This window comes from Oncorhynchus mykiss, chromosome 10 (assembly GCF_057628025.1).
Source record: "Oncorhynchus mykiss isolate SJ-2025 chromosome 10, ASM5762802v1, whole genome shotgun sequence".
Lineage (NCBI taxonomy): Eukaryota > Metazoa > Chordata > Actinopteri > Salmoniformes > Salmonidae > Oncorhynchus > Oncorhynchus mykiss.
The window spans coordinates 60,134,905-60,206,993 of NC_143031.1; the positions used below are offsets into that span (position 1 = coordinate 60,134,905).

The 72,089-nt window shown below is 44.5% G+C and overlaps 1 protein-coding gene across 1 annotated transcript; it reads left to right on the forward strand.

The window, feature by feature from the left end:
- Positions 1-2,125: 2,125 nt before the first annotated feature.
- LOC149980107 (uncharacterized) lies at positions 2,126-37,534 on the forward strand. Its single transcript, XM_090187242.1, has 6 exons — positions 2,126-2,376; positions 4,980-5,039; positions 6,815-35,541; positions 35,686-35,750; positions 35,911-36,056; positions 36,614-37,534. Exons 2-6 carry the CDS (start codon positions 4,991-4,993, stop codon positions 36,982-36,984), a joined length of 29,358 nt encoding a protein of 9,785 aa, XP_090043368.1. The 5' UTR covers positions 2,126-2,376; positions 4,980-4,990; the 3' UTR covers positions 36,985-37,534.
- Positions 37,535-72,089: the final 34,555 nt, after the last annotated feature.

Here is a 72,089-nt window from a genome sequence, read left to right on the forward strand (position 1 = left end):
CAAATTCTTTGTAAAACATGTTTTACTTTGTCACTGTTAATAATTCATTTGTTATAATTTGTGCAAATAAAACTACATAGAATCTTTAGAGCAGTGTGAAGTGATACAGTCCACTCTGTGCTCAACCTACCTCTGTTTTCTCTCCATCTGCCTTCTTCTGTGACTTTCTCTGTGTCTTGTCTGTTGCTGTCCGAGGTACGTCTTTGTTGCTGTCTCCTTCGTCTATTCTTGTGGCCTGTTCTTCTGGAATCCTGGTCTTCTATTGCTGTGTTTTTATTTAGTATTTATTATTTAACCTTCATTTAACTTGATAAGTCAGTTAACCTGTCTGGGAACGGGGTTCCGCTAACATAGTCTTATTTAGAATGTCGGCCTACCCCGGCCAAACGCAGACGACACCGGGCCAATTGTGCACCACCCTATGGGACTCCTAATCACGGCTGGATGTGATTCAGCCTGGAATCGAACCAGGTACTGTAGTGACGCCTCTTGAACTATAGTGACCCCTCTTGCACTCGGGAGCCTCGATGTGGTGTGTCTCTCTCCATCATATCCTACTTTTCAGTTGCTGAATCTGTGTTATGTCTGGTGTCTATCTCAATCATCTACTCTTCAGTTGCTGTTTCTGAGTATTTTCTAGTGTGTCTCTTTTGTTTAGCAATCCAAAACGGTCAAGGGGATACTTGGGTAGCTTAACTTGTTTTGAGCCTGTGTCGGGGTCACCTAAATCATCCACTTCCCTACCAGTTCCTCCTGGCTGCTGCTGTTCTAAGGGATCTACTGGCCTGCTGTTCTCTTTGTTCTCCTCTTTGGAGATGTAGCGAGGTAAAGTTGCATGATGTTATTAATAAAAAAATGACTGTGTACTGACACGACCAGGGTAACTCAGCTGTAAAGAAATGCAAGTGTCAGCACAACATGACAGATAATAATCTATATAGCCCCTAGTCTACATGAATATTAAAATACATGAGCCCCCAAAATACCTGTGAAATGGAATAAGTTATAAGATGCATTTAATTTAGCCAGTTCTACCAGCTGATGTGATATTCTTATACTAAATAACATTTAAGGACACATACCTTGAGGACACATAACTTAATATTAAGGGCCATTGTATTTTCAATATTTTGTTCACCCAAGTTCAGAGTGATTCATCGAAATGTTGGTTATTCATCAGGTTTTTTAACAATTGAATTGTCTGATGTCGGTTGAATTATTTCAATTCCACTTAGTAGACGTTTTTTCTTCAATGAGCTCAATGTGCAGTTTCTCTAGAGCGAAATCAGATCAAGCCCAAACTGTGCGATGCAGTAGGGAGTTGTAGCTTCCAACAGGCCAATATTCTAAATCGTTTAGCACAGAAAACGTGGTAAATAACTACAATGACCATAATCCATTAAGTGCCTACTTGTACAGTTGATGGGTATAATGAAGAGATGCTCAAGAATCTTGCTTCGCCTCTTTCTCTCTGGTGTGGGGCAGACATGGAGAGGGTGAGAGATGAGAGACAGAAGAAAGCACATCGAAAGGGAAGGGCAGCAGTTGCCTCGTGAGGTATCTCCACCTGAAAATACACGATCTAACTTAAGTGATTGCTAGTTGGTATTCAGCAGTTATAAAAGCATGCCTTATTTACTTTGAAGAACTAGTAAAAGAGTGATTTTGTCAGACAGCATACGCAGCAGATCTATAGAGATGAGATGATGACTTGGAATGAAATAATAAAGTCATCAAATAAAACACATGTAATATGGAGTGGGAACAAAATTCAACCTGCCACAGTCAACAGCCTGATCAACTCTATGCGAATGAGATGTGTCGCGCTGCCTGAGGCAAATTGTGGTCAAACCAGACACTGGTTTTCTGATCCACGCCCTTAACCTTTTTTTCAAAGGTATCTGTGACCAACAGATGCATATCTGTATTTCAAGTCATGTGCAATTATCAGTGACTCGAGGTAAAACCGGTAGGGCAAATAATTTCAATACCTCTTATGTAATTGGACAATTTAACAAAAACAAAAGATAGGAGGATGGCACTGATGATGTCTTTAGACAGTGGGTTAGGGTAGATGGATTTTACGGGGTGGAGGAATGTTTAGGAATGTTCTCATCTATAAAAAGGGCCTAACAACACACATTGAAGCCACCCAACCAGTTGAAAAGCAATTGCAATATTAAGGCTGCTAATACAGTCTGAGATTTATATTGAGCATACCTGCCTTCTCCTGTCATACGGGCATTATCAATCGTGAGGTGATAGATAGAGAAGAAGCTGTACTTTCGGACCTATATACCTGGTTGACGATCACCTTGTGAATCTTTGGAAGTACAATTTCAAGTGGACTTCATTTATTTATTTCAAGAAGTTCAGGTGAGTGGAAATGGGCATGCAAGATACTGAATTTAGTAAAAGAATGCTAGGATTTTTTTTATGATTTAGATTTTATAGCATTACTTTATAAAGTTATTTATCATTATCCCCCAAAAAATGTATCTGCAAACTTTATACACACATGTATCGAAACAAAAATAATAGTTGAGTGACAAAATAACAAACATTCTTAAATATCAAGACGGTTCATGATGTTGTCATCAAAATAGGTATTTGACAGAATACCAGAAGGTTAGAAGGTTACCAAGTCAGTTCAATAATGTACATCAGACGGTAATAGGATTTTATTATACAGTGCCTTCAGAAAGTAGTCATACCCCTTGACTTATTCCACATGTTGTTGTGTTACACCCATCTACACACAATACTCCATAATTACAAAATGAAAACTCTGTTTTTAAGAAATGTTTGCTAATTTACTGAAAAGGAAAAACAAAAACTCATTGACATAAGTATTGGCAACCCTGAGTCAATACGTCTTAGAATCAGTATTTCTGGGTAAGTCTGTACACCTGGAATGTACAATATTGGAAATGTACAATATTTATGTAAGTCTTGCCGTAGATTTTCAAGAACATTTAAGTCAAAACTGTAACTAGGCTGCACAGGAACATTACATTTCGTCTTAGTAAGAAACACCAGTGTATATTTTGCCTTGTGTTTTAGGTAATTGTCCTGCTGAAAGGTGAATTTTCCTCCCTGTGTCTGTTGGAAAGCTGACTGAACAAGGTTTTCCTCTAGGATTTTGCCTGTGCTTAGCTGTATTCCATTTATTTTTATCCTACAAACTCTCTAGTCCTAGCCAATGACAAGCATACCCATACCATGAAGTCGCCACTGTTCTTGCAGCATCCTATTAAACGTGTCTAAAAGGTTATTATCTTCTGTGAGTATGGCAACCATGTTCTGTGTATGTTTGATGTGGCGTTCATGGAATATTCTCCTAACCCTCAGACAACTGAACACAGGAATGTTCTTGCAACGTTCTCATGAAATGTGTCTAGAACATAGGGCCTCCCAGGTGGAGCCGTGGTCTAGGGCACTGCATCACAGCGCTAGCTGTGCCACCAGCGACTCTGGGTTCGCGCCGGCTGCAACTGGAAGGTCCGTGAGGCGATGCACAATTGGCCTAGCGTCGTCCGGGTTTGGGAGGGTTTGGCCGCTAGGGATATCCTTGTCTCATCGCGCACCATCGACTCCTGTGGTGGGCTGGGTGCAGTGCATGCTAACCAAGGTCGCCAGGTGCACGGTGTTTCCTCCGACACATTGGTGCGGCTGGCTTCCGGGTTGGATGCGCGCTGTGTTAAGAAGCAGTGCGGCTTGGTTGGGTTGTGTTTCGGAGGACGCATGACTTTCGACCTTCATCTCTCCCGAGCCCGTACGGGAGTTGTAGCGATGAGACAAGATAGTAACTACTAATAATTGGATACTATGAAATTGGGGAGAAAAAGGGGGTAAAATAAAAAAATTAAAAACGTGTCTAGAACGTTAATATCGTATAGTCTGAGAACATGGCAACGCTGTTCTGTGTGTGTTTGGTGGGACGTTGGTGGAATATTCTCCGAACCCTCAGAAAACTGGACATGAATGTTCTTGCAATGTCCCATGAAACGTGTCTAAAACTTGAATATATTATATTCAGAGAACATTTGAACCACATTCTAGTTCTGCTAGACATTTTAAGGGAACGTTCTCCTAACTTTAACACCAAGACATGCTAAAAAGGCTCTCAGAGGGTTTTTGCTAACATAGATGGAATATTCCCTAGAATATCCCCTAACTAACTGAGATTTGGAAACTCAAATATGTGACTATAAAATCGTGCTGTACTTGCATGAGAGGCAAAATAACAGTTGTTATTTGTGGTTAAAACACAGGTTGTTTTTTCCCCAATGAAATGTGGCACAAGCGGCAGTTGGCTCCTTTATTAGGGTGGATGGGCTCATAGTAATGGCTGGAACGGAATCAATGGAATGGTATCGAACACATCAAACACATCGCCCCAGGGTTTATATCGGAAATAATTTGATTGTGTAAAGTAACACAGTCACAGAAGGTGATTCACTGCTCTAAGGAATAGCATTCCAGGGGGAGGGACAAGGTGTTTACCTTCGGTCTCTTAGCCTTTTCAAAATTGATTCCTCCCAATGTGTTCTCCAATCCCATAAATAATTTTAGAAAAAGGCTCAGTGCAGTTATTCACGCAAGGGGAGGGTGCTAGTGTATTGAAACGTTTTGAGAAAAAAGGATTACTTCTTAAACAAAATATTTTTCTCTGAGCAATTGTATTAGTAGTATTATTATTATATAATCTTCAAAAAATACTATGCATTAGTATTTGTGTTATTTATTTATACAGTCTTTTTCGGGCTCATCTTTATCAATGGTGCAAATCATTTCCGTTATGACAGTATGTGAATTATGGAATGAAAGATTAGATATCTCAGGGTATCGACAACCATTGGGGTGAGTGTGTAAACATATCCACTTGCCAATATGTACATATATTGTACGAGGCAGAATATCAAATTACAGTTCCAACATTTATGTGTAGAAAATTTGATATCATCTTTCTCTCTTAGGTGGTGGAGATATGGCTACAATCAAGATGAGATGCAGAGCTACACTGCTCTGCCTAACAGGTGAGAAATGAAAGCAGAACATGTTCAACTTCTGTGATATTAAATAGTTCCTGATGTTCATATGAGAATATGTCTTACAAAAATCATAGTGTAAAAAAATTAAAATTATCAAATCGTTAAAATTCCAGCACAATCAAAAACGTGATTTTCCTGTGTTTTATATATATTTCCACAATATGAGGTTGGAACAATACTGTGAAACTGTGAATGACTTTTTTGTAATTATTGCAGTACCAAAGACTCAAACAGCAGAAGGTGCGCATGAACTAGGATGAATAGCAATTAGCATGGTTAATGATAAATGGCTATGGCTCCTGTCTCAAGACCCATTAACTCTTGAAGCTAGGGGGCACTATTTTTATGTTTGGAAAAATAACGTTCCCAAAGTAAACGGCCTATTTCTCAGGACCAGATGCTAGAATATGCAAATAATTGACAGATTAGGATAGAAAACACTAAAGTTTCCAAAACTGTCAAAATATTGTCTGTGAGTATAACAGAACTGATATTGCAGGCAAACCCCTGATAAAAATCAAACCAGGAAGTGGCTTCTATTTTGAAAACTCCATGTTCCATAGCCTTCCATTGGACCATTTAAAGGGATATCAACCAGATTCCCTTTCCTATTGCTTCCTCGAGGTGTCAACAGTCTTCAGACATAGTTTCAGGCTTTTATTTTGAAAAATGAGCCAGAACGATAACATCGCGTCAAGTGGTCACATGAGTTTTGCTCGCGCAACAGAGTTTGGAGGTATTGCTTTTCCCTCTCCTACTGTGAAAGAGATTTGCAGTTGATATATTACCGATTATATATTTTAAAAACAACCTGAGGATTGATTATAAAAAATCCTGTGGATTTCTGAACATAATACTCCAAACAAACAGAGGTATTTTGGATATAAAAATTATTTTTATGGAACAAAAGGAACATTTGTTGTGTAACTGGGAGTCTCGTGAGTGAAAACATCCGAAGATCATCAAAGGTAAACGATTAATTTGATTGCTTTTCTGATTTTCGTGATCAAGCTACCTGATGCTAAGTGTATTTAATGTTTTGTCATGCGATCGATAAACTTACACAAACACTTGGATTGCTTTCGCTGTAAAGCATAATTTCAAAATCTGAGATGACAGGTGGATTAACAAAAGGCTAAACTGTGTTTTGCAATATTGCACTTGTGATTTCATGAATATGAATATTTTTAGTAATATTATTTGACTGAGGCGCTATGCTATTCAGCGGTTGCTGATGACAATTATCCCGCTTAAGGGATGGGTAGCGTCAATAAGTTTTAAGCTAGAGAAGTATTTTTGGATGGGCTGCGTCTCAATCGACCGCGTCCGCTGATATCGGCCTTTCACATCTGCGGTGAAAGGTGGCAGAGCTACAGAGCATAAAACATTCCAAAAATATTCTAAAAAATAAACTCTGTAGCGTCCGAATGGTTTACAAACTATTGAACCCTCTATGAAAAGGTGAGTCTCTCATAAACACATACATGTCGACTGTTTTGCTCTAGGACACCACCAATCCTCACAAGACCCAACTGAAGGCAAGCCCGGTAGCAGTTAAAACAAGTTATGGGATGTTTGTATGGAAGTAGTTCAGTGTCAAAAGAAGGGGTTAAATACGTTGTTTTTTTTAAATAATTTTTTTCCTGATCTTTCGTATTTCTCTCAGATATAGGACAGACACTTCAAATGCCCCCTTAAATGTGCTGGGGATGATAAAACAACTATGAAAATAACAATGATAATGTCGATTCCATCAACAGTACTTACGGCAACAACAATCTTGACAACTGTGTCAGCACAATCAACCACAGCTGAGCCCACAACAACAACAGCTGCTCCCACAACAACCACAGCCGCAGCAATGACGACTACAGCTGCTCCCACAACAACCACGCTGTGGGTACGAAAAGAAGAGCTGAGGCAAGAAAAAACAAAGTTGCACCCACAACAACCACAGCTGCGGATACGACGAGAAGAGAAGTCGCAAAAAAAAACACAGCTGCGCCCACAACATCACCAGCTGCAAGAACAACAACATCACCGGGAACAACACCCAGAACCCTGCCATCAACAAACAATCACAGCCGTCCCAACAACAACAAAAGCTGTTCCCAAAAAACCCATAGATGCACCCACAACAACCACAGTGTCTCCCACAACAACCACAGTGTCTCCCACAACAACTGCAGCAGCTCCAACAACAGCTTCCCCTACAACAACCACATCTGTTCCCACAACAACCACAGATTCTCCTACAGCAACCACAGCTGTGGCTACAACAACCAAATTCCTCCCTACAACAACCACATCTGCCCCCACAACAACCACAGATACACCCAAAACAACAACTTTTTCTCCCAAGAAGGCTACAGCAGCTCCCACAACCATAGCAGCTTCCCCTACAACAACCAAAGTCATACCCACAACAACCACAACAACACCCACAACAACACCAATGACATCTACACCTACGGCTTCAACAAGCACAGATGTGGCTACAAAAACAACAGCTTCTCCCATAACAACAACAACTATTCCTACAACAACCACAGTTGCTGAAACAACAAAAGATGTGGCAACAACAACCGAAGCCCTGGCCACAACAACCACAACTGCTCCAACAGCAATCACAGATTCACCCACAACAACTACAGCCATCTCAACAACAACAGCTGTTCACCAAACAACCACAGAAACACTGATGACATACACAGCTGCAGCTTTGACAAGTACAGCTGTGGCTACAAAAAGCACAGCCACACACTCAACAACCACAGCTGCACCAACGACAACCACACCTCAACCTACGGAGACCATAGATGTTTCCACAGTGACCTCAGCAATTAATATGGCACTTACATCAAAGGCAGCTCCCACAACAACCACAACTGCACCCACAATAACCAAGAATGTTCCCACAACTACAGCAGCTCCAACAAAAGCTTCCACATCAACAACAGCTTCTCCAACAACAACCACAGCTTCTCCCACAACAATCACAGTTGCAGCAACAACAACCAAAGTGCTGGCCTCAACAACCACAGCTGCTCCAACAACAACCACAGCTGCACAAACTACAACAACAGCTTCTCCCACAATAACCACAGCTTCTCTCACAACAACCACAGCATCTCCCACAACAACCACAGCTTCTCCCACAACAACCACAGTTGCAATTACAACAACAAAAGCTGCAGCAACAACAACCGAAGCTCTGGCCTCAACAACCACAGCTGCTCCAACAGCAATCACAGACTCTCCCACAACAACCACATCTTCTCCCACAACAACCACAGCTTCTCCCACAACAACCTCAGTTGCAGCTACAACAACAAAAGCTGCAGCAACAACAACCGAAGTGCTGGCCTCAACAACCACAGCTTCTCCCACAACAACCACAGCTTCTCCCACAACATTCACAACTTCTCACACAACAACCACAGCTTCTCCCACAACAAACACAGCTTCTCCCACAACACCCACAGCTTCTCCCACAACAACCACAGCTTCTACCACAACAACCACAGCTTCTCCCACTACAACCACAGTTGCAGCTACAACAACAAGAGCTGCAGCAACAACAACTGAAGTGCTGGCCTCAACAACCGCAGATGCTCCAACAACAACCACAGCTGCACAAACTACAACCACAGCTTCTCCCACAACAACCACAGCTTCTCCCACAACATTCACAACTTCTCACACAACAACCACAGCTTCTCCCACAACAAACACAGCTTCTCCCACAACACCCACAGCTTCTCCCACAACAATCACAGCTTCTACCACAACAACCACAGCTTCTCCCACTACAACCACAGTTGCAGCTACAAAAACAAAAGCTGCAGCAACAACAACCGAAGCTCTGGCCTCAACAACCACAGCTTCTCCCACAACAACCACAGATTCTCCCACAACAACCACAGCTTCTACCACAACAACCACAGCTTCTCCCACAACAACCACAGCTTCTCCCACAACAACCACAGTTGCAGCTACAGCAACAAAAGCCGCAGCAACAACAACCAAAGCTCTGGCCTCAACAACCACAGCTGCTGCAACAGCAATCACTGATTCTCCCACAAAAAACACAGCTTCTCCAACAACAACCACAGCTTCTCCCACAACAACCACAGCTTCTCCCACAACAACCACAGCTTCTCCCACAACAACCACAGCTTCTCCCACAACAACCAAAGCTTCTCTCACAACAACCACAGCTTCTCCCACAACAACCACAGCTTCTCCCACAACATTCACAACTTCTCACACAACAACCACAGCTTCTCCCAAAACTACAGCTTCTCCCACAACAACCACAGATTCTCCCACAACAACCACAGCTTCTACCACAACAACCACAGCTTCTCCCACAACAACCACAGCTTCTCCCACAACAACCACAGTTGCAGCTACAACAACAGAAGCTGCAGCAACAACAACCGAAGCTCTGGCCTCAACAACCACAGCTGCTCCAACATCAATCACTGATTCTCCCACAAAAACCACAGCTTCTCCCACAACAACCACAGCTTCTCCCACAACAACCACAGTTTCTCCCAAACAAACCACAGCTTCTCTCATAACAACCAAAGATTCTCCCACAACAACCACAGTTGCAGCTACAACAACAGAAGCTGCAGCAACAACAACCGAAGCACTGGCCTCAACAACCACAGGTGCACCAACGACAACCACAGCTGCAGTAACTACAACAACAGCTTCTCCCACAACAACCACAGCTTCTCTCACAACAACCACAGCTTCTCCCACGACAACCACAGCCTCTCCCACAACAACCACAGCTTCTCCTACAACAACCACAGCTTCTCCCACAACAACCACAGCCTCTCCCACAACAACCACAGCTGCTCCAACAACAACCACAGATGTACAAACGACAACCACAGCTTCTCCCACAACAACCACAGCTTCTCCCACAACAACCACAGCTTCTCACACAACAACCAAAGCTTATCCCACAACAACCACAGAATCTCCCACAACAACCACAGAATCTCCCACAACAACCACAGTTGCAGCTACAACAACAAAAGCTTCAGCAATAACAACCGAAGTGCTGGCCTCAACAACCACAGCTGCTCCAATAACAACCACAGCAGCACAAACGACAACCACAGCTTCTCCCACAACAACCACAGCTTCTCCCACAACAACCACAGCTTCTCCCACAACAACCACAGCTTCTCCCACAACAACCACAGCTTCTCACACAACAACCACAGCTGCTCCAACAACAACCACAGCTGCTCCAACAACAACCACATCTGCACAAACGACAACCACAGCTTCTCCCACAACAACCACAGCTTCTCCCACAACAACCACAGCTTCTCACACAACAACCACAGCTTCTCCCACAACAACCACAGCTTCTCCCACAACAACCACAGCTTCTCCCACAACAACCACAGCTTCTCCCACAACAACCACAGCTTATCACACAACAACCACAGCTGCTCCAACAACAACCACATCTGCACAAACGACAACCACTGCTTCTCCCACAACAACCACAGCTTCTCCCAGAACAACCACAGCTTCTCACACAACAACCACAGCTTCTCCCACAACAACCACAGAATCTCCCACAACAACCACAGTTGCAGCGAAAACAACAAAAGCTTCAGCAATAACACCCGAAGTGCTGGCCTCAACAACCACAGCTGCTCCAACAACAACCACAGCTGCACAAACTTCAACAACAGCTTCTCCCACAACAACCACAGCTTCTCTCATAACAACCACAGCGTCTCCCACAACAACCACAGCTTCTTCCACAACAATCACAGTTGCAGCTATAACAACCACAGTTGCAGCAACAACAACCGAAGTGCTGGCCTCAACAACCACAGCTGCTCCAACAACAACCACAGCTGCACAAACTACAACAACAGCTTCTCCCACAACAACCACAGCTTCTCCCACAACAACCACAGCTCCTACCACAACAACCACAGCTTATGCCACAAAAACCACAGTTGCAGCTACAACAACAAGAGCTGCAGCAACAACAACCGAAGTGCTGGCCTCAACAACCACAGCTGCTCCAACAACAACCACAGATGTACAAACGACAACCACAGCTTCTCCCACAACAACCAAAGCTTCTCCCACAACAACCACAGAATCTCCCACAACAACCACAGTTGCAGCTACAACAACAAAAGCTTCAGCAATAACAACCGAAGTGCTGGCCTCAACAACCACAGCTGCTCCAATAACAACCACAGCAGCACAAACGACAACCACAGCTTCTCCCACAACAACCACAGCTTCTCCCACAACAACCACAGCTTCTCACACAACAACCACAGCTTCTCCCACAACAACCACAGCTTCTCCCACAACAACCACAGCTCCTACCACAACAACCACAGAATCTCCCAAACCAACCACAGTTGCAGCTACAACAACAAAAGCTTCAGCAATAACAACCGAAGTGCTGGCCTCAACAACCAAAGCTGCACAAACGACAACCACAGCTTCTCCCAAAACAACCACAGCTTCTCCAACAACAACCACAGCAGCACAAACGACAATCACAGTTTCTCCCACAACAACCACAGCTGCTCCAACAACAACCACAGCTGCACAAACTGCAACAACAGCTTCTCCCACAACAACCACAGCTTCTCTCATAACAACCACAGCGTCTCCCACAACAACCACAGCTTCTCCCACAACAAACACAGTTGCAGCTACAAAAACCACAGATGCAGCAACAACAACCAAAGTGCTGGCCTCAACAACCACAGCTACTCCAACAACAACCACAGCTGCACAAACTACAACAACAGCTTCTCCCACAACAACCACAGCTTCTCCCACAACAACCACAGCTTCTCCCACAACAACCACAGCTTCTCCCACAACAACCACAACTTCTCCCACAACAACCACAGCTCCTACCACAACATCCACAGCTTATGCCACAACAACCACAGTTGCAGCAACAACAACCGAAGTGCAGGCCTCAACAACCACAGCTGCTCCAACAACAACCACAGCTGCACAAACTACAACCACAGCTTCTCCCACAACAACCACAGCTTCTCCCACAACAACCACAACTTCTCCCACAACAACCACAGCTCCTACCACAACAACCACAGCTTATGCCACAACAACCACAGTTGCAGCTAGAACAACAAGAGCTGCAGCAACAACAACCGAAGTGCTGGCCTCAACAACCACAGCTGCTCCAACAACAACCACAGCTGCACAAACTACAACCACAGCTTCTCCCACAACAACCACAGCTTCTCCCACAACAACCACAACTTCTCCCACAACAACCACAGCTCCTACCACAACAACCACAGCTTATGCCACAACAACCACAGTTGCAGCTAGAACAACAAGAGCTGCAACAACAACAACCAAAGTGCTGGCCTCAACAACCAAAGCTGCACAAACGACAACCACAGCTTCTCCCAAAACAACCACAGCTTCTCCAACAACAACCACAGCAGCACAAACGACAACCACAGTTTCTCCCACAACAACCACAGCTGCTCCAACAACAACCACAGCTGCACAAACTGCAACAACAGCTTCTCCCACAACAACCACAGCTTCTCTCATAACAACCACAGCGTCTCCCACAACAACCACAGCTTCTCCCACAACAAACACAGTTGCAGCTACAAAAACCACAGATGCAGCAACAACAACCAAAGTGCTGGCCTCAACAACCACAGCTACTCCAACAACAACCACAGCTGCACAAACTACAACAACAGCTTCTCCCACAACAACCACAGCTTCTCCCACAACAACCACAGCTTCTCCCACAACAACCACAGCTTCTCCCACAACAACCACAACTTCTCCCACAACAACCACAGCTCCTACCACAACATCCACAGCTTATGCCACAACAACCACAGTTGCAGCAACAACAACCGAAGTGCAGGCCTCAACAACCACAGCTGCTCCAACAACAACCACAGCTGCACAAACTACAACCACAGCTTCTCCCACAACAACCACAGCTTCTCCCACAACAACCACAACTTCTCCCACAACAACCACAGCTCCTACCACAACAACCACAGCTTATGCCACAACAACCACAGTTGCAGCTAGAACAACAAGAGCTGCAGCAACAACAACCGAAGTGCTGGCCTCAACAACCACAGCTGCTCCAACAACAACCACAGATGTACAAACTGCAACAACAGCTTCGCCCACAACAACCACAGCTTCTCCCACAACAACCACAGCTTCTCCCACAACAACCACAGCTTCTCCCACAACAACCACAACTTCTCCCACAACAACCACAGCTCCTACCACAACATCCACAGCTTATGCCACAACAACCACAGTTGCAGCAACAACAACCGAAGTGCAGGCCTCAACAACCACAGCTGCTCCAACAACAACCACAGCTGCACAAACTACAACCACAGCTTCTCCCACAACAACCACAGCTTCTCCCACAACAACCACAACTTCTCCCACAACAACCACAGCTCCTACCACAACAACCACAGCTTATGCCACAACAACCACAGTTGCAGCTAGAACAACAAGAGCTGCAGCAACAACAACCGAAGTGCTGGCCTCAACAACCACAGCTGCTCCAACAACAACCACAGATGTACAAACTGCAACAACAGCTTCGCCCACAACAACCACAGCTTCTCTCATAACAACCACAGCGTCTCCCACAACAACCACAGCTTCTCCCACAACAAACACAGTTGCAGCTACAAAACCCACAGCTGCAGCAACAACAACCAAAGTGCTGGCCTCAACAACCACAGCTACTCCAACAACAACCACAGCTGCACAAACTACAACAACAGCTTCTCCCACAACAACCACAGATTCTCCCACAACAACCACAGATTCTCCCACAACAACCACAGCTTCTCCCACAACAACCACAGCTCCTACCACAAAAACCACAGAATCTCCCACAACAACCACAGTTGCAGCTACAACAACAAAAGCTACAGCAATAACAACCGAAATGCTGGCCTCAACAACCACAGCTGCTCCAATAACAACCACAGCAGCACAAACGACAACCACAGCTTCTCCCACAACAACCACAGCTTCTCCCACAACAACCACAGCTTCTCCCACAACAACCACAGCTTCTCCCACAAGAACCACAGCTTCTCACACAACAACCACAGCTTCTCCCACAACAACCAGAGAATCTCCCACAACAACCACAGTTGCAGCTACAACTACAAAAGCTTCAGCAATAACAACCGAAGTGCTGGTCTCAACAACCACAGCTGCTCCAACAACAACCACAGCTAGACAAACGACATCCACAGCTTCTCCCACAACAACCACAGCTTCTCCCAAAACAACCACAATTTCTCACACAACAACCACAGCTTCTCCCACAACAACCACAGCTCCTACCACAACAACCACAGCTTATGCCACAACAACCACAGTTGCAGCTACAACAACAAGAGCTGCAGCAACAACAACCGAAGTGCTGGCCTCAACAACCACAGCTGCTCCAACAACAACCACAGATGTACAAACGACAACCACAGCTTCTCCCACAACAACCAAAGCTTCTCCCACAACAACCACAGAATCTCCCACAACAACCACAGTTGCAGCTACAACAACAAAAGCTTCAGCAATAACAACCGAAGTGCTGGCCTCAACAACCACAGCTGCTCCAATAACAACCACAGCAGCACAAACGACAACCACAGCTTCTCCCACAACAACCACAGCTTCTCCCACAACAACCACAGCTTCTCACACAACAACCACAGCTTCTCCCACAACAACCACAGCTTCTCCCACAACAACCACAGCTCCTACCACAACAACCACAGAATCTCCCAAACCAACCACAGTTGCAGCTACAACAACAAAAGCTTCAGCAATAACAACCGAAGTGCTGGCCTCAACAACCAAAGCTGCACAAACGACAACCACAGCTTCTCCCAGAACAACCACAGCTTCTCCAACAACAACCACAGCAGCACAAACGACAACCACAGTTTCTCCCACAACAACCACAGCTGCTCCAACAACAACCACAGCTGCACAAACTGCAACAGCAGCTTCTCCCACAACAACCACAGCTTCTCTCATAACAACCACAGCGTCTCCCACAACAACCACAGCTTCTCCCACAACAAACACAGTTGCAGCTACAAAAACCACAGATGCAGCAACAACAACCAAAGTGCTGGCCTCAACAACCACAGCTACTCCAACAACAACCACAGCTGCACAAACTACAACAACAGCTTCTCCCACAACAACCACAGCTTCTCCCACAACAACCACAGCTTCTCCCACAACAACCACAGCTTCTCCCACAACAACCACAACTTCTCCCACAACAACCACAGCTCCTACCACAACAACCACAGCTTATGCCACAACAACCACAGTTGCAGCAACAACAACCGAAGTGCAGGCCTCAACAACCACAGCTGCTCCAACAACAACCACAGCTGCACAAACTACAACAACAGCTTCTCCCACAACAACCACAGCTTCTCCCACAACAACCACAGCTTCTCCCACAACAACCACAACTTCTCCCACAACAACCACAGCTCCTACCACAACAACCACAGCTTATGCCACAACAACCACAGTTGCAGCTACAACAACAAGAGCTGCAGCAACAACAACCGAAGTGCTGGCCTCAACAACCACAGCTGCTCCAACAACAACCACAGATGTACAAACTGCAACAACAGCTTCTCCCACAACAACCACAGCTTCTCTCATAACAACCACAGCGTCTCCCACAACAACCACAGCTTCTCCCACAACAAACACAGTTGCAGCTACAAAAAGCACAGCTGCAGCAACAACAACCAAAGTGCTGGCCTCAACAACCACAGCTGCAGAAACGACAACCACAGCTTCTCCCACAACAACCACAGCTTCTCCCACAACAACCACAGCTTCTCTCATAACAACCACAGCGTCTCCCACAACAACCACAGCTTCTCCGACAACAAACACAGTTGCAGCTACAAAAAGCACAGCTGCAGCAACAACAACCAAAGTGCTGGCCTCAACAACCACAGCTGCAGAAACGACAACCACAGCTTCTCCCACAACAACCACAGCTTCTCCCACAACAACCACAGCTTCTCTCATAACAACCACAGCGTCTCCCACAACAACAACAGCTTCTCCCACAACAACCACAGCTCCTACCACAACATCCACAGAATCTCCCACAACAACCACAGATGCAGCTACAACAACAAAAGCTTCAGCAAAAACAACCGAAGTGCTGGCCTCAACAACCACAGCTGCTCCAACAGCAATCACTGATTCTCCCACAAAAACCACAGCTTCTCCCACAACAACCACAGCTTCTCCCACAACAACCACAGTTTCTCCCACAACAACCACAGTGTCTCCCACAACAACCACAGTTGCAGCTACCACAACAAGAGCTGCAGCAACAACATCCGAAGCGCTGGCATCAACAACCACAGCTGCACCTCCTGCAACAACAGCTTCTCTCACAACAACTACAGATGCAACAACAATTCCTGTAACAACAACAATGGCTTCAAGAACAACAGCAGCTCCAACAACAACAGAAGCCCCAACAACAACACCAGCTGCTACTACAACCACAGCTTCTCCCACAACAACCACAGCTTCTCCCACAACAACCACAGTTGCAGCTACCACAACAACCTCATTTTCACCGTCGACAACCACAGCTGCACCATCGGCAAATACAGCTCTTGTTACAACTACAGTAGCTCCTACAACAACAGCAACTCCAACAACAACCACTGTGGCTCCCAAAACAACCACAGCTGCACCAACGACAACCACAGATTCACCTACAGCAACAACAGCTTCTCCAACAACAAACACAGCTGAACCAACGACAACCACAGATTCACTTACAGCAACAACAGCTTCTCCCACTACAACCACAGCTGCACCAACAGCAACAACAGTTCCTGTTACAACTACAATGGCTCCTTCAACAACAGCAGCTTCAACAACAACCACAGCTTCTCCCACAACAACCACAGCTTCTCCCACAACAACCACAGCTTCTCACACAACAACCACAGCTTCTCCCACAACAACCAAAGCTGCTCCAACAACAACCACAGCTGCACAAACTGCAACAACAGCTTCTCCCACAACAACCACAGCTTCTCTCATAACAACCACAGCGTCTCCCAAAACAACCACAGCTTCTCCAACAACAAACACAGTTGCAGCTACAAAAACCACAGCTGCAGCAACAACAACCGAAGTGCTGGCCTCAACAACCACAGCTACTTCAACAACAACCACAGCTGCACAAACTGCAACAACAGCTTCTCCCACAACAACCACAGCTTCTCTCATAACAACCACAGCGTCTCCCACAACAACAACAGCTTCTCCCACAACAACCACAGCTCCTACCACAACATCCACAGAATCTCCCACAACAACCACAGATGCAGATACAACAACAAAAGCTTCAGCAAAAACAACCGAAGTGCTGGCCTCAACAACCACAGCTGCTCCAACAACAACCACAGCTGCACAAACGACAACCACAGCTTCTCCCACAACAACCACAGCTTCTCCCACAACAACCACAGCTTCTCCCACAACAACCACAGCTTCTCTCATAACAACCACAGCGTCTCCCACAACAACCACAGCTTCTCCGACAACAAACACAGTTGCAGCTACAAAAACCACAGCTGCAGCAACAACAACCGAAGTGCTGGCCTCAACAACCACAGCTACTCCAACAACAACCACAGCTGAACAAACTACAACAACAGCTTCTCCCACAACAACCACAGCTTCTTCCACAACAACCACAGCTTCTCCCACAACAACCACAGCTTCTCCCACAACAACCACAACTTCTCCCACAACAACCACAGCTGCTCCAACAACAATCACAGTTGCAGCTACAACAATAAAAGCTGCAGCAACAACAACTGAAACGCTGTCCTCAACAACCACAGATGCTCCAACAACAACCACAGCTGCACAAACTACAACCACAGCTTCTCCCACAACAACCACAGCTTCTCCCACAACAACCACAGTTGCAGCTACAACAACAAAAGCTTCAGCAATAACAACCGAAGTGCTGGCCTCAACAACCACAGCTGCAGAAACGACAACCACAGCTTCTCCCACAACAACCACAGCTTCTCCCACAACAACCACAGCTTCTCTCATAACAACCACAGCGTCTCCCACAACAACCACAGCTTCTCCGACAACAAACACAGTTGCAGCTACAAAAACCACAGCTGCAGCAACAACAACCGAAGTGCTGGCCTCAACAACCACAGCTACTCCAACAACAACCACAGCTGCACAAACTGCAACAACAGCTTCTCCCACAACAACCACAGCTTCTCTCATAACAACCACAGCGTCTCCCACAACAACAACAGCTTCTCCCACAACAACCACAGCTCCTACCACAACATCCACAGAATCTCCCACAACAACCACAGATGCAGCTACAACAACAAAAGCTTCAGCAAAAACAACCGAAGTGCTGGCCTCAACAACCGCAGCTGCTCCAACAACAACCACAGCTGCACAAACGACAACCACAGCTTCTCCCACAACAACCACAGCTTCTCCCACAACAACCACAGCTTCTCCCACAACAACGACAGCTTCTCCCACAACAACCACAACTTCTCCCACAACAACCACAGCTGCTCCAACAACAATCACAGTTGCAGCTACAACAATAAAAGCTGCAGCAACAACAACTGAATCGCTGTCCTCAACAACCACAGATGCTCCAACAACAACCACAGCTGCACAAACTACAACCACAACTTCTCCCACAACAACCACAGCTTCTCCCACAACAACCACAGTTGCAGCTACAACAACAAAAGCTGCAGCAACAACAACCGAAGCTCTGGCCTCAACAACCACAGCTGCTCCAACAGCAATCACTGATTCTCCCACAAAAACCACAGCTTCTCCCACAAAAACCACAGCTTCTCCCACAACAACCACAGTTTCTCCCTCAACAACCACAGCGTCTCCCACAACAACCACAGTTGCAGCTACCACAACAAGAGCTGCAGCAACAACATCCGAAGCGCTGGCATCAACAACCACAGCTGCACCTACTGCAACAACAGCTTCTCTCACAACAACTACAGATGCAACAACAATTCCTGTAACAACAACAATGGCTTCAACAACAACAGCAGCTCCAACAACAACAGAAGCCCCAACAACAACACCAGCTGCTACTACAACCACAGCTTCTCCCACAACAACCACAGCTTCTCCCACAACAACCACAGCGTCTCCCACAACAACCGCAGTTGCAGCTACCACAACAACCTCATTTTCACCGTCGACAACCACAGCTGCACCAGCGGCAAATACAGCTCTTGTTACAACTACAGTAGCTCCTACAACAACAGCAACTCCAACAACAACCACTGTGGCTCCCAAAACAACCACAGCTGCACCAACGACAACCACAGATTCACCTACAGCAACAACAGCTTCTCCAACAACAAACACAGCTGCACCAACGACAACCACAGATTCACTTACAGCAACAACAGCTTCTCCCACTACAACCACAGCTGCACCAACAGCAACAACAATTCCTGTTACAACTACAATGGCTCCTTCAACAACAGCAGCTTCAACAACAACCACAGCTTCTCCCACAACAACCACAGCTTCTCCCACAACAACCACAGCTTCTCACACAACAACCACAGCTTCTCCCACAACAACCAAAGCTGCTCCAACAACAACCACAGCTGCACAAACTGCAACAACAGCTTCTCCCACAACAACCACAGCTTCTCTCATAACAAACACAGCGTCTCCCACAACAACCACAGCTTCTCCCACAACAAACACAGTTGCAGCTACAAAAACCACAGCTGCAGCAACAACAACCAAAGTGCTGGCCTCAACAACCACAGCTACTCCAACAACAACCACAGCTGAACAAACTACAACAACAGCTTCTCCCACAACAACCACAGCTTATCCCACAACAACCACAGATTCTCCCACAACAACCACAGCTTCTCCCACAACAACCACAGCTCATACCACAACAACCACAGAATCTCCCACACCAACCACAGTTGCAGCTACAACAACAAAAGCTTCAGCAATAACAACCGAAGTGCTGGCCTCAACAACCACAGCTGCACAAACGACAACCACAGCTTCTCCCACAACAACCACAGCTTCTCCCACAACAACCACAGTTTCTCTCATAACAACCACAGCGTCTCCCACAACAACCACAGCTTCTCCCACAACAAACACAGTTGCAGCTACGAAAACCACAGCTGCAGCAACAACAACCGAAGTGCTGGCATCAACAACCACAGCTACTCCAACAACAACCACAGCTGCACAAACTGCAACAACAGCTTCTCCCACAACAACCACAGCTTCTCTCATAACAACCACAGCGTCTCCCACAACAACAACAGCTTCTCCGACAACAAACACAGTTGCATCTACAAAAACCACAGCTGCAGCAACAACAACCGAAGTGCTGGCCGAAACAACCACACCTACTCCAACAACAACCACAGCTGAACAAACTACAACAACAGCTTCTCCCACAACAACCACAGCTTCTCCCACAACAACCACAGCTCCTACCACAACATCCACAGAATCTCCCACAACAACCACAGATGCAGCTACAACAACCAAAGCTTCAGCAAAAACAACCGAAGTGCTGGCCTCAACAACCACAGCTGCTCCAACAACAACCACAGCTGCACAAACGACAACCACAGCTTCTCCCACAACAACCACAGCTTCTCCCACAACAACCACAGCTTCTCCCACAACAACCACAGCTTCTCTCATAACAACCACAGCGTCTCCCACAACAACCACAGCTTCTCCGACAACAAACACAGTTGCAGCTACAAAAACCACAGCTGCAGCAACAACAACCGAAGTGCTGGCCTCAACAACCACAGCTACTCCAACAACAACCACAGCTGAACAAACTACAACAACAGCTTCTCCCACAACAACCACAGCTTCTTCCACAACAACCACAGCTTCTCCCACAACAACCACAGCTTCTCCCACAACAACCACAGCTGCTCCAACAACAACCACAGCTGCACAAACTACAACCACAGCTTCTCCCACAACAACCACAGCTTCTCCCACAACAACCACAGTTGCAGCTACAACAACAAAAGCTGCAGCAACAACAACCGAAGCTCTGGCCTCAACAACCACAGCTGCTCCAACAGCAATCACTGATTCTCCCACAAAAACCACAGCTTCTCCCATAACAACCACATCTTCTCCCACAACAACCACAGTTTCTCCCACAACAACCACAGCGTCTCCCACAACAACCACAGCTTCTCCCACAACAACGACAGCTTCTCCCACAACAACCACAACTTCTCCCACAACAACCACAGCTGCTCCAACAACAATCACAGTTGCAGCTACAACAATAAAAGCTGCAGCAACAACAACTGAATCGCTGTCCTCAACAACCACAGATGCTCCAACAACAACCACAGCTGCACAAACTACAACCACAGCTTCTCCCACAACAACCACAGCTTCTCCCACAACAACCACAGTTGCAGCTACAACAACAAAAGCTGCAGCAACAACAACCGAAGCTCTGGCCTCAACAACCACAGCTGCTCCAACAGCAATCACTGATTCTCCCACAAAAACCACAGCTTCTCCCACAAAAACCACAGCTTCTCCCACAACAACCACAGTTTCTCCCACAACAACCACAGCGTCTCCCACAACAACCACAGTTGCAGCTACCACAACAAGAGCTGCAGCAACAACATCCGAAGCGCTGGCATCAACAACCACAGCTGCACCTACTGCAACAACAGCTTCTCTCACAACAACTACAGATGCAACAACAATTCCTGTAACAACAACAATGGCTTCAACAACAACAGCAGCTCCAACAACAACAGAAGCCCCAACAACAACACCAGCTGCTACTACAACCACAGCTTCTCCCACAACAACCACAGCTTCTCCCACAACAACCACAGCGTCTCCCACAACAACCGCAGTTGCAGCTACCACAACAACCTCATTTTCACCGTCGACAACCACAGCTGCACCAGCGGCAAATACAGCTCTTGTTACAACTACAGTAGCTCCTACAACAACAGCAACTCCAACAACAACCACTGTGGCTCCCAAAACAACCACAGCTGCACCAACGACAACCACAGATTCACCTACAGCAACAACAGCTTCTCCAACAACAAACACAGCTGCACCAACGACAACCACAGATTCACTTACAGCAACAACAGCTTCTCCCACTACAACCACAGCTGCACCAACAGCAACAACAATTCCTGTTACAACTACAATGGCTCCTTCAACAACAGCAGCTTCAACAACAACCACAGCTTCTCCCACAACAACCACAGCTTCTCCCACAACAACCACAGCTTCTCACACAACAACCACAGCTTCTCCCACAACAACCAAAGCTGCTCCAACAACAACCACAGCTGCACAAACTGCAACAACAGCTTCTCCCACAACAACCACAGCTTCTCTCATAACAAACACAGCGTCTCCCACAACAACCACAGCTTCTCCCACAACAAACACAGTTGCAGCTACAAAAACCACAGCTGCAGCAACAACAACCAAAGTGCTGGCCTCAACAACCACAGCTACTCCAACAACAACCACAGCTGAACAAACTACAACAACAGCTTCTCCCACAACAACCACAGCTTATCCCACAACAACCACAGATTCTCCCACAACAACCACAGCTTCTCCCACAACAACCACAGCTCATACCACAACAACCACAGAATCTCCCACACCAACCACAGTTGCAGCTACAACAACAAAAGCTTCAGCAATAACAACCGAAGTGCTGGCCTCAACAACCACAGCTGCACAAACGACAACCACAGCTTCTCCCACAACAACCACAGCTTCTCCCACAACAACCACAGTTTCTCTCATAACAACCACAGCGTCTCCCACAACAACCACAGCTTCTCCCACAACAAACACAGTTGCAGCTACGAAAACCACAGCTGCAGCAACAACAACCGAAGTGCTGGCATCAACAACCACAGCTACTCCAACAACAACCACAGCTGCACAAACTGCAACAACAGCTTCTCCCACAACAACCACAGCTTCTCTCATAACAACCACAGCGTCTCCCACAACAACAACAGCTTCTCCGACAACAAACACAGTTGCATCTACAAAAACCACAGCTGCAGCAACAACAACCGAAGTGCTGGCCGAAACAACCACACCTACTCCAACAACAACCACAGCTGAACAAAATACAACAACAGCTTCTCCCACAACAACCACAGCTTCTCCCACAACAACCACAGCTCCTACCACAACATCCACAGAATCTCCCACAACAACCACAGATGCAGCTACAACAACCAAAGCTTCAGCAAAAACAACCGAAGTGCTGGCCTCAACAACCACAGCTGCTCCAACAACAACCACAGCTGCACAAACGACAACCACAGCTTCTCCCACAACAACCACAGCTTCTCCCACAACAACCACAGCTTCTCCCACAACAACCACAGCTTCTCTCATAACAACCACAGCGTCTCCCACAACAACCACAGCTTCTCCGACAACAAACACAGTTGCAGCTACAAAAACCACAGCTGCAGCAACAACAACCGAAGTGCTGGCCTCAACAACCACAGCTACTCCAACAACAACCACAGCTGAACAAACTACAACAACAGCTTCTCCCACAACAACCACAGCTTCTTCCACAACAACCACAGCTTCTCCCACAACAACCACAGCTTCTCCCACAACAACCACAGCTGCTCCAACAACAACCACAGCTGCACAAACTACAACCACAGCTTCTCCCACAACAACCACAGCTTCTCCCACAACAACCACAGTTGCAGGTACAACAACAAAAGCTGCAGCAACAACAACCGAAGCTCTGGCCTCAACAACCACAGCTGCTCCAACAGCAATCACTGATTCTCCCACAAAAACCACAGCTTCTCCCATAACAACCACATCTTCTCCCACAACAACCACAGTTTCTCCCACAACAACCACAGCGTCTCCCACAACAACCACAGTTGCAGCTACCACAACAAGAGCTGCAGCAACAACATCCGAAGCGCTGGCATCAACAACCACAGTTGCACCTACTGCAACAACAGCTTCTCTCACAACAACTACAGATGCAACAACAATTCCTGTAACAACAGCAATGGCTTCAACAACAACAGCAGCTCCAACAACAACAGAAGCCCCAACAACAACACCAGCTGCTACTACAACCACAGCTTCTCCCACAACAACCACAGCTTCTCCCACAACAACCACAGCGTCTCCCACAACAACCACAGTTGCAGCTACCACAACAAGAGCTGCAGCAACAACATCCGAAGCGCTGGCATCAACAACCACAGCTGCACCTACTGCAACAAGAGCTTCTCTCACAACAACTACAGATGCAACAACAATTCCTGTAACAACAACAATGGCTTCAACAACAACAGCAGCTCCAACAACAACCACAGCTGCACCAACGGCAACAACAGTTCCTGTTACAACTTCAATGGTTTCAACAACAATAGCAGCTCCAACAACAACCACAGCTCTACTTACAGCGACCACAGACGCTTCCACAACAACCTCAGCTTCACCGTCGACAACCACAGCTGCACCAGCGGCAGCCACAGATTCACCTACAGCAACAACAGCTTCTCCAACAACAAACACAGCTGCACCAACGACAACCACAGATTCACTTACAGCAACAACAGCTTCTCCCACAACAACCACAGCTGTAGCAACAATAACGATAGCTCAACCTACAGCAACCACAGATGCTTCCAAATCGACCTCAGCGTCACATTCAACAACCACAGCTGCCCCTACAGCAACAACAGCTTTTCCCACAACAACCATAGCTACACCAACGGCACCAACAGTTCATGTGACAACAACAATGGCTCCAACAACCACAGCAGCTCCAACAAAAACCCCTGCTGCTCCCACAACAACCACAGCTACACCAACGGCAACCACAGATTCCCCTACAGCAACAAAAGATTCTCCAACAACAACCTCAGCTGCTCCCACAACAACCACAGCTTCATCAACTACAACGACAGATTCACCGACAGAAACAACAGCTTCATCAACAACAACCACAGCTGCACCAACGGCAACCATTGCGCTACCTACAGCAACAACAACCACTTCCACATTGACCTCAGCTTCACCTTCAACTTCTACAACAACAGCAGTTCCTACATCAACCCCAGCTTCTCCCAAAACAATCACAGCTGAACCAACAACAACCACAACTCCACCTAAATCGACAACTGCCACTACCACAATGAGCTCAGCTTCACCTTCAACTTCTACAACCACAGCTGCACCTACAGCAACAACAGCTTCTCCCAAAACAATCACAGCTGAACCAACAACAACCACAACTCCACCTAAATCGACAACTACCACTACCACAATGAGCTCAGCTTCACCTTTGACAACCACAGCTGCACCTACAGCAAAAACAGCTTCTACCACAACAACCACAGCTGCACCAACGGCAACAACAGTTCCTGTTACAACATCAATGGTTTCAACAACAACAGCAGCTTCCACAACAACCACAGCTCCATTTACAGCGACCACATACGCTTCCACAACAACCTCAGCTTCACCGTCGACAATCACAGCTGCACCAGCGGCAATTACAGCTTTTGTTACAACTACAGTAGCTCCTACAACAACAGCAACTCCAACAACAACCACTGCGGCTCCCAAAACAACCACAGCTGCACCAACGACAACCACAGATTCACCTACAGCAACAACAGCTTCTCCAACAACAAACACAGCTGCACCAACGACAACCACAGATTCACTTACAGCAACAACAGCTTCTCCCACTACAACCACAGCTGCACCAACAGCAACAACAGTTCCTGTTACAACTACAATGGCTCCTTCAACAACAGCAGCTTCAACAACAACCCCAGCTGCAGCAACAATAACGATAGCTCCACCTACAGCAACCACAGATGCTTCCAAATCGACCTCAGCGTCACATTCAACAACCACAGCTGCCCCTACAGCAACAACAGCTTTTCCCACAACAACCACAGCTACACCAACAGCACCAACAGTTCATGCTACAACAACAATGGCTCCAACAACCACAGCAGCTCCAACAACAACCCCTGCCGCTCCCACAACAACCACAGCTTCATCAACTACAACGACAGATTCACCTACAGAAACAACAGCTTCATCAACAACAGCCACAGCTGCACCAACGGCAACAACAGTTCCTGTCACAACAACAATGGCTCCAACAACCACAGCAGCTCCAACAAAAACCCCTGCTGCTCCCACAACAACCACAGCTACACCAACGGCAACCACAGATTCCCCTACAGCAACAACAGATTCTCCAACAACAACCTCAGCTGCTCCCACAACAACCACAGCTTCATCAACTACAATGACAGATTCACCTACAGAAACAACAGCTTCATCAACAACAGCCACAGCTGCACCAACGGCAACCATTGCTCTACCTACAGCAACAACAACCACTTCCACATTGACCTCAGCTTCACCTTCAACTTCTACAACAACAGCAGCTCCTACATCAACCCCAGCTTCTCCCAAAACAATCACAGCTGAACCAACAACAACCACAACTCCACCTAAATCGACAACTGCCACTACCACAATGAGCTCAGCTTCACCTTCAACTTCTACAACCACAGCTGCACCTACAGCAACAACAGCTTCTCTCACAACAACTACAGATGCACCAACGGCACCAACAATTCCTGTTACAACAACATTGGCTTCAACAACAACAGCAGCTCCAACAACAACAGAAGCCCCAACAACAACACCAGCTGCTACTACAACAACCACAGCTGCACCAACGACAACCACAGCTCCACCTACGGTGACAACTACCACTACCACAATGAGCTCAGCTTCACCTTTGACAACCACAGCTGCACCTATAGCAAAAACAGCTTCTCCCACAACAACCACAGCTGCACCAACAGCGACCACAGTTCCTGTTACAACATCAATGATTTCAACAACAACAGCAGCTTCAACAACAACCACAGCTCCATTTACAGCGAACACATACGCTTCCACAACAACCTCAGCTTCACCGTCGACAATCACAGCTGCACCAGCGGCAAATACAGCTCTTGTTACAACTACAGTTGCTCCTACAACAACAGCAACTCTAACAACAACCACAGCTGCACAAACTACAACGACAGATTCACCTACAGAAACAACAGCTTCATCAACAACAGCCACAGCTGCACCAACGGCAACAACAGTTCCTGTCACAACAACAATTGCTCCAACAACAACAGCAGCTCCAACATCAACTCCAGCTGCTCCCACAACAACCACAGCTGCACCAACGTCAACCATTGCTCTAACTACAGCGACAACAGCCACTTCCACATTGACCTCAGCTTCACCGTCGACAACCACAGCTTCACCTACAGCAGCAACTGCTTCTCCAACAACAACAACAGCTGCACCAACGGAAACAACAGGTCCCGTTACAAAAACAATGGCTCAAACAACAACAGCAGCTCCTACATCAACCCAAGCTGCTCCCAAAACAATCACAGCTTCTCCAACAACAAACACAGCTGCACCAACGACAACCACAGATTCACCTACAGCAACAACAGCTTCTCCCACTACAACCACAGCTGCACCAACAGCAACAACAGTTCCTGTTACAACTACAATGGCTCCTTCAACAACAGCAGCTTCAACAACAACCCCAGCTGCTCCCACAACAACCACAGCTGCAGCAACAATAACGATAGCTCCACCTACAGCAACCACAGATGCTTCCAAATCAACCTCAGCGTCACATTCAACAACCACAGCTGCCCCTACAGCAACAACAGCTTTTCCCACAACAACTACAGCTACACCAACAGCACCAACAGTTCATGTTACAACAACAATGGCTCCAACAACCACAGCAGCTCCAACAACAACCCCTGCCGCTCCCACAACAACCACAGCTTCATCAACTACAACGACAGATTCACCTACAGAAACAACAGCTTCATCAACAACAGCCACAGCTGCACCAACGGCAACAACAGTTCCTGTCACAACAACAATTGCTCCAACACCAACAGCAGCTCCAACATCAACCCCAGCTGCTCCCACAACAATCACAGCTGCACCAACGACAACCATTGCTCTACCTACAGCGACAACAGCCACTTCCACATTGACCTCAGCTTCACCTTCGACAACCACAGTTTCACCTACAGCAACAACAGCTTCTCCAACAACAACAACAGCTGCACCAACAGAAACAACAGGTCCTGTTACAACAACAATGGCTCCAACAACAACAGCAGCTCCTACATCAACACCAGTTGCTCCCAAAACAACCCCAACTGCTCCCACAACAACCACAGCTGCACCAACGTCAACCATTGCTCTACCTACAGCGACAACAGCCACTTCCACATTGACCTCAGCTTCACCGTCGAGAACCACAGCTTCACCTACAGCAGCCACTGCTTCTCCAACAACAACAACAGCTGCACCAACGGAAACAACAGGTCCCGTTACAACAACAATGGCTCAAACAACAACAGCAGCTCGTACATCAACCCCAGCTTCTCCCAAAACAACCACAAATGAACCAACAACAACCACAACTCCACCTAAATCGACAACTGCCACTACCACAATGAGCTCAGCTTCACCTTCAACTTCTACAACCAAAGCTGCACCTACAGCAACAACAGCTTCTCCCACAAAAACCACAGCTGCACCAACGGCAACAACAGTTCCTGTTACAACATCAATGGTTTCAACAACAACAGCAGCTTCAACAACAACCACAGCTCCATTTACAGCGAACACATACGCTTCCACAACAACCTCAGCTTCACCGTCGACAATCACAGCTGCACCAGCGGCAAATACAGCTCTTGTTACAACTACAGTTGCTCCTACAACAACAGCAACTCCAACAACAACCACAGCTGCACCAACGACAACGACAGATTCACCTACAGAAACAACAGCTTCATCAACAACAGCCACAGCTGCACCAACGGCACCAACAATTCCTGTTACAACAACATTGGCTTCAACAACAACAGCAGCTCCAACAACAACAGAAGCCCCAACAACAACACCAGCTGCTACTACAACAACCACAGCTGCACCAACGACAACCACAGCTCCACCTACGGTGACAACTACCACTACCACAATGAGCTCAGCTTCACCTTTGACAACCACAGCTGCACCTACAGCAAAAACAGCTTCTCCCACAACAACCACAGCTGCACCAACGGCAACAACAGTTCCTGTTACAACATCAATGGTTTCAACAACAACAGCAGCTCCAACAACAACCACAGCTCCACTTACAGCGACCACAAACGCTTCCACAACAACCTCAGCTTTACCGTCAACAACCACAGCTGCACCAGTGGCAAATACAGCTCTTGTTACGACTGAAGTAACTCCTACAACAACAGCATCTTCAACAACAACCCCAGCTGCTCCCACAGCAACCACAGCTGCAACAACAATAACCACAGCTCCACCTACAGTAACCACAGATGCTAACACATCGACCTCAGCGTCACCTTCAACAACCACAGCTGCACCTACAGCAACAGCTTCTTTCACAACAGCCACAGCCCCACCTACAGTTACCACAGATGCTTCCACAACAACCTCAGCTTTACCGTCGACAACCACAGCTGCACCAGCGGCAAATACAGCTCTTGTTGCAACTGCAGTAGCTCCTACAACAACAGCAACTCCAACAACAACCACAGCGGCTCCCACAACAACCACAGCTGCACCAATGACAACCACAGATTCACCTACAGCAACAACAGCTTCAACAACAACAAACACAGCTGCACCAATGACAACCACAGATTCACCTACACCAACAACAGCTTCTCCTACTACAACCACAGCTGCACAAACAGCAACAACAGTTCCTGTTACAACTACAATGGCTCCTTCAACAACAGCAGCTTCAACAACCCCAGCTGCTCCCACAACAATCACAGCTGCAGCAACAATAACGATAGCTGCCCCTACAGCAACAACAGCTTTCCCCACAACAACCACAGCTACACCAACAACAACCACATATTCACCTACAGCAACCACAGATTCACCTACAGCAACAACAGCTTCTCCAACAACAACCCCAGCTGCTTCCACAACAACCACAGCTTCATCAACTACAATGACAGATTCACCTACAGAAACAACAGCTTCATCAACAACAGCCACAGCTGCACCAACGGCAACAACAGTTCCTGTCACAACAACAATTGCTCCAACAACAACAGCAGCTCCAACATCAACCCCAGCTGCTCCCACAACAACCACAGCTGCACCAACGTCAACCATTGCTCTAACTACAGCGACAACAGACACTTCCACATTGACCTCAGCTTCAACTTCTACAACCACAGCTTCACCTACAGCAGCAACAGCTTCTCTCACAACAACTACAGATGCACCAACGGCACCAACAATTCCTGTTACAACAACAATGGCTTCAACAACAACAGCAGCTCCAACAACAACAGAAGCCCCAACAACAACACCAGCTGCTACTACAACAACCACAGCTGCACCAACGACAACCACAGCTCCACCTACGGTGACAACTACCACTACCACAATGAGCTCAGCTTCACCTTTGACAACCACAGCTGCACCTACAGCAAAAACAGCTTCTCCCACAACAACCACAGCTGCACCAACGGCAACAACAGTTCCTGTTACAACATCAATGGTTTCAACAACAACAGCAGCTCCAACAACAACCACAGCTCCACTTACAGCGACCACAAACGCTTCCACAACAACCTCAGCTTTACCGTCAACAACCACAGCTGCACCAGTGGCAAATACAGCTCTTGTTACAACTGCAGTAGCTCCTACAACAACAGCATCTTCAACAACAACCCCAGCTGCTCCCACAGCAACCACAGCTGCACCAACAATAACCACAGCTCCACCTACAGTAACCACAGATGCTAACACATCGACCTCAGCGTCACCTTCAACAACCACAGCTGCACCTACAGCAACAGCTTCTTTCACAACAGCCACAGCCCCACCTACAGTTACCACAGATGCTTCCACAACAACCTCAGCTTTACCGTCGACAACCACAGCTGCACCAGCGGCAAATACAGCTCTTGTTGCAACTGCAGTAGCTCCTACAACAACAGCAACTCCAACAACAACCACAGCGGCTCCCACAACAACCACAGCTGCACCAATGACAACCACAGATTCACCTACAGCAACAACAGCTTCAACAACAACAAACACAGCTGCACCAATGACAACCACAGATTCACCTACAGCAACAACAGCTTCAACAACAACAAACACAGCTGCACCAATGACAACCACAGATTCACCTACACCAACAACAGCTTCTCCTACTACAACCACAGCTGCACAAACAGCAACAACAGTTCCTGTTACAACTACAATGGCTCCTTCAACAACAGCAGCTTCAACAACCCCAGCTGCTCCCACAACAATCACAGCTGCAGCAACAATAACGATAGCTGCCCCTACAGCAACAACAGCTTTCCCCACAACAACCACAGCTACACCAACAACAACCACATATTCACCTACAGCAACCACAGATTCACCTACAGCAACAACAGCTTCTCCAACAACAACCCCAGCTGCTTCCACAACAACCACAGCTTCATCAACTACAATGACAGATTCACCTACAGAAACAACAGCTTCATCAACAACAGCCACAGCTGCACCAACGGCAACAACAGTTCCTGTTACAACAACAATTGCTCCAACAACAACAGCAGTTCCAACATCAACCCTAGCTGCTCCCACAACAACCACAGTTGCACCAACGTTAACCATTGCTCTACCTACAGCGACAACAGCCACTTCCACATTTACCTCAGCTTCACCTTCGACAACCACAGCTTCACCTACAGCAACAACAGCTTCTCTCACAACAACTACAGATGCACCAACGGAAACAACAGGTCCCGTTACAACAACAATAGCTCAAACAACAACAGCAGCTCCTACATCAACCCCAGCTGCTCCCAAAACAACCACAGCCGAACCAACAACAACCACAACTCCACCTAAATCAACAACTGCCACTACCACAATGAGCTCAGCTTCACCTTCAACTTCTACAACCACAGCTGCACCTACAGCAACAACAGCTTCTCTCACAACAACTACAGATGCACCAATGGCACCAACAATTCCTGTTACAACAACAATGCCTTCAACATCAACAGCAGCTGCAACAACAACAACAGAAGACCCAACAATAACCACAGCTCCACCTACATCGACCACAGATGCTTCCACATCGAACTCAGCTTCACCTTCAACAACCACAACAGCAACTACAGCAACAGCAGCTTCTCTCACAACAACCACAGCTGCACCAACGGAAACAACAGTTCACGTTACAACAACAATGGCTCAAAAAACAACAGCAGCTCCTACATCAACCCCAGCTGCTCCCAAAACAACCACAGCTGAAACAACAACAACCACAACTCCACCTAAATCGACAACTGCCACTATCACAATGAGCACAGCTTCACCTTCAACTTCTACAACCACAGCTGCACCTACAGCAACAACAGCTTCTCTCACAACAACTACAGATGCACCAACGGCAACAACAATTCCTATTACAACAACAATGGCTTCAACAACAGCAGCTCCAACAACAACAGAAGCCCCAACAACAACACCAGCTGCTCCTACAACAACCACAGCTGCACCAACGACAACCACAGCTCCACCTACGGCGACAACTGCCACTACCACAATGAGCTCAGCTTCACCTTCGACAACCACAGCTGCACGTACAGCAACAACAGCTTCTCCCACAACAACCACAGCTGTACCAACGACAATAACATTTCCTGTTACAACAACAATTGCTCCAAAAACAACAGAAGCTCCAAAAACATCCCCAGCTGCACCAACAATAACCACAGCTCCACCTACATCGACCACAGATGCTACTACATCGAACTCAGCTTCACCTTCAACAACCACTACAGCAACTACAGCAACAGCAGCTTCTCTCACAACAACCACAGCTGCACCAACGGCAACCACAGTTCCTATTACAACAACAATGACTCCAACAAATGCAGCTCCAGAAGACCCAACAACAACACCAGCTGCTCCTACAACAACCATAGCTGAACCAACTACAACCACAGCTCCACCTACAGGGACAACAGCCACTTCCACAACGACCTCAGCTTCACCTTCGACAACCATAGCTGCATCTATAGCACCAGCTGCTTCTCCAACAACAGCCACAACAGCACCAACGACAACAACAATCCCTGTTAAACCTACAATGGCTCCAACAACAAGATCAGTTCCAACAACAACCCCTGCTGCTCCCACAGCAACCACAGCTGCAGCAACGACAACCACAACTCAACCTACAGCAACCACAGCTGCTTCCACAACAATCTCAGCTTCACCGTCGACAACCACAGCTGCACCAACGGCAACTACAGCTCTTGTTACAACTACAGTAGCTCCTACAACAACAGCAACTTCAACAACAACCCCAGCTGCTCCCACAGCAACCACACTTGCACCAACAATAACCACAGCTCTACCTACAGTTACCACAGATGCTAACACATCGACCTCAGCGTCACCTTCAACAACCACAGCTGCACCTACAGCAACAGCTTCTCTCACAACAACCACAGCTGCACCAACGGCAACAACCGTTCCTATTACAACAACAATGGCTCCAACAACAACAGCAGCTCCAACAACAACAGAAGCCCCAACAACAACACCAGCTGCTCCTACAACAACGATAGCTGAACCATCTACAACCACAGCTCCACCTTCATTGACAACAGCCACTTCCACAATGACCTCAGCTTCACCTTCGACAAGCACAGCTGCACCTACAGCAACAGCTTCTCCCACAACAACCACAGCTGCACCAACGACAACTACAGTTCCTTTAACAACTGCAATGGCTCTTACAACAGCAGCAGCTCCAACATCAACCCCAGCTGCTCCCACAACAACCATAGCTGCACCAACGACAACCACAGCTCCACCGACAGTGACATCTGCAACAACCACAACCACATCAGCTCTTGTTACAATTACAGTGACTCCTACAACAACATCAGCTTCAACAACCACAGCTGCTCCCACAACAACCACATCTTCACAAACTACAACCACAGCTCCAGCTACAATGACCACAGCTGCTCCCACAACAGCCACAGCATCATCTTCGACAACCACAGCTGCTGCTACTGCCACCACTGCCGCCCTCACAATGACCACAGTTTCTGCCACAACAACCACAGGTACTCACACAACAACCACAGCTGATAAAACAACAACCCCAGCTGCTGTCACAGCAGCTACAGCTGCACCAACGGCAACCACAGCTCCACCTACAGCGACAACAGCCACTTCCACAATGACCTCAGCTTCACCTTTGACAACCACAGCTGCACCTACAGCAACAACAGCTACTCCCAGAACAACCACAGGTGCTTTCACAATAACCACAGCTTCCCCAAAAACAAATGCAGCTGATGCTACAACAGCAAAAGTGGAGGCTTCAACAACCACAGCCGTCCCCACAACAAACACAGCTACTCCCATAACAAACACAGTTGATCAAACAACAACCACATTTATACCAACGACAACGACAGCTCCTGTTAAAATAAAAGTGCCTCCCACAACAACCACAGTGGCTCCCTCTACAACAACAGCTGCCATAACATCAAATGCAACAACAAAAGCTTCTGTGACAACCATCACTACTAGCCCTACCACAATTACAGCTAACCTCACAACAACCACAGGTGCTCCAACGACATCCACAGCTGCATCCACAGCTACCACAGCTGCTCCCAAGACAACCACAGATTCACCAACGACAACCACAGCTTCACCAACGACAACCACAGCTGCACCAACGTCAACCACAGCCACCCCTACAACAACTACAACTGCTCACACAACAACCACAGCAGTGCCAACATCATCCACAGCAGCTCCCACTACACTCACAGCTTCACCATCGATCACCACAGTTGCTGCAAAGACCAGCAACACCCACCACACAACAACCAACGTTTCAGCCGCAACAACCACAGCTGCTGTAACTACCACAGCTACAGCTGCACCAAAGTCAACTACAGCTGCTAGGACAACAACAACTGTTTCCCCAACCACCGCATCCACAAACCCTCTAACGTCAAATGAAGGTGTACTTATTCTAAAGTTCCGGATGAACCGTATGTTTATGGAAGCCTACAAAGATTCAAATTCCTTGGATTACATTACTTTGGCTTTAAATGTCACAACTGAGGTAAAAGTTTATCATTAATAGAAATATTGAAATGGACATTTACAAACATATCTTGCTTGAGAGTTATTAGTATCTAGTACACATTTTTTTGTCCTTAAAAAACTCATTATGCCCTCATATCTTTTGCCCTCTTCATTTCTACAGTTGAATGGAGGATACAACAATATATATCCTGTAATCTACCACAGATGCAACGTCATCAGTTTCTGGTATGTTCAGTTTTCATTTTTCATATTTCTGCAACTTACTTGCTGCTAGAACAAGTGTGTTATTTCCGTTTACCATTATTTAATAGTACTAACACTACTATAACCAATAATAATAACTTTTATCCCATTTCACATACATTCTACTTCTTTGATTTTTTAGGCCTGGATCTGTGGGTGTGACAACCACCTTGTTCTTCACGAATCAGTCAGTGGTCCCTAACTTTACAAATGTAGAGGACTCCCTCAAGACATCCATCCACATGTCCAGAGTTTTCTTAGATGTTATTCCTGACAGTATCAAAGCTGGTAAGAATGAATCTTAAAACAATATTTAGGAAAATTCATACAGTACAGATGATTGTTTGAAGCAATATTCCCGTCTGTGACACCATGTTTTTTTTGCTTTTTATGCTTAAAGCTTATTTACCAGCTCTGGTTTCATCAGTTGTGACCAAATTACATAATACTTGAATACTGTACCTCATTTAAAGGTCTATCTTTTATTTCAAAACCATTTCAATTATGGTAGTCTCTTATAAGACTATCTTTACCCGTAGATGTGAGCAAAAATGATTCTGGTTCTCTGATTTTCATCACTGATTATTTGAATCAGGAATGGGCAACTTTGATTGAGTTGGGGGCCACAAAAAAATGTGAGAGTTTGCAGTGGCTGGTGGGTCTTCATACCCACATCCCACATTTGCCATTAAAGCAAGTTTGCTGCAAATCTACAGATTTTGCCATGGGACGGAGATAAAAAGATTTTTACATCTTACATCTTTTATATTTTTGCAAGAAGATAGACTTTGGGGAAGGCTTTGCAGAGGCTTTTAAATGGTCCAAATCTGATTTTTTTCTTACAGAAATCCCGAACTCCCCGACTAATGCTACTCCTACTGATAAGACTAATGATACGACTAATTCTACGACTAATGACACGACTACGCCTACGACTAGTACCACGACTAATGCCAGGACTACTGCTATGGCCACTGCTACGACCACTGCTACGACTACTGCTACGACCACTGCTACGACCACTGCTACGACCACTGCTACGACCACTGCTCCAACCACTCCTATAAGTACTGCTTTGACTATTGAAACCTCCACGCCAGCAGCAGCCACGAAACCTTCAGAGTGTTCACATGCAGGCAGCAGCGCTATGGGAAGAAACAGACCTCAAGAAATGGTCACTTTACTACTTGCTTTAATGCTGATCTATTTCTTCTGAACAGAATAACTCTAGGACTCAATTAAACCCATTAAGTATAAGATATTCCACAATAAAGGCATATGTAACTTCAGCTATTAAGATTAAGAGATGTTAAGAAACATGTTAAGAAACTAAGCTAATACTAGCTTAGTTAAAGTAATTGCTTATCATTATGATTATGTTTAAAACTGTTAGTCTATTTTGTTTTGTACAAAATTGACCTCAATAGAAAATAAATCACTAAATAATGCTGGTAATGTGATGAAGCTAATTCTGCTAATGCCAGAAACTGGATTATTGTGTGAATGAAAGTAAATGTGTTGTGTTTTGATATTTAATATTTAGATTTGTTTTAGTATATCGCAATAGCTTATGAATAATGTAATATAATATTAATAAATTAGTATAATATGATATTAACTCATTAAATTAGAAAATGATCTTCGAAAACTAAAGGTTTATTCAGCAATATATATATTTTCTTCCTTACTGTAACCCAACTATTGGCGTACATTGAAATATTTGGAAATTACTTTGAAAACCCTTGAATAAATAATGCCATACACAATTTTTGAAAGAAGTCATTTTTTTCATTTCACTTCACCAATTTGGACTATTTTGTGTGTGTCCATTACATGAATTCCAAACAAAAATCAATTTAAATTACAAGTTGTAATGCAACTAAATAGGTCAAAAGCCAAAGGGGATGAATACTTTTGCAAGGCACTGTACAGCCACAACAACCACATCTTCTCCGACAACTACAGCATCTACAACATCCACAACAGTTTCCTGTACAACAACCATAGCCAGCCTGACAACAACCACAGCTGTTCCCAAAACAACCACAGATACAACCACAACAACCACATTTTCTCACACAACAACTACAGCATCTCCCAATACCTCAACAGCTTCCCCTATAACAATGACAGCTCTTCACACAATAATCACAGCTGCTGCTACGACAACTACAGCTGTGGCTTCAAAAACAATAGCTGTCTCCACAACAACAACAACAGCTGCTCCCACAACAACAACAACAGCTGCTCCCACAACAAATACAGCTTCCCCTAAAATAACAGCTGCTGACATGATAACAGCTGTGTCTACAACAACAACAGCAATCCTGACAACAACAACAACAACAACAACAACCAGATCTGATTCTGATACAACCACATCTGCACCAACAACAACCACAGCCACAGATCAGACAGCCACATCAGTCCCTACAAAAACCACAGCTGCTCCTAAAACAACCAGATGCACCCACAACATCCACGTCTTCTCCGACAACAACCACAGCTGCTACCAACACAACCACATCTGCACCAACAACAACCACAGTTACAGCTTTGACAACCACAGCCGCCCCCACAACAACAACTGCTGCTCCCACAACAACCACAGATGCACCCACAACAACCACATCTTCTCCGACAACAACTACAGCATCTACAACATCCACAACAGTTTCCTGTATAACAACCATAGCCAGCCTGACAACAACCACAGCTGTTACCAAAACAACCACAGATACAACCACAATAACCACATTTTCTCACACAACAACTACAGCATCTCCCAATACCTCAACAGCTTCCCCTATAACAATGACAGCTGTCCCCACAACAACAACTGCTGCTCCCACAACAACCACAGATGCACCCACAACAACCACATCTTCACCGACAACAACTATAGCAACTCCGACAACAACAGTCATCCCCACAAAAACCAAAGCTGCTCCCGCAACAACCACAGCAGCACCCACCCAACCACATTTTCTCTAACAACAACTACAGCACCTCCCATAACCTAAGCTTCCACAACAACAATATCAGCTGTACCCATAACAACCACAGCTGCTGCTGCTACGACAACTACAGCTGTCCCCACAACAATAACAACAACAACAGCTGCTGCTATGATAAAAACAGCAGTGACTACAACAACAACTGTCCTCCTCACAACAACCACAGCTGAACCCACAACAGCAGCTGCTGCGACAACAACCACAGCTTTTACTGACACAACCACATCTGCATCAATCGCAGCTCCGACAACCACATTCATCCCCACAATTTACGATACCTGGTCCCCGGTCACAAATATGTAACATTTGAGTAGATTAAATATTTTTCACCAAGCCGCCCCTATTACCCCCTATTAAAGCTGCAATATGTATTTTTTTGAGTGACCCGAACAAAAAATAGCTCTGTCATTCTCATTGAAAGCAAGTCTTAGAAGCGGTAGATCTATTCTACGCGTGCTATTTCTATGCTTCCTGTTCTTAAGTTTAGGTTTTGCTTCTTTTACTTTTTACACCAGCTTCAAACAGATGTAAATACAATATGTTTGGTTATGGAAAATATATTTAACAGCGGTTTAGATGGCACAATGATTCTCTACACTAAACTTGCTTGTTTTGTCACATAAACAGGAAGCTGAACCTCAAAACAGGGCATCCCTATAAGGTCACGATTGGATGTGTGCCAGGATGGATAGCTAGTCAACGGGGGATGACAGTAAACGGGGGTGATACGATTTTTTGAGGGCTCTAGGTAATGCTTTTCTATGGAGGAACGCCTTGTTGTCTGTGGGACAAAGTTTTCACTGTGAAGAGTTCATTTCCCATGTTCAGATTTAGGCTTGCGTTCATCGGGAGAGTCTGCTGAACGATCCCATGCATGTCTTGTTTCTAGCCTCAACCATTCTGCCGATGTCATTAAAAAGCACATTAGACTCTAGGTCAGGCTTCAAGTGTGCCCTACCTACCTACCATGTAGTGGGTGGAGGAGCACGTTAATTGTTAATTAGGTTAACACAGTCTAAGCCATGTCTAAGCTGGGGGGGGGGGGGGGGGGGGGGTTCTTCTAAGTTATTTGGAATTGTTTTAAAAAGGTCATACCAAGGATCATTTGAATTTTAAGACCCCTTGGCATATAACCAAAAAATATATACATTTTTTTATGAAAAATGATTTGGGGCCTTACTGCTATTAGTCTTGGTCTTTTTGTAAATGTGTATAATTTTATGGAACTGCCACATGTGCCAATCTCATTTAAAATCAAATTATTAGAGACACACATGTTTTTTTCACTCACCATGCGTCATTTGTGTAATGGTCATGTTAGGTGAAAGTGTCATTTTTTGGGATGTGAGCACTCAGTTTGTTTGTTTGTTTTTCCACATTTTGTTACATCACAGCATTATTCTAAATTTGATTCAATTAAATGTTTTCCTCATCAATCTACACACAATACCTCAAAATGACAAAGCGAAAACAAGTTTTTAGAAACTTTTGCAAATGTATAAACAGAAAAAACTATAAATCCTTATTTACCTATAGATTCAGACCCTTTGCTATGAGACTCGAAATGTAGCTCAGGTGCATCCTGTTTCTATTGATCATCCTTGAGATGTTTATATCACTTGATTGGAGTCCACTTCTGGTAAATTCAATTGATTGGACTTGATTTGGAAAGGCACACACCTGTCAGTATATGGTACCACAGTTGACTGTGCATGTCAGAGCAAAAACCAAGCCATGAGGTGGAAGGAATTGTCTGTAGAGCTCCTAGACAGGATTGTGTTGAGGCACAGATCTGAGGAAGGGTATCAAAAAAAGTCTGCAGCACTGAAGTAACCCAAGAACACAGTGGCCTCCATCATACTTAAATGGAAGGAGTTTGGAACCACCAAGACTCTTCCTAGACCTGGCCATCCGGCCAAACTGAGCAATCCAGGGAGAAGGGCCTTGGTTAGGGAGGTGACCAAGAACCCAATGGTCGGTCTGACAAAGCTCCAGAGTTCCTCTGTGGAGTTGGGAGAACATTCCAGGTTTGGCAACCATCTCTGCAGCACTCCACCAATCAGGTCTTTATGGTGGAGTGGCCAGATGGACGCCACTCTTCACTAAAAGGCACACGACAGCCCGCTTGGAGTTTGCCAAAAGGCACCTAAAGAACTCTCAGACCATGAGAAACAAGATTCTCTGGTCTGATGAAACCAGGATTTAACTCTTTGGCCTGAATGTCACGTATCCCTACGGTGAAGCATGGCAGTGGCAGCATTATGCTGTGGGACTGTTTATCAGCGTCTGGGACTGGGAGACTAGTTAGGAGTGAGGGAAAGATGAAAAGAGTAAAATACAGAGAGTTCATTGATGAAAACCTGCTCCAGAGCGCCCTTATTCCCTTTCCAACAGGACAACAACCCTAAGCACAAAGCCAAGACAACGCAGGAGTGGCTTATAGACAAGTCTCTGAGTGGCCTAGTTTGAGTGGCCTAGACAGAGCCTGGACTTGAACTCTATCGAACATCTCTGGAGAGATTTGAAAATAGCTGTGCAGCGACAGTCCCCATCCAACCTGACAGAGCTTGAGAGGATCTGCAGAGAAGAATGGGAGAAACTCCCCAAAAACAGGTGTGACAAGCTTGTAGCGTCAAACCCAAGAAGACTCGAGGCAATAATCATTGCCAAAGGTGCTTCAACAAAGTACTGAGTAAATGGACTGAATACTTACTTAAATGTAATATTTCATTATTTATTTTTTTATAAATTCACCAAAAAATTGAAAAAACTGTTTTTTTTCTTTGTCATTGTGGGGTATTGTGTGCAGATTGATGAGGGGAAAAACTATTCAATCCATTTTAGAATAAGACTGTTAGGTAACACACCTGGAAAAGGTCAATGGGTTTGAATACTTTCCGAATGCATTGTTGTTATATAAAAGTAGAGACAAAGATAGTAAATGTTACATCATACACTGCAGTTGAGGAACAATGGGAAAGACATTCCACTTTGAAAGTTGATAAACTTGTATCCCCAATTTTAAATTGCCCATGAATGTTGTGGTACACATACTGGAGAGCTCCTCTTCTACACCTATTCAGCATCGTTCCCACCCTCTTAAGCTTTAGCCCCTCCCATCTATTTAAGGATTCACATGTGAGGACGTGTTAAACAGAGCGAGTAAGGTAGTGTTGTAAACAACCAAAGATTTCAAGACTAAAAGTGGTGAAAGTGGTAGCCTACAATAAATCAAATCAAATCGAATTTTATTTGTCACATACACATGGTTAGCAGATGTTAATGCGAGTGTAGCGAAATGCTTGTGCTTCTAGTTCCGATAATGCAGTAATAACCAACAAGTAATCTAGCCAACAATTCCAAAACTACTACCTTATAGACACAAGTGTAAGGGGATAAAGAATATGTACATAAAGATATATGAATGAGTGATGGTACAGAGCGGCATAGGCAAGATACAGTAGATGGTATTGAGTGCAGTATATACATATGAGATGAGTATGTAAACAAAGTGGCATAGTTAAAGTGGCTAGTGATACATTTATTACATAAAGATGCAGTAGATGATATAGAGTACAGTATATACATATACATATGAGATGAATAATGTAGGGTATGTAAACATTATATTAGGTAGCATTGTTTAAAGTGGCTAGTGATATATTTTACATAATTTCCCATCAATTCCCATTATTAAAGTGGCTGGAGTTGAGTCAGTATGTTGGCGGCAGCCACTCAATGTTAGTGATGGCTGTTTAACAGCCTGATGGCCTTGAGATAGAAGCTGCTTTTTCTGTCTCTCAGTCCCTGCTTTGATGCACCTGTACTGACGTCGCCTTCTGGATGATAGCGGGGTGAACAGGCAGTGGGTCGTGTGATTGTTGTCCTTGATGATCTTTTTGGCCTTCCTGTGACATCGGGTGGTGTAGGTGTCCTGGAGGGCAGGTAGTTTACCCCCGGTGATGCGTTGTGCAGACCTCACTAGGCAGTGATACAGCCCGACAGGATGCTCTCGATTGTGCATCTGTAAAAGTGTGTGAGGGTTTTTAGGTGACAAGCCAAATTTCTTCAGCCTCCTGAGGATTAAGAGGCGATGTTGCGCCTTCTTCACCACGCTGTCTGTGTGGGTGGACCATTTCAGTTTGTCCGTGATGTGTACGCCAAGGAACTTTCCACCTTCTCCACTACTCCTCCCGTTGATGTGGATAAGGGGGTGCTCCCTCTGCTGTTTCCTGAAGGCCACAATATTTTCCTTTGTTTTGTTGATTGTGAGGTTATTTTCCTGACACCACACTACGAGGGCTCTCACCTCCTCCCTGTAGGCCGTCTCATCAATATTGGTAATAAAGCCTACCACTGTAGTATCGTCTAGTTAACCTCTTGGAAATCAGAAAAGCAATCAAATTAATCGTTTACCTTTGATGAGCTTCGGATGTTTCCACTCACGAGACTACCCAGTTAGACAGCAAATGTTCCTTTTGTTCCATAAAGATATTTTTTATAACCAAATACCTCCGTTAGTTTGATGCGTTATGCCTAGGAATCCACCGGAAATAGCGGTCTCGACAACGCAGACAAACATTCTAAATTATATCCATAATATCAACATTTACATGGCAAACGTTTTTTTTTTATAATCAATCCTCAAGGTGTTTTTCAAATATCTATTCGATAATATATCAACCGGGACAGTTGGCTTTTCACTAGGACCGGGAGGAAAAATGGCTACCTCTCTGTTTAGCGCAAAAATCACACTGAGAGCCAACAACTGACCAGTGACGCAATGTGGACGTTTACGTTCATTTTTCAAAATAAAGGCCTGAAACTAAGTCTAAAGGCTGTAGACACCATAGGGTAGCCACAGAAAAATGAATCTGGTTCAATGGGCAATAGGGATGCATAGAAAGACAAGGTTTTCAAAATAAGAGTCACTTCTTGATTGGATTTTTCTCAATATCTCAATATCAGTTCTGTTATACTCACAGACAATATGTTTACAGTTTTGGGAACTGTTTTCTATCCTAAGCTGTCAATTATATACATATTCTAGCATCTGGTCCTGAGAAATAGGCAGTTTACTTTGGAAACGTTATTTTTCCAAAAATAAAAATAGTGCCCCCTAGCTTCAAGAGGTTAAATCATGTCCAATCAATTGAATATACCACAGGTGGAGTCCCATCAAGTTGTAGAAACATCTCATAGGATGATCAATGGAAACAGGATGCAACTGACGAACTGAAGTCTCATAGCAAAAGGTCTGACTACTTATGTAAATAAGGCATTTCAGTTCTTTATTTTTATTAAATTATTTAACATGTGTACAAACCTGTTTTCACTTTGTCATTAAGGGGTATTGTGTGTATTTTTCAATTTTAGAATAAGGCTATAACGTAACAAAGTGTGGGAAAAGTCAAGGGGTTTGACTACTTTCCGAATGCACTGTATGTCATTTTCTTAATTAATCTACTGACTAACCCATCTATGACAGCATAGTGTTGAATTATTATGCTAGCTAGTCTTGGGTGCTAGCCTGGTAGGAGTTACAGAAGAGACAGGTGGGATGAAAGTAACACAATGTAAACAATGAAAGTAACACAATGTAAACAAATAAAGCAATGTTTAAGCACAGGCCATTGTCTTCTCTAGTTCATAATGCATTTACAATGTTAGGAAAATATCAGCAAGTGAATGAATGTTTTAAAATTATATAAATTACATAATTAGACTTATGCCTTAATTGACCTAATAGATACTTTTTTAATGAACCTTTAAAGTAAAGAAAAAAATCTTATTTGTAATGACTGCCTACCCCAGCCAAATCCTAACCCGGACGAGTTTGGGTCATTTGCGCGCCACCCTATGGACTTTTGTGATTGTTGTGATGCACCGGTTGTGATGCAGCCTGGAATTGAACAAGGTTCTGTAGGGACACCTCTAGCACTGAGATGCAGTGGATTAGACTGCTGTGCCAGTCGGAAGCCCTTCTCACATAAGCTTTCATCAGTCAAGCCAAGGAAATGTGAAAAGCATGATGAGTTTCCTGTTTGTGAAGAGAATAAAGCAGTTTATTCTATCAAGACTTGAGGAGTGCACATGACAAGGACAGCTGGAGCGCACCTAATTGGTAGGGCTAAGCATGAATAGTCATTGAAAATGGTGAAAAACATCTCCTACTACATTACCATTAAAGTGAGATGAGAAAATAATGGTTAATATATCTATTTAGTCATCCATAATTGCACAACATTGCATGTTGACGCGTTGTTAAATTCCATAATATTCAAACTTATAGCATTGAATTATTAAAATCAACACAAACATGACATTATGGCTGATAGTACGTTTGCTGAAAGAAACTAGCATTACAAACCAGAAACATGGAGATTAGACAGATATTGTGCATTTCTCTGCAGCTGTTACTTCCGTCCAAGGATATGTTACTCTCGCCCCGCCGACAGGTACAAGAGTAACATTGCAGTAAATATGTTTATTGTAAATTTAATTTCAACTAATTTACACCAAAAATGAAATTACATTTACTAATGGTAGAGGACATACGGTATATAAATAGTTTGTCATCAAATAAGGTGTCTCTAGCTTTATCACTTCAGGAAAAAGACAAGTGTTACTTTCGTCACGGTTCTTCCCTATCCTAGCTCTGTATATGAAACAATTATGCTATGATATACCTAAAGTGGTGGTAGTGATACTGTATGTTGTGAGTTGGTGCTTTTTGTGTGACTGGAGAACGCACCTAAATATAGATACAGTATGGGTGTGAGCGTTCATCACTACTGGCGGGGTATGTGCTGAGATTAAGACAAGCCTTCAGACAAGTGGACTGACTGTTTATTAACCGCTCTTATGCAATTCGGACAACAATTGTTTTGTTAATTTTAACCACTTGGGAAACTATGAGCTGATGTCAATACAACACATTCTGTTTAGGCAAAAAAAAATTTCAGTGAGGGATGAGTAAGGGGTTTTACTTTCAATTATAAGATAATATAATATTCATATAGGCCTACTTATATTCATTTATGTGTAAGTAAGTGAATATAAAAATCCCTCACAAAATATTATGTTACAGTACACCTGGACTCACAGCCTTACTGGGTGTCACCTCGATCAAATCAAATCAAATGTATATAGCCCTTCTTACATCAGCTGACATCTGACATGCTGTACAGAAACCCAGCCTAAAACCCCCAAAACAGTAAGCAATGCAGGTGTAGATGCACGGTGGCCTAGGAAAAACTCCCTAGAAAAGACCAAAACCTAGGAGGAAACCTAGAGAGGAACCAGGCTATGAGGGGTGGCCAGTTCTCTTCTGGCTGTGCCGGGTGGAGATTATAACAGAACATGGCCAAGATGTTCAAATGTTCATAAATGACAAGCATGGTCAAATAATAATAATCACAGTAGTTGTCGAGGGTGCAAGGAGTCATCATGCCAGGTGGTCCCGAGGCATGGTCCTAGGGCTCAGGTCCTCAGAGAGAGAGAAAGAAAGATAGAGAGAAAGAGAGAATTAGAGAGTGCATACTTATATTCACACCGGATAAGACAGGAGAAATACTCCAGATATAACAGACTGACCCTAGCCCCCCACAAATAAACTACTCCAGCATAAATACTGGAGGCTGAGACAGGAGGGGTCAGGAGACACTGTGGCGATGATACCCCCCGTTGATACCCCCGGACAGGGCCAAACAGGCAGGATATAACCCCACCCACTTTGCCAAAGCACAGCCCCCACACCACTAGAGAGATATCTTCAACCACCAACGTACCATCCTGAGACAAGGCCGAGTATAGCCCACAAAGATCTCTGCCACAGCACAACCCAAGGGGGGAGCCAACCCAAACAGGAAGACCATGTCAGTGACTCAACCCACTCAAGGGACGGCATGGAAGAGCACCAGTAAGCCAGTGACTCGGTCCCTGTAATAGGGTTAGAGACAGAGAATCCTAGTGGAGAGAGGGGAACAGGCCAGGTAGAGACAGCATGGGCGGGTTCTTTGCTCCAGAGCCTTTCCGTTCACCTTCACACTCCTGGGCCAGACTACACTCAATCATATGACCTACTGAAGAGATGAGTCTTCAGTAAAGACTTAAAGGTTGAGACCGAGTCTGCGTCTCTCACATGGGTAGGCAGACCATTTCATAAAAATTGAGCTCTATAGGAGAAAGACCTGCCTGCAACTGCTTGCTTAGAAATTCTAGGGACAATTAGGAGGCCTGCGTCTTGTGACCGTAGCGTACTGGTAGGTATGTATGGCAGGACCAAATCGAAAAGATAGGTAGGAGCAAGCCCATGTAATGCTTTGTAGGTTAGCAGTCAAACCCTGAAATCAGCCCTTGCCTTAACAGGAAGCCAGTGTAGGGAGGCTGGCACTGGGGTAATATGATCAAATGATTTGGTTCTAGTCAGGATTCTAGCAGCCGTATTTAGCGCTAACTGAAGTTTATTTAGTGCTTTATCCAGGTAGCCGGAAAGTAGAGCATTGCAGTAGTCTAACCTAGAAGTAACAAAAGCTTGGATACATTTTTCTGCATCATTTTTGGACAGAAAGTTTCTGATTTTTGCAATGTTACGTAGATGAAAAAAACCTGTCCTTGAAACAGTCTTGATTTGTTCATCAAAAGAGAGATCAGGGTCCAGAGTAACGCCGAGGTCCTTCATATCTGAGAGATACTGTATAAGAAATATCATGAAACAATGTTTTTATTTTTTTAACATCAACCTTTATAGGCACTGAACCTCTCTCTTCCCTATATACTGTCATAAATGTTTTTATCTGGTACCAGGCTACCTTCAGGCGAGTCTTGTGTGGTTTGTGGGTGTCCTAAAACCACTGAGATGTGTTTGTGAGAGACTCACCTTTCCATAGAGGGGTCACATCATTGTGTAGGCCAAACCGTTCAGACACCACATTCGTTTTTGTGAGAAGACAGATTTTCAGGATGTCTCATAGTCTAATAAACATCTCTGCCACCTTTCACCACAGATGTGGAAGGCCGAGATCTGCATTTGCGGTGGGCTGAGAGGCAGCCCATGCAGATATCTCTATATTAAAAATATGGATTTTTAAGATGCTAATTCGATTTTTGTGGGGAAGCAGAAATTGACTAAAGGCCGCCGAAATTGACTCAAGAGTGTTTAAGATGTGAGGCAGGAGTTTGCTTATCGTTTGTTCATTTCTGTGCAAGATGATATTCTCACAATCAAGTTTTATTTTTTCAGGGTGTTTTTTGTCAAGCAGTTGAGTCATTCTAGAGTAGTTAGCATTTTTGAGATAAAGCATTCATTTGTGAATTACTATCCCCTTTTCCCCCTTTCAGTGGCAGCAGATAGTATATCTGTTAGAGCGTTGGACCAAAAACCAAACGGTTGCTGCTTCGAATACGCGAGCCGACAAGGTGAAAAATCAAATGATATTCCCTTGAGCAAGGCACTTTTTGCATTTGCATCAGGGGCACTGTACTACTATGGATGATCCTGTAAAACAACACATTTCCCTGCACCAATCTTGTGTATGTGACAATAAAACATGTCTTGTTTTACACTATTTACAGTATTGTAGGTATGTTTGCTTTGCCCTGGATAGTTACTCATCAGCCAGATCTAGGATCAGCATTTACTCCCAAACAATGGTGTAAAGTACTTAAGTAAAAATACTTTTAAGTGCAACTTAAGTTGTTTTTTGGTGTATCTGTACTCAACTTTACTATTGATATTTTCAGCAAATTTTACTTTTACTTCACTACATTCCTAAAGAAATTATGTACTTTATACTGCTTACATTTTCCCTGACAGCCAAAAGTACTAGTTATTTTTTTAATGATAATCAGGACAGGAACATGGTCCAAATCCCGTACTAAATAATAACCCTGGTCATCCTACTGCCTCTGATCTTGTGGACTCACAGACTCATAAAACACAAATGCTTTGTTTATAAATTATCTCAGAGTGTTGGAGTGTGCCACTGGCGATCTGTAAATTAAATAAACACTTACTTAAAATAAGGAATATGAAAAAATGTGTACTTTTACCTTTTATACTTAAGTACACAGTGCATTTGTAAAGTTTGACTTTTTGTTACGTTACAGCCTTATTCTAAAATGGATTTTTTTTAAATCCTCATCAATCAAATACAATACCCCATAACCAAAAAAGTGAAAAGCGTTTTTTTTTTTTTAAACAGAAATGCCTTCTTTACATAGGTATACAGACCCTTTGACGTGCACAAACACGGAACATGGAAACATAGCCTGGCGCATCAAAATAACCACATAAAAATAAACAATTTCACACAAAGACATGGAGGGGAACAGAGTGATAAATACATGCAGTGTGATGAGGAAATGTAAACCAGGTGTGCAGGGAACAAGACAAAACAAATGGAACAAAGAAAAATGGAGCGCCGATGGCTGGAAAGCCGGTGATGCCGACCGCCGAAAGCTGCCTAAACAAGGAGAGAAGCCAACGTCAGCGGAAGTCGTGACACCTGTTTCCATTGGTAATCCTTGAGATGTTTCTAAAGCTAGATTGGAACCCACCTGTGGTAAATTCAATTGATCGGACATGATTTGAAAGTCAAACAACTGTCTATATAAGGTGCCACAGTTGTAAGAGCAACAACCAAGCCATGAGGTGGAAGGAATTGTCTGTAGAGCTCCGAGACAGGATTGTGTTGAAGCACAGATCTGGGGAAGGGTACCCAAACATGTCTGCAACATTGAAGGTCCCCAAGAACACAGTGGCCTCCATCATTATTAAATGGAAGACGTTTGGAACCACCAAGACTCTTCAAGGAGCTGGCCGCCTGGCCAAACTGAGCAATCGAGGGAGAAGGGCCTTGGTCAGGGAGGTGACCAAGAACCCGCTGGTCACTCTGAGAGAGCTCCAGAGTTCCTCTGTGGAGATGGGAGAACCTTCACGAATGACGACCATCTCTGAAGCACCAATCAGGCTTCTTGACAGCCCGCTTGGAGTTTGCCAAAAGGCACCTACAGGACTCTCAGACCATGAGAAACAAGATTCTCTGTTCTGATGAAACCAAGATTGAACACTTTGGCATGAATGCCAAGCGTCACATCTGGAGGTAACCTGGCACCGTCACTATGGTGAATCATGGTGGTGATAGCATCACGCTTTGGGGATGTTTTTCGGCGGCAGGGAATGGGAGACTAGTCAGAGTCAATGGAAAGATGAACATGTTCCACAGTGCTCAGGACCTCAGAATGGGGTGAAGGTTCACCTTCAAACAGGAAAACAACCCTAAGCACACAGCCAAGACAACGCAGGAGTGGCTTCCGGACAAGTCTCTGAATATCCTTGAGTGACCCAGACAGAGCCCAGACTTGAACCCTATCGAACATCTCTGGAGAGACCTGAAAATAGCTATGCAGCGACGCTCTACATCCAATCTGACAAAGCTTAAGGGGATCTGCAGAAAAGACTGGGATAAACTCCCCAAATACGCCACCAAAGGTGCTTCAACAAGTACTGAGTATAGGGTCTGAACACTTACGTAAATGTAAAAATAAAATATCATCCTTTTTAGAATAAGGCTGTAATGTAACAACATTTTGAAAAAGTCAAGGGGTCTTCCGAATGCACTGTAATTTAGCAATTACATTTACTATTGATACTTAAGTATATTTAAAACTCATTTGTTTTAGGATTGTACTCAAGCAGTATTTTACTGTGTGACTTTCAATTTTCTATTATTCATTTTCTATTATTGTATCTTTACTTTTTGTCAAGTATGACACTTGGGTACTTTTTCCTTCACTGCTCCCCAAATCCTACAGGTATGTTTAATAGTGGGTGAAATGCAAGACTGACCATTACATTAGCCTTTGCTTCCAGAGTAAACCTCAATCTGCTGATTACTCAGCATGAAAGTTCCAGACTGATGGTACAGGTGTTGTCAATTCAACCACCTCAACTTTTAAGATCAATAAAGACATTCATCGAGATTCAAGGTGATGGAGGTTCTTGTTTCTTATCATTTGCCATCCAACATATCACCTTGGATTTTTTTAGCTTTCAGCTAAAAGCCAGGACAGGGCGGCAAGTAGCCTAGTGGTTAGAGTGTCTGTTGTTCTGCCCGTGAACGAGGCAGTTAACTCACTGTTCCACGGTAGGCTGTCATTGTGAATAAGAATTTGTTCTTAACTGACTTTCCTAGTTAAATTAAAATCTAATAATAATTAAAGCTAAACAGGGTTGGGCCTGGTCATATACCTGGAACAGGAACTCTCTAGAATAATACAGTTGTTGTACATGGAAGTTGTGTTGGAGGGCCAGTAGAGGACACTCTTCTCTCTAAACTAAGGTTACCTCAATGGCACTGCCATGCAAAAAGTATTAGTCCGTATACCCTTTGCACTTCCAGACATATGGTATACACTATACAGATAGGTCTAAGCAATATGACAACAAATTCATATTGAAAATCGGAGCTACTACCATATTGCTTACTAATTACACATTCTGGAGTCCCAAACAACATTGCAATGACTATTTTTGTCATCCCCACCTTAAAATTGGCACAAATACTGTAGTTCTCACCTCCCCACCGTGACAGTACATTTGTTACTACCATTCTGGCCCAAAAAGGATGCTTTAGCATCACCATGGTGAGCGGTATACATCGCTTTATTCAGAAAAGTGCAATGCTTATCTTAGTGCTATATTAAGCTAGTAATTTAAACTTCCCTACCACTGAGAGAGGAAGAATTTGATGATTGAGTATAAATCTTGATGCTGTTGTTGTTAAAACACCTCACAGATTGGTTGAATTCAGTTGTTTTCTTTTTTGTAATAAAGAAAAATTCTCTGCCAGAGTGATAATGAACAGATTAATATAATTTCTGTTGGCTATGATTGAATTGATGCTATATTGAACAACCACAATATACCCTTGATTGATCGCTAACATAATTTAATGAGCTGAAAAACCTTATGGTTGACATCAGGTGAAATGTAGAGCTCATATTCAATCAATGTTTGATACAACGTGTTTGTGTGACTATGCATTGATCAGACAATTATTAGTGACTTCTCGTAGCTGCATGTTTAAGATCCTATTGGTGACATTTTTGTAGTGGAAAAGAATTGGGAAGAATTGTAGTGGAAACATACTGTAAACTCTATCATAATCTCCAAGGGTGTTTCATTTAGAAACTTTATCAACAATGCATTATAAGGAGGCACTTACTTAACAAAATGTTTGTATACTGAGCAATACATGAATAGCATCTTTATAGCACACATTTATTGAAGACAATATTCAGATTAAGTTAGGATTGACGCTGAAGTAGAGAAGCAGGTACAGGGAGTCAAACATTTAATTGGAACAGACATGGAAACAAGACAGGAACAGCGTCAGCACACGGGTATATGACAATTCATGCTGAGTGCCAGGGGGGAAGAGCGGGAGCAGGCGTGACAGTACCCCCCCCCCCCCCCCCCCCCCAGAGGTGCAACCTGGCATCCCACCTGGGCGAGCGTGACGGGCCGCTCTGGAGCACCAATCGGGCGCTGGACAACCTGGCTGGGAGTGAAATCCCGAAGAACCGGCAGAAGCGTGAGAGCCTGACGATCCAGCTGAGACATGAAGGCCTGTCGATCCCGCTGAGGCGTGGGAGCCCGATGATCCGGCGGAGGCTTAGCAGCCTGACGAGCCGTCTGGGCGTAAAAACCTGACTATCAGGCTGAGGCCTGACGTGGGATGAGCGCCTTCCGAGCCATCCGGGGCAAGAAACCTCTCAACGCTGAAATATAGAAGCAAGTACGGGGAGTCAAATATTTAATTGGAACAGACATGGATAACAAGACAGAAACAGCGTCAGGACTTGTGTATACACGGACATATGACAATCAATGCTGAAGCTGGGAACAGAGCGGGGGAACAGACAGATATAGGGGAGGTAATGACAGAGGTGATTGAGTCCAGGTGAGTTCCATAATCACTGATGTGTGTGACGGGGGAAGGCAGTTATGCCTAGGGCCCTTGAGCGCCAGGTAGGAAGAGCAGGAGCAGGTGTGACAGATTAAATCACGGTGTCAGATTATAATTATGTACATGGTAATTTGGAGATTTTGTACAATTATTTTTCACCACAAATTTATTTTTCGTAATGTCTTATAAACTCTGAGTACATACATTGCATTGGAAATTAAGCTAACTTGTGGGGTAAGTTGAGCCAAAGGGGTTAGTTGAGCCACCCTTGTTTCTAGGAAACCATACACAAAATGAATCATTTGCCCAAATATTAGGAAGAGGTCATCATTTCATGGATTCTATAAAGGAAGAAACCACATGGAAAAAGTGGTAAGCAAGACATCCAAAAAACTGATTTTCAATTAATCAAATACAGTTATTGTGTTAGAGGTTTCATGATGCTTGTATATAAACAAAGTAGATCAATTTAAGATTGGTCTATACATCAGCTTCAATATGAGGTCCTAAACCTAGCATTAAAGCGAATCCTTGTAGCTGTGTCTGCTAATTTAGTCAATATGTTTGCCATGGGATAATTTGAGCCAATGGCCATGAGTTGGCAGATAGCCTAGTGGTTAGAGCTTTAGACTAGTAACCGAAAGGTTAAAAGATAGTATATAGTTGCAAAGAGTCCCTGTAATGCTGGATTCAGATCATTCAGGTGAGAAAAGAAATCACCCAGATAGGCCAGTCGTGTGAAAAACTCGTCATCATGCAAGCGGTCAGACAAATGAAAATGGTCAGTGAAGAAAATGTTAAGGTTGTCTCTCATTTAAAAAAAACATGTCAATACTTTGCCTGTTGATAACCTGCGCACTTCTGTATGTTGTAAAAGCGTAACATGGTCGCTGCCCATATCATTGCATAGTTCAGAAAACACACAAGAGTTCAGGGCCTTAAATTAACAAAGTTACCCATTTTCACTGTTGTGTCCAAAACGTCTTTCAAGCTGTCAGGAGTTCTGTTGACAGCAAGAATCTCTCGGTGTATGGTGCAGTGTACCCATGTGGCATCGGGAGCAACGGCTTTCACATGTGTTACCACTCCACTATGTCTTCCTGTCATGGCATTTGCGCCATCAGTACAGATACCAACATGAGCAGCAGCTACGTTTCACTACATACGGACCGTTAGTGGAATTCCTGCGAGAGAGTAACGGTTAATGTGATTGGATGTTAATTATTTGACTAGGCTATCTGTATTTGACATTGTGTTGTTATTTCGCTGAACACAAGATGGTTGCATTTTATTTAGTAGGCTGCTTAGGTGAGAGAAAAACATTGGAAAAACAACAAAAATGTAATGTTTTATTTTAAGTTTTTAAATTTGAATTACGTTTTTATTTGGCTTACCATTGCGCGTACCCCTGGGAATCACTGATGGAGAGCAATATTCAAGTCTTGTCTCTGATTTTGTAAGACTAGCCCACTCAGAAACACAACTGTGTGGAAACCCATTCTGGTGTGTATTTGGCAATTTGAGTAATTGAAGCCCTGAAAAATACAAGGATGTGCCTTTTGCACACAATGTATATAGACTCTCCTTTTTTTCTACTGTGTTATTGACTTGTTAATTGTTTACTCCATGTGTAACTCTGTGTTGTCTGTTCACACAGCTATGCTTTATCTTGGCCAGGTCGCAGTTGCAAATGGGAACTTGTTCTCAACTAGCCTACCTGGTTAAATAAAGGTGAAATAAATAAAATAAAAAATAAAAATAATTTTGTTTGCTTTGTTTAATTTTGTTTATATTGTTTAATTTTGTTTATAATTTCTGTTGATGGATTTGAAATGAGAAACAGTTATTTTTGAAGTTCAGATTTGTGTGTATAAAGTTTGCACATAAAAAACAATTGCGTTTAAATTGATGAAATGCACAAATACTATCATGACAATGAAATTTGTCAGATAATGATAGATAACTCTTTCAAGTAATGCTATAAAATCTAAATCATAAAAAATCCTAGCATTCTTAAACTAAATTCAGTATCTTGCATGCCAATTTCCACTCACCTGAACTTCTTGAAATAATAAATAAAGTCCACATAAAATTAGACTCTCAAAGGGTCACAAAGTTATTGTCAGCCAGGAATACAGGTCCAAAAGTAGCGCATATCCTCACTCTATCACCTCACGATCATTACTGTCAGTATGGCAGGAGAACCCAGGTATGCTCAATATGAATCTCAGACCATATTTACAGCCTTGGGAATTGCAATTGCTGATCAACTGGTTGGGTGGACTCAATGTCAACCCTTTTGTGTTGTTAGGCCCTCTTTATAAATGAGAATGTTCCTAAACATTACTCCACCTCGAGAAATCCATCTACCCTGCCCCAATGTGCAAATACATCATCAGTGCCATCCACCTAAATGTTGTTTTTGTTCATTGTCAGATAGGAAAAGAGGTATCGGAATGATTTGCCTTACCAGTTATACCACAAGTCACAGATAATTGCTTTCTCAGAGACACGTGCAAATGTATCATGCAGAGGAGCACACCACAATGCATTCTTTCATACAATATGATAAAATACACCATATATACAAAAGTATGTCAGCCGCAGCCGCACAGAAGCCTAAGATCGGCTGGTGTGGTGTAAAACTCATCGCCATTGGACTCTGGAGCAGTGGAAACGAGTTTCTCTGGAGTTATGAGTCACACTTCACCATCTGGCAGTCCGACGGACCAATCTTGGTTTGGCGGAGGCCAGGAGAACACTACCTGCCCGAATGCATAGTGCCAACTGTAAAGTTTGGTGAAAGATTACTAATGTTAGTACCTTTCTTGATTACTATTCTAGAGCAGTTAATGGACCTCCAACACGTAGACACATACGGCCTGTCAAATGTGTCAGGTTGCGTTGTATGACAGCTACTCCAGGTATTCAGTCTGGGGCTGTTTACATGGTTGGGTCTAAGCCTCTTAGTTCAAGTGAAGGAAAATATAAAATATCAATGCTGCAGCATACAATGACATTCTAGACGATTGTGTGCTTCCAACTTTGTGGCAACGGTTTGGGGAATGCTCCCATGCACAAAGCGAAGTCCATACAGACATGATTTGTTGAGATCGGTGTGGAAGAACTTGACTGATATGCACAGAGCCCTGACATCAACTCCATCGAACACATTTGGGATGAATTGGGATGCCAACTGCGAGCAAGTCCTAATTGCACAACATCAGTGCCCGACCTCACTAATGCTCTTGTGGCTGAATGGAAGCCAATCCCCACAGCGATGTTCCAACAACTGGTGGAAAGCCTTACCAGAAGAATGGAGGCTTTTATAGCAGCAAAGGGGGGACCAACTCCATATTAATGTACATGATTTTGGAATGAGATGTTTGACGAGCAGGTGTCCACATTACACAACACAACCAAAATGATATGACATTTAATAGATGCTTTTATCCAAAGCAACTTACAGTTATGCAGACTGTACATACACTATACCTATTAGTTATCATAACCCATATGGGTGCTGTAATTGCATGTTCATAACCACCACAAGTTTCCAATATCCGTTCTTTTAGCATTACCTAGTTGCTAAATCTTCCTTTTCAGTAGTCACAGCATAGTTGTTGCTTTAGATAAATAGATAACTTGTGGGTTTCCTGGGTGTTAGCCCTGAAACTTTGATGGTACAATAAAAAAGTAAATGGTATATTTAATTATTTCAGTCTAATGAGTTTCCATAACCACGCATCACTTGTGTTTTACTGACACATTTTATGACAAAAAAATACATACTGCACTAGGCAGTAGCAGGCACTGCAAGAAGCCCCTGGAGTGATGTGGGGCCTACTGTGATTGGTCGAGATTTCACAACGCACTGGACACGGCAATGTCCCTTGGCCCCTCCCCCACCACTACAGCACCAGTTAGATGTCAATGTCATCACTCAGCAAAACACCTGTACTCAGTCAGAAGCCTGTAGCATAACACAGACCAAATAGGGATATTCAGAACATCTTCCTAAAGAGGGAAGGTTGAGCAGGTTTAGCATTAGCAGGCAGCAGTGAATGAGGTGGAGAGGGCAGAACAGACAGAAAGTCTAACTGCAGCATCTGAAGAGCTAGCCACAGGTTTTAAGCCTTGTGTGGTTGTCACGTTCTGACCAGAGTTCTTGTGTGTTTTCCTTGTTTTAGTGTTGGTCAGGACGTGAGCTGGGTGGGCATTCTATGTTGTGTGTCTAGTTTGTCTATTTCTATGTTTGGCCTGATATGGATCTCAATCAGAGGCAGGTGTTAGTCATTGTCTCTGATTGGGAACTATACTTAGGTAGCCTGTTTTGTGTTGGGATTTGTGGGTATTGTTTCCTGTCTTTGTGTTCTCTGCACCATATAGGACTGTTTCGGGTTTTACCACGTTTATTGTTTTGTAGTGTGTTCATGGTGAGTTTCTGTCATTAAAGAACCATGGACACTTACCACGCTGCGCTTTGGTCCTCTCCTTCCCAGGAAGAAAGCTGTTACAGTGGTGTTCATTTTTTGTTATTCACTCAATGTTTGCAGTTCGGATGGACCCACAACATGATTGGGTTTTTAAAACAATACAGCCATAACAATGTACATAAAAATACTTAATACTAAGATGTTGACTTATATCAATTACAAGCAGAAAACATGGTTAATACTTGCCATTAACCTCTGTTAGATCACATTTATCAATATAAGCGCTATTTGATTTTTTTTTATACAAAAATATATTTTATCAAGACATGGCTGTAATAAATAATGTTTATCTTGAATAAATTTAAATGCAATAAGCTTTATCAGTATTGATGTTTATTGCTTTGAACTGAACAAATTGGAAGGACACAGTTTGAACAAATTAAGGTCGGTCTACGCACCACATGAGGGACAGAGTGTGTGTTGCACATGTATTTCCTGCACTTGATGCATGTGTACTGTGTCTTCCTGTCCTTCTTGGGGTCACACATCGCAGAGCTTCTTCTTATTGCTACCGGCTGCCATCTACAATGATTAAAACACTTCAGACATTTTACTAACGTCTCACTCACATACAGTTGAACTCAGAAGTTTACATACACCTTAGTCAAATACATTTAAACTCAGTGTTTGACAATTGACAATCCACTTTCTTAACTGATCTATCTGAAATGTGTCTAATGTAATGGAAAACTATGATAAAATCATTGTGTTGGGTGATTTTAATATTCATGTTGACAAAGAGAATGAATACAATTGCTAATATATATATTTTTAAATAGCTCTATGGAGCTCTATGTCCATGTGTGATATTCGGAGTAATAACAATATCATACAATCGAAGTAAGAAGATTACATACACCTTAGCCAAATACATTTAAACTCAGTTGTTCACAATTCCTGACATTTAATCCTAGTAAAAATTCCGTGTCATAGGTCAGTTAGGATCACCACTTTATTTTAAGAATATGAAATATCAGAATAATAGTAGAGAGAATTATTTATTTCAGCTTTTATTTCTTTCATCACATTCCCAGTGCGTCAGAAGTTTACATACACTCAATTGGCATTTCCTTTAAAATGTCTAACTTGGGTCAAATGTTTCGGGTAGCCTTCCATAAGCTTTCAACAATACGTTGGGAGAATTGTGGCCCATTCCTCCAGACAGAGCTGGTGTAACTGAGCCAGGTTTGTAGGCGTCCTTGCTCGCACACACGCTTTTTCAGTTCTGACCACACGTTTTCTATGGGATTGAGGTCAGGGCTTTGTGATCGCCACTCCAATACCTTGACTCTGTTGTCCTTAAACCATTTTGCCACAACTTTGGAAGTATGCTTGGGGTCATTGTCCATTTGGAAGACCCATTTGCGACCAAGCTTTAACTTCCTGACCGATGTCTTGAGATGTTGCTTCAATATATACACACAATTTTCCATCCTCGTGATGGCATCTATTTTGTGAAGTGCACGAGACCCTTGTGAAGAAAAACACCCCCACAACATGATGCTACCACCCCCGTGCTTCGCGGTTGGGATGGTGTTCTTCAGCTTGTAAGCCTCCCCCTTTTCCTCCTAACATAACCATGGTCATTATGGCCAAACAGTTCTATTTTTGTTTCATCAGACAAAAAGTACAATCTTTGCCTTCATGTGGTGTTGCAAACTGTAGTCTGGCTTTTTTATGGCGGTTTTGGAGCAGTTGCTTCTTCCTTTTCACACCAAAGTACGTTCATCTCTAGGAGACAGAACGCGTCTCCTTCCTGAGCAGTATGACGGCTGTGTGGGCCCATGGTGTTTATACTTGCGTACTATTGTTTGTAGAGATGAACGTGGTACCTTCAGGCATTTGGAAATTCCTCCCAGGGATGGAGGTCTTGTGGAGGAGGTCTACCATTTTTTATGAGGTCTTGGCTGATTTCCTTTGATTTTCCAAAGATGTCAAGCAAAGAGGCACTTAGTTTGAAGGTAGGCCTTGAAATACATCCACAGTTACACCTCCAATTGACTCAAATGTTCAATTAGCCTATCAGAAGCTTCTAATGTCATGACATTTTCCTGAATTTTCCAAGCTGTTTAAAGGCAGAGTCAACTTAGTGTATGTAAACTTCTGACCCACTGGAATTGTGATAGACTGACTTTTTCACTTAAAATTCACTGTAAGGCCTCCCGGGTGGCGCAGTGGTTAAGGGCGCAGCGCCAGCTGTGCCACCAGAGACTCTGGGTTCGCGCCCAGGCTCTGACAATTGGCCTAGCATCGCCCGGGTTGGGGAGGGTTTGGCCAGTAGGGAAATCCTTGTCTCATCGCGCACCAGCGACTCCTGTGGCGGGCTGGGCGCAGTGCGCGCTAACCAGGTGCACGGTGTTGCCAGGTGCACAGTGTTTCCTCTGACACATTCGTGCAGCTGGCTTCCAGGTTGGATGGCGCTGTGATAAGAAGCAGTGCGGCTTGGTTGGGTTGTGTATCGGAGGACGCATGACTTTCAACCTTCGTCTCTCCCGAGCCCGTACGGGAGTTGTAGCGATGAGACAAGATAGTAGCTACTAAAACAATTGGATACCACAAAATTGGGGAGAAAAGGGGGTAAAATAAAAAATAAAAAATATAAAAAGTCAGTCTAAACAAATGTTTGAAAATTGAGTTGTGTCATTCATTAAGTAGATGTCCTATCCGACTTGCCAAAACTATAGTTTGTTAACAAGACATTTGTGGAGTGGTTGAAAACGAGTTTTATTTACTCCAGTGTATGTAAACTTACGACTTCAACTGTATATGTCAAAAAGTCATATCTGGATTCAGAATTTGTCAGGATACAGTCATATCCACAAAACTCAAAATATGCATTGGAAATGGTCAGTATTCTGAAAAACGTGTCAAAAACGTGACATGTAAAGATATCCCCTTATATGGACCCTTTTTGCTGACTAGCTGTGGCCTGACCACTTACCTACCTGTTACCTACTAGATAACACCACATACTCCTGGCAGGATATCAGTAAGCTCCCCCAGAACGTGGTCGATCAGTCCTCTACAGAGCTCCAAAAGTCAAGATCTCAATATCAGCAGAAAACTTTTGAAAATAAAAATTACGAATTTGTAGTTACTCAAAGTGGTTACATGCATGGTATAGCATATTTGGTTTGATGTGTTGAAAGGACATTAACTCTTTTATAGTTAATTCATTAGAAGAGTGCTGCCTGTCTGTCTGTCTGCCGTGCCATCAGAGGAGTAGACCTGTGAATAATAAAGTGAATAAATGATTGCCACACTTTCATATAGAGGCCTAGTTCGAACCACAAAGTTGTAAACACAAAAAATGGCAAACAAAAAAACTGAATAGTAGCAGATAAATAGTTGGTTAAATAAAAGACTTCTCTTCGAAATTTGAGACTGCTGTTGTTTTTGGGGAAATAGGGACATATCTGGCTATTTCGCCATATATCTCATGTGTATATTTAGATTCAAATCGGACACCATTTTAATCAGGAGAATCTCATCTTTGTAATGATGTAAGGCTGGGCAGCGAGCTCTGTTTCCAAACGCTGCACTTTGACCAAGGCAGAGAGGAAAACAATAACGTGATGTGGGACAATTTAAAAAGCTGAATGAGGACCCAATGAGTAATGAAGACGTTACTGATGAATGTGTTTGTTTTCTATGACCGTGTTTTTTCTTTCTGCATGCATTCTGTATTTATGTTTTGATTTGTGTATTTACTGTAAAACTGAAATTCAGGGCTCATCTGTAATAGAGACCTGGGTCTCAATGTGAGCCCCTGATAAAATGAAGGCTGAATAAAAATAAATAAATAAAATATTTGCATGTAATGTGGAAGTGTCTTCAAATGTATTGTTTTGGGGAAAAGATCAGTGTCTCTATCCAAAATACATACAGGTGATCTGTCTTGCACTCCTGTTGTGTTGCTGTTAAACGATAATACATCAATATCAATGAGATTACAACAAAAGATAGTGTGGCTAGCTGGCCTAACACTACAGAAAAATGCTTACCTTAAAGGGACACTTTGGGATTTTGACAATGAGGCACTTTATCTACTTCCCCAGAGTCAGATGAAATAGTTTCTCAAAGTTAGCCCTGGGCCCCCTCATAAATCTACACACAGTACCTCATTATAACGCATTTGTCACGACTTCTACCAAGTTGAAGCCTCTCCTTGTTCAGGCGGTGCTCGGCTGTCGAAGTCATCGGTCTTCTAGCCATCATTGATCCATTTTCCATTTTCCATTGGTTTTGTCTTGTCTTCCTATACACCTGGTTTCAATCCCATTCATTACATGTTGTGTATTTAACCCTCTTTTTCCCCTCATGTCTTTGTCAGAGATGGTTTGTTATTCAGTGTTGTTTTTTGTATTGGTGCGCAACGGGGTCCCCATACCCACTTTGTTTATTGTTTACATTTAGTGTGTGGAGTATCATTTATCGTTTCATTTATCATTATTAAATAACTCCAGTACACTCAGTTTGATTCTCCAGCGCCTGACTTCCCTGCCACCTATACACACGACTCTGACAGAATCTCTGACCAAAAAATGAAGTCAGCAGTAGAAGATACGTCGGCCATGGAAGTGGAGGAGCGCGTCATGGAACACACGGAGATGATTGACAATCTGAGCACCGCCATGGATCACGTTGTTCAGAATATGGACCGCTGGGAGAGACAGGGAGTTTTTCCAGCGCCTCCACCAGCACAACCGGGGTCCCCCCTGAGCGCCCTTTCCCCGCCCCACCCAGCAGGATCCATTTATCCCTGCCTAAGGGGTACGACGGAGATACTGCCGGCTGCCAGGGTTTTCTCCTCAAACTAAGATTGTATCTGGCCACGATCCACCCAGCTCCATCGGACCGTGAGAAGAGTTACGCCCTCATCTCGTGCCTCACCGTGAAAGTCCTGGAGTGGGCCAGCGCTGTTTGTGGAGAAGAGGAAGAGGCGTTGGACCTTTTTCAGGAGTTCACCCTCCATTTCAGGACAGTATTCGACCACCCACCCGAAGGCAGAGAGGCGGGTGAAGGCTTGGAGACATTGGCTTGAGGGGGCTAAACACCCATTTCTCATCTGGACTGACCATCTCAATCTGGAGTGCACCCGGGAGGCGAGGAGACTGAATCCTCGTCAGGCAAGGTGGGCCATGTTTTTCACTCGTTTTGTGTTTACCTTCTCTTACAGACCAGGCTCCCAGAACCTTAAGGCAGACTCATTGTCCCGGCTGTATGACAGAGGAGTGGTCCATGGATCCCACTCCCATACTCCTAGCTTCTTGTTTGGTGGCGCCAGTAGTGTGGGAGCTGGACGCGGACATTGAGCGTGCGTCACGTGCAGAGCCCTCTCCCCCTCAGTGTCCAGCTGGGTGTCTGTACCGTCTGCTGTCTGCGACCGACTGATCCATTGGGCCCACACGTCACCCTCCTCTGATCATCCTCTGATAGGTCGGACGGTGCGCTGTCTTGATGGGAGGTACTGGTGGCCCACTTTAGCTAAGGACGTAAGGATTTATGTTTCCTCCTGCTCAGTGTGCGCCCAGTAAAAGGCTCCTAGACACCTGCCCAGAGGTAAGTTACAACCCTTACCCGTTCCACAACGGCCGTGGTCGCACCTGTCAGTGGATTTTTTAACTGATCTTCCACTTTCACAGGGTAACACCACGATCCTGGTCGTTGTGGATCATTTTTCTAAGTCCTGTCGTCTCCTCTCTTTGCCCGGTCTCCCTACAGCCTTACAAACTGTGGAGGCCCTGTTTACACACGTTTTCCGGCACTATGGGGTGCCTGAGGATATATTGTCTGATTAGACATCAGTCCCCAGTTCACACCAAGGGTCTGGAAGGCGTTCATGGAACATCTGGGGGTCTCAGTCAGCCTTACCTCGGGTTTTCACCCCGAGAGTAATGGGCAGGTGGAGAGAGTTAACCAAGATGTGGGTATGTTTCTGCGGTCTTATTGCCAGGACCGGCCCGAGGAGTGGGTGAAGTTTGTGCCCTGGGCAGAGGTGGCCCAGAACTCACTACGCCACTCCTCCACTAACCTTTCTCCCTTTCAATGTGTATTAGGGTATCAGCCGGTTCTGGCTCCTTGGCATCAGAGTCAGACCGAGGCTCCTGCGGTGGGCACTTGGTTCTGGCGTGCGGAGGAAACCTGGGAGGCTGCCCACGTCCACCTTCAGTGCGCCATACTGCACCAGAAAGTTGGCGCAGACCGTCACCGCAGTGAGGCCCCAGTGTTCGCACCAGGGAAAGGGTCTGGCTCAAGACCCGAAACCTGCCCCTGCCCTGCTGGATGCTGGGTCCGTGGTTTGTGGGCCCGTTTAAAGTCCTGAGGAGAGTGAACGAGGTATGTTATCGGTTACAGTTACCCACTAATTACCGTATTAACCCTTTGTTCCATGTGCCGATGTCGACGTGCTGCTGAAGCCGCGCGTCAGGGGGGGCGGGCGGCACTGTCACGACTTCTACTGAAGTCGAAGCATCTCTTTGTTCGGGCAGTGCTCGGCGGTCGACGTCCCCGGTCTTCTAGCCATCATTGATCAATTTTTCATTTTCCATTGGTTTTGTCTCATCTTCCTACGCACCTGGTTTCAATCCTATTCATTACCTGTTGTGTATTTAACCCTCTGTTTCCCCTCATGTCTTTGTCAAATATTGTTTGTTATTCAGTGTTGTGTTTTTTGTATTGGTGCCCGACGGGTCCTCGTACACACTTGTTTATTGTTTACATTTAGTGTTTGGAGTATGTTTCGTTTATCGTTATTAAATAACTTCGTTACACTCTGTTTGATTCTCCTGCGCCTGACTTCCCTGCCACACGACTGGCAGCATTTTAGATTTTTTTTGCACATTTATTAAAAATAAAAAAGGAAATATCACATTTACCTAATATATTTTAATAAGTTTGCAAAAATGTCTAACAACCCCTTTCACTTTGTCATTATGGGGTATTGTGTGTAGATTAATGACAAAATACATTCATTTTATCCAATTTAGAGGCTGTAACATAACAAAATGTGGAAACAGTACTTTTTGAATACTTTACGAATGCACTATATGGAGACACTGGTTTGACGCTGGAGATAATGAATAGGAAGCTGAAAGGGGGTGGAATTGCCCTTTAAGATGGAAGCCTCTATATACTCTGACATGGCTGTAACGGGTTCTCTTTTTTTGTATATTGTTCTTTTTCTACTGTTTGCTCGCATGGCACTAATGAAATAATTTTAACAACGTGGTCAGATGCAGCTGAGATTGTTAGGGCTCTTACTATAAGGAGTTAAATCAAACTGGTCACTTGGGTGGGAGGAAAGGGTTGGGTTTCATATAAGGTTTATTTTTTTATAGTTTTTTTTCCTTTCAATAGTGGAATCAGTTAGCATAGCATTTATTGTTGCTTGCTAGGTCCATGCATTTATTAGGTCCATGTATTATGAATTTAACATGTAAATTGTGTTATTGATAATCATGTTTTATGACGGACGTGGGCTGACAATCTAATTGTGTTTTGCCTATAGCTTGAACGTATAATCAAACAATTGATCTAAAAATAGACATGCCTGACAGCAGCACTTTTGACTGAACTTGGAAGCTGGATTCCATTAAATTGGCACATGCCTAAAAATAATATTTTGTCAAAAATGACAACTACACATGAATTGTGCATTATAAACCCAGAATTCAAATAGTTTAAAATGGTCTATCTATATCTCCATTTAATCACAGTATTAGTTGTCACACCATTTGCATAGTCATAATAGGCTATAGGCTACACGACGATAAGATACATAGAGCCATAAAGATGTATAATTATCCATCAAATTGGCAAGCTTGTAAAATGATTCTGTCAGTAACATCATTAGAACTGCATATTAAACGTGCATTGTAAAACCAGAAACATTGAGATTAGTTTGAAGTCATGTGTAGAGAATACGTTAATATAAAACTATTATTGTGAAACTAAATTTTAAGGCCAAATAATCAAATGTCTTAATTTAAGTCTAACTGCTTATGAAAGATAATTGTGGCATTCAATTATCAGGCCCATAATGATCTAATAACTGAATAGTTTTTTGAAAGAACTATCATGTGGCAAATATGATATCCCTTAGTGTAGATTTAGATGTTGGCTATGTTACTATGGGCAGGCTATGTTATAAATGCACGGATGACTCAGGAGCGTGTAATGTTCTGAACATGAATGACACTGACTCACCCCTTAAATTATAATGAAGGAACATGCTTGACAGCAGCACTTGTGACTGAACTTGACATGCCGGATTCCATTAAATTGACCTAAGCCCAAAAGGATATTATTCTGTCAAAAACATCACAGCTGCACATTAATTGTAAATTAAATCAAATTTTTCCAAATGGTCTATCTACACTGCATTCGGAAAGTATACAGACCCTTGACTTTTTCCACATTTTGTTCCGTTACAGCCTTATTCTAAAATTTGCATTGCATAGTTTTTTACCCTCATCAATCTACACACAATACCCCATAATGACCAAGCAAAAACAGGTTTATAGAAATGTTTGCACATTTATTAATAATAAAAAACTTAAATCACAGTTACATAAGTGTTGCATATTAATCAGTACTTTGTGTAAGCACATTTGGCAGTGATTACAGCCTCAAGTCTTGGGTATAACGCTACAAGCTTGGCACACCTGTATTTAGGGAGTTTCTCACATTTTCTGCAGGTCCTCTCAATCTCTGTCAGCTTGGATGGGGAGAGTCACTGCACAGCTGTTTTCAGGTCTCTACAAAGATGTTCGATAGTGTTCAAGTCCGGGCTCTGGCTGGGCCACTCAAGGATATTCAGAGACTTGTTCCGAAGCCACTCCTGTGTTGTCTTGGCTGTTTGGTTTGGGTTGTTGTACTGTTGGAAGGTGAACCTTTATGTTACTTTGTGATTCTGAGTGCTCCGTAGCAGGTTTTCATCAAGGATCTCTACTTTGCTCCGTTCATTTTGCCCGCAATCCTGACTAGCCTCCCAATCCCTGCCACTGAAAAAAATCCCCACCACATGATGCTGCCACCACCATGCTTCACCGTTCGGATGGCGCTAGGTTTCCTCCAGACGTGATGCTTGGCATTCAGTTCAAACAGTTTCATCTTGGTTTCTTCAGACCAGAGTATCTTGTTTCTCATGGTCTGAGAGTCCTTTAGGTGCATTTTGACAAACTCCAAGCGGTCTGTCATGTGCCTTTGACTGAGGAGTGACTTCCGTCAGGCCACTCTACATAAAGGCCTGATTGGTTGAGTGCTGCAGAGAGGGGTTTCCTATCTCCACAGACAAACTCTGGAGCTTTGTCAGAGTTACCAAAGGATTCTTGGTCACCTCCCTGACCAAGGGCCTTCTCCCCCACTTGCAGAGTTTGGCAGAGCGGCCAGCTCTAGGAAGAGTCATGTTGAATCTAAACTTCTTCCATTTAAGAATGATGGAGGCCACTGTGTAATTGGCGACCTTCAATGCTGCAGAAATGTTTTGGTACCCTTCCCCAGATGTGTACTTCGACAAAATTCTGTGTCGGAGATCTATGGACAATTCCCTCGAGCTTAATTCCCTCGACCATAGCTTGGTTTTTGCTCTGACATTAATTTTCAATAATAATGCAAAAAAAATGTAAACCTTATTTTCACCTTGCGGTATGTTGTGTAGATTGATGAGGAACATCTTCAATTTCATCAATTTTATTATAAGGCTGTAAAGAAACAAATGTGAAAAAGGTCAAGGGGTCTGAATACTTTCCGAATGCACTGTATATCTCCATTACCCTACAGTAGGCTACATAGTCCACCCTATGTACAATGAATCCTTCAAAATGGCAAACGCCCAAGCTTGTAAAATTAGATTCTGCCAAAACGACAGTCAAACTACACATTAATTGTGCCTTATAAAAAGAGAAACATGTAGAACATTTGTAAACTGCCTTGCTGTATCTCCATTTTATGACAATATTAATTGTCATGTTTCATTGGAAAGTACAGTATAGGCTTTAGATAGGCTGCTGTTCATGCACATAGCCCCTGAAAAAGCAAATGAACCACGCATAATTTTTAGGCCTAATTGAATAGGTTAATATTCATATCATCATCTGACTTTTCTCAAATAGCCTTTTTGTTGTTTATCTTTTTATTTATTTAACTAGGTAAGTCAGTTAAGAACACATTCTTAATTACATTGACCGCCTACCCCGGCCAAACCTGGACGACGCTGGGCCAATTGTGCGCCTCCCTATGGGACTCCCAATCACGGCCGGATGTGATAGAGCCTGATCTAACAGCAGGGCTGAGTACCTGGGCCTGTGCCATGATAAACACAAGTAGCACACTCACTCATCCATTATTCTTCCTTTCTTGTTTTTTGTGTTGATTTTCCAATGCACACTATAGCCAATTATAAGATTGCAGACAAACAGGCTGACTTCCATGCCTTCAGGTGTGGGCAGCGATCGGGTGAAGAGCATGCATTGAGTTTTACCTGCATTTACGAGCAGTTGGAGGCCACGGAAGGAGAGTTGTATGGCATTGAAGCTCGTCTGCAGGTTAGTTAACACAGTGTCCAAAGGGTCAAAAGTATACAGAATGGTGTTGTCTGCATAGAAGTGGATCAGAGAATCACCAGCAGCAAGAGCGACATCATTGAAGTATACAGAGAAGAGAGTCGGCCCGAGAATTGAACCCTGTGGCACCCCCATAGACTGCCAGAGGTCCGGACAATAGGCTCTCCGATTTGACAAACTGAACTCTATCTGAGAATCAGGCGAACCAGTCATTTGAGAAACCACGGCGTTTGAATTTGCCAATAAGAATGTGCTGATTGACAGAGTCTAAAGCCTTGGCAAGGTCGATGAATACAGCTGCACAGTATTGTCTCATATCGATGGAGGTTATGATATCGTTTAGGACCTTGAGCGTGGCTGAGGTGCACCCATGACCAGCTCGGAAACCCGATTGCTTAGCGGAGAAGCTACGGTGGGATTCGAAGTGGTTGGTGATCTGTTTGTTAACTTGGCTTTCGAAGACCTTAGAAAGGGAGGGTAGGATAGATATAGGTCTGCAGCAGTTTGCGACTGGAGTGTCTCCAATCTTTGAACAAGCTAGTAATAGGGGTTGCAACCATTTTGGCAGATCATTTTAGAAAGAGGGTTCAGATTGTGTAGCTCGCCTGATTTGTAGAGGCCCAGATATTGCAGCTCTTTCGTAATATCAGCTATCTGGATTTGGGTGAAGGTGAAATGGGGAGGCTTGGGTGAGTTTCTGTGGTGGGTGCAGGGCTGTTGACCGGGGTAGCAGTAGACAGGTGGAAAGCATGGCCAGCTATAGAAAAATGTGTTTTGAAATTCTCAATTATCGTGGATTTATCAGTGGTGACAGTGTTTCCTTGTCTCAGTACAGTGGGCAGCTGGGAGGAGGTGCTCTTATTCTCCATGGACTTCACATTGTTACATAACTTTTTTGAGTTTGTGCTACAGGATACAAATTTCTGTTTGAAAATCTAGCCTTTGCTTTCCTAACTGCCTGTGTATATTGGTTCCTAACTTCCCTGAAAAGTTGCATATCACGTGGGCTATTCTCTGCTAATCCAGTACGCCACAGGATGTTTTTGTGTTGGTCATGGGCAGTGAACCAAGGGCTATATCTGTTCCTGGTTCTATATGTTTTGAATGGGGCATGCTTATTTAAGATGGTGAGGAAAGAATAACCAGGTATCCTCTACTGACGGGATGAGGTCAATATCCTTCCAGGATACCCAGGCCAGCTCGATTAGAAAGGCCTGCTCGCTGAAGTGACAGTGATGAGGGGTGGTCGCATGACCGCGGACCCATTACGGATGCAGGCAATGAGGCATTGATCGCTGAGATCTTGGTTGAAGACAGCAGAGGTGTATTTGGAGGACAAGTTGGTTAGGATGATATCTATGAGGGTGCCCGTGTTTACGGATTTGGGGTTGTACCTGATAGTTTGGGTGAGATTGAGAGCATCAAGCTTAGATTGTAGGATGGCTGGGGTGTTTTAAGCATGTCCCAGTTTAGGTAACCTAACAGCACATGCTCTCAAATTAGACGGCGGCAATAGATTCACATATGGTGTCCAGGGCACAGCTGGGGGCAGAAGGTGGTCTATAGCAAGCGGCAACGGTGAGAGACTTGTTTCTGGGAAGGTGGATTTTTAAAAGTAGAAGCTCAAATTGTTTGCGCACAGACCTGGATAGTAAGACAGAACTCTGCAGGCTCTCTCTGCAGTAGATTGCAACTCCGCCCCCTTTGGCAGTTCTATCTTGTCAGAAATTTCAGGGTTTTTGGTGGTCTTCCTAAGCCAGGATTCAAACACGGCTAGGACATCCGAGTTGGCAGAGTGTGCTAAAGCAGTGAATAAAACAAACTTAGGGAGGAGGCTTCTAATGTTAACATTCATGAAACCAAGGCTTTTACGGTTACAGAAGTCAACAAATGAGAGCACCTGGGGAATGAGAGTGGAGCTAGGCACTTCAGGGCCAGGATTAACCTCAACATCACCAGAAGAACAGAGGAGGAGTAGGATAAGGGTACGGCTAAAGACTATAAGAACTGGTCGTCTCGTACAGTTGGAACTGAGTGTAAAAGGAGCAGATTTCTGGGTGCAATTGAATAGACTCAAGGCATAATGTACAGACAAAGTTATGGTGGATGTGAATACAGTGGATGTAAACCTAGACATTGAGTGACGATGAGAGAGATATTGTCTCTAGAAACAATTTAAACAAGGTGAGGTCACCGCATGTGTGGGAGGTGGAACTAAAGGATTAGCTAAGGCATATTGAGCATGGCTAGAGGCTCTACACTGCAATAAGACAATTACCAACCACAACAGCAATGGACAAGGCATATTGACATTAGGGAGAGACATGAGTAGCCGAGTGATCATTGGGGTCCAGTGAGTAGATAGGCTGGCTGCAGACACGGCGATTCAGACAGCTAGCGGGCCGGGGCTAGCAAGCTAGCATATTGGCCTAAGAGGGACATCACGATGGAAGAAGTCTGTTGTAGCCTCCTCGTTCGGTTACGTCTGCAGACCAGTCGTGATGGATTAGCAGGGCTCTGTGTAGTAAAAGGGGTCCAGGCCAATTGGAAAAATAGGTATAGTGGCCCATTAAATTGGCTGATGGACCTCTTCAGCTAACAGTCCGATATGCTCTAGACAGCTAGTGGGCGACGGCTAGCAGGCTAGCGGCAGATGGGCATTCAGGTGACGTCGCGATGGAGGAGCCTGTTGAAAATCTCCCTCGGGCAGATTACATTTGTAGTCCAGTCGTGATGGATGGGCGGGGCTCCGTATATGCAGTGAAAGGGGTCCAGGCCAATTGGCAAAATAGGTATTGTAGCCCAAGGAGTGGCTGATGGACCTCTTCAGCTACCCGGGAGATGGGCCTAGCATGGGCTAGCGTCTGGCTAACGTCTCTGTCCCGAAGCAAGCACCAATTGGCCTTAATTGGTGCTTGTTTCGGGACAGAGACGTTAGCCAGGATTAGCCACTCGGATAGCAGCTAGCTAGCTGTGATGATCTAGTTGAAAAGGTTCAGAGCTTGCGGTCGGAATCCAGGGATATGGCGAAATATAAGTCCGGTATGCTCTGGTTTGAATTGCATTGTGCAGCCTGGCAAGAGTTGTCCGGGCTAAAGGTGAGCTGATGACCGCTAGCAGTGCCTAGCTGACTACAAGCTAGTAACTTGTTAGCTGGCTATCTTCTGTTATGGTTCCCGGATCTAAAGTTTAAAAAAAATAGCAGATCCATACCACATTGGGTGAGGCGGGTTGCAGGAGAGTATTTTGAAGATGAGGTTAAGAAAAAAGAGAAAAGAAATAAGCAAAGAAAAAAGATAAGATATATACACTGGACGACAAGACGAAGACAAAGACATCGGACTGCGCTCTTTACCTGTAACCTGGTTGTGTTAGTGTTTTTTTATTTGAACTGACATTGGGTGTTGGTGAGACAGGAGGGGGGCTTTTTAGGAGCATCCATCTGAACATTGTCTCTTCTCCTCTTTGGGCTGTACTCTGTGACGAGCAACTTGGGCCCTGTACCTCGGAAAGAACACTGAGGTGCCTGGGAACTTGCACCCTGGAACAGGCTCAGGGTTGGAGGTAGGGATAGAACAGCGCTTGGGGGAGACTGCTCTCCCCTCTTGGGCGATCAGGACATCGTTAGGCCATTCGCTTCTTCCTCCATGCCACCTGGGTGGTGTTAGGAGCAGGCTGGCCCCTTGTTGCCATGGGTGGGAAGTGGGGCTTCTTAGACCAGGGGCCCTTAGGGTCCAAAGTTCTCTGCTGCCCTGGGTTCGCAGGCTGGGCATCTGGGGTTCTTAAAGGTTGAGGGTTGTTGGCCTGTTGCAGCCTGGTGAAGGTGCGGCGAGGCACAGCAGAGGCACTGGGTTGTGTGTTTCTGGGCAGACAACGCTGGAGGGCTTCACCCTCCGTCTGTTTCTACTCGCACCGTTTCTGCATAATCTCAAAGGTGGGACAGAAAAGGCCTTTAGGGTCTACTGGAGCATCCAGGATATTCAGCTTCTCACTATCAGACACCGAGAATAGGTTGAGCCATCAAGCTCTCTCCTTAGAGTCCCATGGCTCTCCCTGACGCATGGACAGCAGCTTTGAGCAGATGCAGATTAAGGTCTGTGGTAATATAGATCTCATCCCATAGACCAGGCTCCGGTGTGACCGCTAGCTCCTCCTGTAGCTCAGCTTGGTATGCCGAGAGCATGGAGGCGGTACTGAGAGCCCTCACCGCTGTGGCGACCAACCTGTAGACCTTCTCCGTTGCAGAGGGACTGGAAGCGCTCATACTTGG

Coding starts and splice junctions, on each gene's coding strand:
- LOC149980107 (XM_090187242.1), top strand. CDS start 4,991: ATGGCTACAATCAAGATGAGATGCAGAGCTACACTGCTCTGCCTAACA. Junction 35,542..35,685: donor CTTTAAATGTCACAACTGAG/GTAAAAGTTTAT, acceptor TCATTTCTACAG/TTGAATGGAGGATACAACAA. Junction 35,751..35,910: donor TGCAACGTCATCAGTTTCTG/GTATGTTCAGTT, acceptor TTGATTTTTTAG/GCCTGGATCTGTGGGTGTGA.